The sequence below is a fragment of the Pongo pygmaeus genome, chromosome 8 (genome assembly GCF_028885625.2).
Source record: "Pongo pygmaeus isolate AG05252 chromosome 8, NHGRI_mPonPyg2-v2.0_pri, whole genome shotgun sequence".
NCBI lineage: Eukaryota > Metazoa > Chordata > Mammalia > Primates > Hominidae > Pongo > Pongo pygmaeus.
Window position 1 is genome coordinate 117,693,192 of NC_072381.2, and position 72,089 is coordinate 117,765,280.

The window sequence follows — 72,089 nt, forward strand, 5'->3', positions numbered from 1 at the left end:
TAAAACCTAAAGTATAATAATAATAATAATAATAATAATAAAAGAAAAAAAAAAAAAGAAAGCTGGGCGTGGTAGCTCACGCCTGTAATCCGAGCACTTTGGGAGGCCAAGGTGGGTGGATCATCTGATGTCAGGAGTTCGGGACTAGCCTGGCCAACATGGTGAAACCCCGTCTCTACTAAAAATACAGAAATTATCCAGGTATGGTGGCAGATGCCTGTAACCCCAGCTACTGGGGAGGCTGAACCTGGGAAGCGGAGGTTGCAGTGAGCCGAGAGCACGCCACTGCACTGCAGCCTGCGCAACAAGAGCGAAACTCCATCTCAAAAAAAAAAAAAAAAATTCTTGTTTGAGACTCAGTTAACTTAAACAACGAATGTGTTTTTATATATTGTGGAAAATTTACAATATAAAACAATGTTAATCATCTAAGCCTTTTTGAAACTTACATCACTGAGTAATTCTTTTTTACGTCTCAACTGACAAATGGCATACGAGTGCCTGGCAATGGTAATGCAATAAAATTACTATAAAGCAAAAGAATGTAATATTCCCCAGAGGTCCTGGCTATAGATTTCTTCTGTAACACCAAGAATATACTCTACCTCGGAGAAGGGCAGATTATCACCTATGGGCCAAATCCAGTCCATTACTTGTGTTTGCAAATAAAGTTTTATTGGAACATGGCCATGCCTGTTAATTGACATATTGTCTACTGCTGCTTTTGAGCTACAACAGCAGTTAAGTAGTTGCAACAAAGACTCTATGGCCCCTGAAGCCTGAAATATTTACTGTATGGCCCTGTATAGAAAAGGTTTTCCGGGCCAGGCACAGTGGTTCACGCCAGCTAATCCCAGCACTTTGGGAGGCCGAAGTGGGTGGATCGCTTGAGGTCAGGAGTTCAAGACCAGCCTGACCAACATGGCGAAACCCAGTCTCTACTAAACACACACACACACACACACACACACACACAAATTAGCCGGGTGTGATGGCGCATGCCTATAATCCCAGCTACTCAGAAGGGATACTCCTGAGGCAGGAGAATCGCTTGAACCCAGGAGGCAGAGGTCACAATGAACTAAGATCACACCACTGCACTGCAGCCTGGGTGACACAGTGAGACTCCATCTCAAAAAAAGAAAAAGTTTTCCAACTCCTTCTCATAAGTGATTATATGTGCGTGTGATTGCTTAAAATGGAAAGTCAAAAAAAAAAGGAGGCTATGTGTATTTGCATGGTTCTAAAAGAGCACAGTACAAAACCCTGTCTATAAAGCATGTGATCGGTGTTGCCTGAAGTGGATAATGATCTTATCCTCCAGATGGAAAACAGTAGGCAAAAAGCAATGCATCTTCTAAAAGTATCCCCTGGTTAAATCTAGGGGCCTGGAGGGAGATAACAACATTGTGTTTACAAAGTGTTGTCAGTGATACCCACGTGAACTGCTGCTCTCCATTCTGGATGCCATGTTCACAGTGTCTCCAAACAGACAGTATCTGGACATGGTGATCCCCAGCACACCAGCCACCACAGGACCTAAAGAGTGAAGAACCAAAGGCCATAACTGCTCTGCATTGCCCGAGGCTGGACTCTACGATGCGCATCAAATGAACAAATGTAGTGATGCACTCTCTTGGGGCAAAGTTTGGCAATAGGTTTTAGGGTTTACAGAAAGGAAACCCACAGAACCCACAAACTCCTGCCGGAAAGCGACATCATCATTAAATGACGGTGTCACTCATGAACTAGAGCTGTGAACAATGCCAATAGTGGTACAGACGTGGGAGCAATTCATTCTGACCGAGGATCAGGTTTTATCTTTGTTGAGCCTTGGAAGATAGGTAGCCTAACTGGCTACAGAATTTGCTGGAACAGGTGCAGAGTGAAAACACAGGACACTTTGTACAAAAATGACTAAGAATTTCCAGACAGTGACAGAAGAGTGTGAAACCAAGCATGGACCACTTCTGCGCAGATCACATGCCCATGAGTTGGCAAACACAGAGCACATCAAAGGGCATTTGACGCTGAGGCATGGACGAAAAGTAGCCCTATAGAATCCATCCTGGGTTTTGGTCTCTTCCTTTTTTTTTTGACAGAGTTTCGCTTCATTGCCCAGGCTGGAGTGCAGTGGCACAATGTCAGCTCACTGCAACCTCTGCCTCCCAGGTTCAAGCAATTCTCACGCTTCAGCCTCCTGAGTAGCTGAGATTACAGGTGCCTGCCACCACACCTGGCTGGTTTTCTGTATTTTAGTACAGACAGGGTTTCACCATGTTGCCCAGGTTGGTCTCAAACTCCTGAGCTCAGGCAATCCACCCATCTCGGCCTCCCAAACTGCTAGGCTTACAGGCATGAGCCACTGCACCCAGTCCTTATTTTTGGTTGAATACATTGAAGCCATTGTGTGTCCTTGTTGTTACCAAGCAACCTAGCTAAACAGAAACACACATGCAGAGACAATTCAATCTTTTATTTTCCCTAAAGATGTTACTGTTCAATGTCCAGGTTCCTAAAAGCCTTGGACCTAGGAGTGGAACCCAGAACTACCTGCTGCCATCCCTGGACCATCAGGCCATCAGTTTTGTCTACCTGTGTGGAGGCCAATCCAAAGCTGGAGCTTCTCCTGGTGCATGTGCCCAATTTGGAAGCAGATGGTGGCACTGAGGAAGTGCAGGGACATGGTGGCAATCTCAGCCACATGCTGGCTTCCATTGCGGATAGGGAGTCCACTAGTCACCATGTATGCATCTCCAATGGTCTCAACCTGAAAACAAAGTGACAGAGTGACCTTTGTTTTCCATGAGGGAGGCCAAGGGTGGGGGTGGGGTCAGAGATTAAGGCCCTTCCTTTGTCCCCAACCTTGAGGCCCCATGTTTGGATGCGTCACACTCCCTGACCTCCACCCCATGCAACTTCCAGCATTTCTTCAGTTCCTGCCCTTGTCATGGCTCTTCCACGAAGGCCCCTCACCCTCCTTCCCCGAGCCTCCCTCCCCACAGTCACTCTTTCCTCCTCTGAAATCCGATAGTAGCAGTGACTATATTTCCCCAGCTGAAATTCAGAACCAGTGAGACAGGGAGCAGAGAGAGTCAACCTTGAAGCGTGAGGTGGATCCGTCAAGCAGAGACCATCTCACCCAACCTGAAATGTCCATGCCCCGCACAAGGGCTCTTAGGACATTTATACACGGGTATGCATTACACATTACACAAAATGTATTCATTCGTATATATATATATATATATATATAAAATGTATGTATCTGCCTGTCTGTCCTCTTCCCCCTCCATCCTCCTAATAAAATCAGCTTTCAGATGTGTCATTCACAATAGAGAAATAAATGACAAGTAGAAGCTTAAAGTTACAGCCCTTTCCAGATACATTTGCATTTTAGCAGAATCCAAAGATGATGTGGTAAAGGCTGAATTTCAGGCATTAGCCAGACGGTAAGAACACCTCTGTCCTGGTGACCCTGAAATTACGCAAAGTCAACTAGTTGACAAGCCTCACCTGCTTCAGGGTTTCCTCTCCCTACCGTGATAATGTCCTTTAGAAATACAAACTAAGTTTTAATATGAGCTCAAGCAAAACACAACTGAGAAGGTAATACTAAGAGGAAAATCCCAGAAGATGTCCTCCTAAGCAGGGCAGGTTCTGGTTTTCTTGGGTGTGTGTGATCTGCTCTTAAAGGTTATCTATACCATCCTTTCTTTCACCCTTGAACAGAGACATCATTTGTGGGGAACACTGCGAGATAAACATTGAAGACGTGTCACTGTGTCACTGAGATATGTGATATGACCACACTGTCCCCCAAATCTCGCTGTCCCCAGGTCCACAGGCAGAGACAGGGCCCTGGGATTGTGGTCAGTGCTGGTGCGCTTGTGGCTACCCACCAGGCATGTATGAGCACAGGCAAACGGTACTATCCCTGGAGTCATGATCTGATCTCTTCTAAAGAGTCAGAACACACAGAAAGCAGCCCTCATCAGCACCACCACCCGGCAGTCATGAAGAGCCAAAACATTTCTGTATTCCACATCAAAAATGGTGTTCACTCTAGGTGACCATGTCCTTCTATCTCCCAGAGCAGCAACCAGCAGGGAATTGTTGCTGCCCCCCTTTTAGCCACAAGTCTGATAGTCTAAAATTGGGAGTCTTTCTTCACTCTTAATTGCTAAGGATCAGGACAACAGAGGTGAGACCCACACAAGATCCAAGGACAACCTTTGAAGGACAGTAAACAGGAGCCTCTCTGCCTCTGAAGGGAATGTATTTAGGAAAGACGGGAAGGAATTAGCCAGTGGAAGGTCAATGCCTCTTTTTAAAAAGTGTTTACTGTGAGATAAAATAATGGAAGGAAACAGGAAACTGGTGATTTTTGACAAGCACATACATCTGTGACTAATCAAGACCTCTTCCAAGAAAACAAACAGAAATAAAATATGGAGTTTCTGCCGCCATGAAGTGACATAGACTGAAATGGAGCTTCCTCCTGGCTGATGTCTGGAATCAGTTCCATTCTCCATCATGCCCCGGAGACAGCCCGCAAGGAGCACGTGTGATCGCACAGTCAGGATGAGGCATCTCACCTTATAAACATCATAAGTTGTGATGATGTGATCAGATAAACTGTACAGGTCATTGAGGAGCTTGACGACTTGCAAAGGGGAGCTGAGAGAACACAGCTTTGTGAATCCAACAATGTCAGATAAAAAGATTGTCACAGACTCGAAATGTTCTGGTTCCACGGACCTTCCGGCTAGGAGTTGTTCTCCAATGAAGCTGAAACCAGAGAAACGGATCATTTTTGAATGGGATCTTATTCATCTCATCTCTTACAGACTCCTGCAAAGTTGTCCTCATTGGTCCTTTTGCTTCAATGGCTAAGTTTTTGGTTAACAAAATTCATTTTCTAGAGGAATTCTTTTAACATCCACTTCTCCAGTTGCATTCTCTCTAAAGAGATATTTTAATTGATGTGTATAAATTGTGGGGGAGTAGGAGAGAGGGTCACATAATTTCTTCACAAAAAGGATTTTCTTTATGTATATTGGTTATAGAGTTAGGGTGTAAAGACTCTGCAGTTGTGGAAGGGAATATAATCATTCACCAATCCATAAATCAATTTCATTTCAGTCAACCAATCTCATTAAAAATCCTTGTCCCTGCTTCTTTGGTCTAGACATGCAAGAAGCGCACGGGAATTTTAACAGCAAATACTTCTGCCAAGTGTTGAGAGAGTGAACATATAGAAACAGAACCAAACATGGAGCAATATTTGAATGTGAAGCCACAGGTACATATTAAACTGTGTGGAGGTTTTGGACCTACAATCAAATACAGGGCAGGTAGCAATTAGTCGGACTCGTGAAACGAGGGCGCCATCTAGTGGCTACTCTCCTGTTGCTGCATCCACCACTCTCCCGTTACTGCATCCACCACCCTCCACGTAAAAGACCGACTACAGCCTCTATTTCTACGGATTCAGGAGACTTTGCCTCTATCTCCCTTTACAGGTGTACCAAACCGCACAAAAAAAAAAAAAAAATGCCTGACCCCTTTTAGAAGAACCCGACATTCTCTTAGAAAAACAGTCATGGAAATAATCCCCCCTATGTGGGGCTGCTAGATGGTGATGCCGCAGCTTCCAGGCCCCAGTGCTTCCGAATACCTGGGCGCTATGGTGGACAGAAGCTTCTCCACCTTCCTCTTCTCTGCAGTCAGCTGGCTGGTCCTCTCTTGCACCACTTCCTCCAGGTGATTGGCATAGACTTCCAGCTTGCTCATCATACTGGCCAGTATGCTCACACGGCTTTAAAAGAAACCAGACATTGATGTTTTCTCCCAAGACCCTTAGGGCCTCAGTGGAACAGAGCTTACAACTACACATTCCAGGAAAATATTTCTTGCCTTTCAGGTGTCCTAGTTAAGGGTTGCCAACGGACATCGGGGAAGTGACAATGGCATTGCAGCCGCGTGACAGGACAGAACCTGCCTTTCATCAGCCCTCTAAGCTGCCTCCTTCATTTCTCTGAGCCTCGCTTTACTTATTTGGAAAATGAAGATAATCACGCGTATCTCATGTACGTACAATCACATTGTTGTTCTGAGGATGTAGGGAGATAACATGCATAAAGTGTCTAGGGTCACGTCTAGGGCCACAGGCACTCAACAAATAGTGGCCTTCAATGGCCTGTTCCCCACCTCCCAACAGACATTGAGAATGCAGATTTCGGGATGGGTCGTTCTTTTCAGACGGTCTAATGTAAGGGGCACTTCTAGATTCTATTAGTCCTTTGTTTTTGAAGGGTCTTCAGAGAACTCATTTAAATTCCTCATCTTCAGATGAGGAGCCCTAGACTCACATAGGAAAACAGATTTGTCATAACATTGAGGTCAATATTTTCTAAGTAAAAAATATGGGGATGTATTTAAGCTTACTTAAGATGTACCTTTAGGTTAATTACCTTGATTTAATCATTCCACACAGTATACGTATTCCGAAACATCACATGGTATACCATAAATATAAACGTTTCACTTGTTAATTTTATCTTTTTTTTTTAATTTTATTTTATCTTACATTTTTGAGATGGCGTCTTGCTCTGTCACCCAGGCTGGAGTACAGTGCTGCGATCTCAGCTCACAGCAACCTCCACCTCCCAGGTTCAAGCGATTCTCCTGTCTCAGCCTCCTGAGTAGCTGGGGTTATAAGTGTGTGCCATCACGCCCAGCTAATTTTTGTATTTTTAGTAGAGACAGGGTTTCACCATGTTGGTCAGTCTGGGCTCAATCTCCTGACCTCAGGTGATCCACCCGCCATGGCCTCCCAAAGTGCTGGGATTATAGGCTTGAGCCACCACACCCAGCCTCATTTGTTAGTTTTAAAAATCATTTAAAAATAATTTTTAAAATTTAAAAACTATTACGAGCTTGGAAATGCAGAACACAGGGCTATTGTGTTAAGAATGCATAGCTGAGGCCAGATGCGGTGGCTCATGCCTATAATCCCAGCACTTTGGGAGCCCAAGGCAGGCAGATCACCTGAGGTCAGGAGTCTGAGACCAGACTGGCCAACATAGCAAAACCCTGTCTCTACTCAAAATACAAAAATTAGCCAGGCATGGTGACACACACCTGCAGTCCTAGCTACTCAGGAGGCTGAGGCATGAGAATCACTTGAAGCCAGGAGGCAGAAATTGCAGTGAGCCAAGATCATGCCACTGCACTCCAGCTTGTGCAACAGAGCGAGACCCTGACCCCAAAAAATGTTTTGTTTTTTTTTTTTAAATAATGCATAGCTGAAGGTCCAAATTAAGAGTAGACGCCTGACTCCTAGCCTGGGGCTCTTTCTACCAACTCAAGCTACCTCTAACATGGGCATGTCTTCCTAAATTCATGTACTAAAAGATGATACAATTATCTGGTGTAAAGGAAGCTACTATTGAGAAAGTTGTTGGAGAGGCATGCATAATTTAAGTCATAACCTACTCTACGGGTGGTGAGTAATTTTTATCCCACAGTCCAGTCCAAATTGATTAGCCTAACCCTTGGAATGCTGATTTTAAAAAGACTCTGAAGCCATGTCAAAACTCCCTGGAAACAAGTGCCTTAATTGATTAGTGACATCTGAGATAGACAAAGAAGGCAGTAGAATTATTAATATCTGATCCATTTTTGTGGCATTTATGAAATAAAGGGAAAATTTCTCACTCCACTGTAACCAGCATGTAGTACAGTGTTTTGTGTATGGTAAGCACTGAGTGAGTGTATGAGGAAGGAAGAAAGGAAGAAAGGAAGGAAGGAAGAAAGGAAGAAAGGAAGGAAGGAAGGGAGGAAAGGAGGGAGGGAGGAAGGAAGGGAATGAGTCACATAGAACCAATCACAGCCATATAGATTTTTGTTTTGTTTTGTGTTTTAGAAACAGGGTCTCGTTCTGTCACCCAGGCTGGAGTACAGTGGCACAATCATAGCTCACTGCAGCCTTGACCTCCAGGGCTCAAGCAATTCTCAGCCCCCTAAGAAACTCAAACTTCAGGCTCATACCACCACACCTGGCAATTTTTTATTTTATTTTATTTTTTATAGATACAGAATCTCACCATGTTGCCCAGGCTGGTCTTGAACACCTGGCCTCAAGGGATCCTCCTGCCTTAGCCTCCTAAAGCACTGGGATTACGTGCATGAGCCACCATACCTGGCAGCTCTAAAATCCTCATGGTTAACTGAGTGAGAGCAAATATCTGTTGCACATCTAACTCACCCTCTGGGACTGGCCTCTCGTAAAGTTTTCTTGATGGAAGAGAAACTGGGTCTTTTCTCCAGAGATTCATCCCAACATGCCCTCACCATGGCCACGAACTTTTCATCGCCCTTCTCCTCGGGCAGGGAAGGTTGCAGTGGGACAGCTGCTGCAGGGTCTTTCATTCGGTTGATGATTTCTGAAATTCATGTTGGGTTTAGATAGCCAAACATCAGAACTTTGTGCCACTTACTACACTTAATTTTCAATAGTAATTGTGCTCTTATATTTGTAAACTGAGTTTTTAAACAAATAGAACAGATTAGAATTCCAAAGTAATCTGGATATTTTAATAGGAATATTCTGAGAATCTGCCTGGAAAATGAACAATTCTAATGAAAAACATATAAACAAACACCCTCCTAATTAATTTGCTTTCAAATCAAGATTTTTAAAAATAGAACTCTGCTTGAGGAGCAGCATATCTCTATATGATTTCAGAATGTACAGGCATTTCGTGCTGGAAACCCCCAAAGCGTGCTTCATGCAATTTTGTTAAATTTTCTGTCATATGTTGCAGAAATGCTATTTTAACAGATGATAAATGTTACCATCATGTCCTGCCTCTCTGTCCGATTTTGTAAACCTAATTTTTCCCACCTTCTTCACTGGCTCCTACTGACATTTATGAAACATTCTGCTTAACCAGATGTTGTCGAGAAAATAATATTTTGAGAACAATGTATACACGTTTTGGCATAAAAATAAAAATACTGTGTGTGCAACAACATGGATAAGTCTTACGTGCATTATTACTAAGTTAGAGAAACCAGTCAGAAAAGGCTGTGTACTGTATGATTCTATTTACATGCCCCCCAGAAGCAACAACACGCCAGCAGCAGTGGGGCAGTGGGCATATCTAGCATTTCTTCCTTTCTTTTTTCTTTTCTTTTTTTTTTTTTGAGATAGACTCTGGTCCTATTGCCCAGGCTGGAGTGCAGTGGCATGATCTCCGCTCACTGCAACCTCCGCCTCCTGGGTTCAAGCGATTCTCCTGCCTTAGGCTCCCCAGTAGCTGGGACTACAGGCATGCGCCACCACGCCCAGCTAATTTTTGTACTTTTAGTAGAGATGGGGTTTCACCATGTTGGCCAGGATGGTCTCGATCTCTTGACCTCGTTATCCGCTCACTTTCTAATACCTTTCTCCAACAAAAGAAGTCATGCCTTCTTGGAGAATTGACTGCATCTAGCACTGGGGCAGGAGATACGCAAAATGAGACTTTCTTGTTTTCCCAGAAATTAAGGAAATACACATTCTAGAAAAGACAAAATTTTAGAGACAGAAAACAGATCAGTGTTTTCCAAGAGTTTGGGGAGCAGAGAGCGTTGACTAGGTGAAGTGCAGGGGATAATTTTAGGATGAGGAAACTTTTCTGTAGGATACTATAGTGGTGGATAGATGACACTATGTATTTGCCAAAACCCATAGAGCTTTATAGCACAAAAGTAAGCCATAAGGAAAGCAAACTTTAAAAAATACCAATTGGGAAATTAGGCAACCCCAAGATAAAATGCAAACAGCGATAAAATAATCTAACAGTGTTACAAATATATAGCATAACCTTACAGAATGGGATGAGTGAGAAAGAATGCTGACCTACATCGCTTGTGAAATGACTAGAAACTTTAAGGCTAAAGACAAAAGGAACTATTCATAATCATCGTACTCTAGTTGGTAAAACTGTTTCTCATGGGGATGCAGATTAACAAGTCTAAAATCACTGAACACACACACAGGGATTGAACAAAGTACATGGATGGTGGATGGTGGGAGCCAGTATCTCAATGTTGGAATTTACAGAAAAGTAATTGGGAAGACTGCAGTGAACCATGATGGTGATGAGTTAGATTTGGAGAAGTCAATGGGAACTCATGTTTAGTTTAATGTAGATGCAGATATATGTGTATGGGTGCATGTGTAGTTATAGAGATATGTATACATACAGGTTAGTACACACATGCATTTCCCTACTCTGTCCACTGAGAGGGCCCATAAGCAACAACACTCCGGTAGCAGTGAGCGTATCTACTGTCAGCTCTAACTTTCTAATACCTTTCTCTAACAAAAGCAGCCAGGGCTTGTTGGAGAGAATTGGTTGCTTCTAGCACTGGTGCAGGGATGTGCAAAATGAGACTTTCTTCTCTTACCAGAAAGCAAGGAAATACGCAGAAACAAGACAAGACACCACAGCGATGGCTACATGTCAAAGAGACACAGAAGCCGCCTGAAACTGAATGGCCCAAACTGGAACAATTTAAGCCACAAAATAAATAAAGTGATATTCAGTTATAACTCAAAGTATAAAATAAATATCCATGAGTCCATACTGACATAAGTACTTGGAGAAATAAATGAATGGGCAGAGTAGACAAATCTCCCACAGAGAAGAATTCCAAGTATTCCCTCCTCAAAAAGGTGGAACCTAACTCCCCACTCTTTTTTTTCTTTCTCTCTCTCTTTTTTTTTTTTTTTTTTTTTTTTTTTTAGACAGGGTCTCTGTTGCCCAGGCTGGAGTGCAGTGGCAGGATCTTTACTCCACCTCCCAGGCTCAAGCAATCCTCACACCTCAGCTTCCAGAGTAGCTGGGACGCTACCATGTCCAGGTAATTTTTGTATTTTTGTAAAGACTGGATCTCCCTATGTGCCCAGGTTGGTCTCAAACTCCTGGGCTCAAGCAATCCGCCCTCCTCGGCCTCCCACAATGTGGGGATTACAGGCGTGAGCCACTGCGCCCAGCCCAACTCCTCACTCATAAGTGTGGGTTTCACATAGAGATTTCTCTCCTTAGACTAAGTATGGAAGGGAGAAATCAGAGTAACTTTATGGTGGAGAAATTGACAAACACTTCCCTAGCCAAGTGATCAAGGTCAACATCAACAGCAATAATCAATGAAAAGGACAATTTACTTGTGCAGTCATCCTTCAAAACACATATACGCAAAACCGTGAGAAAAGAAAAACAAATCAGACAAATTCCATATGAAAGAACTTCTACAAAGTATCTGACCAGTACTCCTCTAAAGTGTCAAGGTCATTGAAAATAAAGTCTGAGAAATTTTCCCAGAGAAGCTTAAGGAGACATGACAACCAAATATAATGTGGTACCCTGGATGGGGTTCAGAGACAGGACAAAGGACATTAGGTAAGAACTAGGAAATCTGAATAATATATGGCTGTTAGTTTAATATAATAAAAAAATACAGGTTACAAAACTGTGCATAAAATGTCATCTTGTTTAAGTGTACATGTTTAATGCCTAAAAGTATTCTGAAAGTATGTGCATTAAAAAGCACTCTAGGAGGCACGGTGGCTCATGCCTGTAATCCCAGCACTTTAGGAGCCCAAGGTGGGCGAATCACTTGAGGTCAAGAGTTCAACACCAGCCTGGCCAACATGGCGAAACCCTCTCTCTACTGAAAATACAAAAATTAGCCAGGCATGGTGGTGGATGCCTGTAGTCCTAGCTACTCAGGAGGCCAAGGCAGAAGTGCTTGAAGCCGGGAGGTAGAGGCTGCAGTGAGCCGAGATCACGCCATCACACTCCAGCCTGGGCGACAGAGAGAGATTCCATCTCAAAAAAAAAAAGTACTCTGGAAAATTGTGTTTTACTTCCCAAATGAAGTACAATTTGAGACATGAGACAGCAATGGCTTCAAAAGCAGTGACTGAATTACTATGGCATCTTCTGCTTTCTGTGTTTAGCTCTAAGAAATGCATGAAAGAATCAGAAAAATGATATAGGACTTCGAGAGCAAATTCGGACCCATGGGTCTGCACTTCAGAGAATATGTGTGAATTACCTAGTAACTTCTAACCAGCTGTTTCCATCCTATAATCTTTAACCGTCTACTAGACATGTTAGCACTGTTGCTCATTTGCTTTGGCAATGTGCATCAGAATCGCTGGGGAGCTTGCTGAAACACAGATTTCTGGACCAATTCCTCCACAGTTTCCAATGAAGCAGGTCAGGAGTGGGGCCTGAAAATGTGCATTTCTGACACGTTTCCAGCTGATGCTGATACTGCTGGTCCAAGGACCACAAGGACCAAGGCCAGTGCTTCTCAAGCTGTGGCTTTATCAGCATCACCCGGGAGGGTGATGGAAATGCACATTCTCAGGCCTCACCCCAGACCTACTGAGTCAGAAACCTCAGAGTGGAACCCAACAATGTTGTGTTTTAATTGCCTCCCGGTGATTCTGATGCCTACCAAAGTTTGAGAACCATGGGTCTTGCGTGCCCAGAGAATCAATAGCTACTCAGTTCCCAGTACAAGCTTTGTTTGTAGGAAAGTGTCAGAAGTTAATTGAAGAATTGTTTGCCCATAAATTAGGTATACACTGTACTCTTCCTGGTTGCAGTCCTGTGGATACACAGTCCCATGTAGCCAGCTCTCAGTTAATTTTGTGAGCTCAGCAACGAAGGGGAAATACATTGATTGTCCACAGTATCTTCCCTTACAGACCCCAACTGGCAAAACCTAGGTGGTGATGGGGCTGAGGGACTGTGGGTGGGCTCCTGCCTGGGCTCAGTCTTGGAATATTTGTGTGTGTGCTTGATGCCAAAGTCAGATGCACTTGGATTTTGAGTTACCCTTTTTGGATTAATCTCACCTCTGCTTTATTTAGCCAGAAATTAGAAACTGGAATCTCGTCTAAAAGCAATTGCATATCCTCACAACGGGCTCCTGACTCAAAAAGTCTCCAGGTAATAGATAATGATCTAACACTGAGGCTTGAGACAGACCACTGAGGATAGGCTACAAATGGTAGGCAAAGCAAGAAAAAAAAATCAAGAAAGTGGGCTGAGTTTACTTAGAAACTCACACTTAAGTGTGTACACACTCACACTGGTATCCTCTCTCCAAGCAGCCTGAGCTGCTACATATTACAATCACCCCGGGAGCTTTGAAACCCTGACACTGAGGCAGCACCCCGAACCAATGATATCAGAATCTCGGGCTGAGATCCAGGCATCAGCCATTAAGAGAAAACCCAGCAAAAAAAAAAAAAAAAAAAAAAAAAAGGCCCGACAATATCCTTTGTAAGTGGACAACTGAACAGCATTTATCATGGATTTTGAATATATTTAAAATATATTTATCTCCTCAATTTCATGGCTAGAAATCTAGCCTGAAGAAACATTCACCATGTGTACAAAGATATAGAGCTGCTCATTGCAGCAATTTCCAAAATGTGTATCAAGGTACCATTTATGGCATATTCTCACAGTGAAAAATTTTGTAGCCCTTAAGAAAGAATGGGGCAAATTTGTACATAGGAATATGAGGCGAGAGGTGTCTGGGCAGAGGGAACAGTACACACAAAGGGTCTGGGGTAGAAATGTGTCTAGAGTGGTAGAAACATTTCTACAACTCCAAAGTAAACCCCTTGCTCATTAAGCAGTTTCTCCCTGTTCTCCTGACCCCCAACCCCTGGTAACCACCACCAACCTGCATTCTGTGTCTATGGATTTGTCTATGTTGGAGATGCATGAAGGTGGCCAGTGTGACTGAAAGGAATGAGCCATAAGAGATGACAGTAGGAAGGTGCAGTGGGCTGAACTGTGGTTCCTAAAGGGAAATGTCCAAATCCTAATCCCCAGAATCTACAAATGTTTCCTTATTTGGGAAAGGGGATATAAACCAAATATGCAAATAGAATTAAGTTTAGGATCTCAGGTTGAGGAGGTCATCTTGGATTATAGGGGTAGGCCCCAAATCCAATGACAAATGTCCTCATAAGTGGCACAGCCAGGATAAGTACACAGAGGAGGAGGCAATGTGAAGACGGAGCCAGAGGTTGAGGCCATGTGGCCACAAACCCAGGAATGCTGGGGCAGCCACCAGCAGCTGGAAAAGGCAGAGAATGGAAACTTCCCTAGAGCTTCTGGAGGGAGCAGAGCCTTGACAACGCCTTGACTTTAGACATCTGGCCTCTAGAACTGCCAGGGAATAAACATCGGTGTTTCAAGCCACCAAGCTTGTGGTCACTGTTATGGCCCCCTAGGAAACTAATCCACAAGGCCACAGAGGTTACAGGGCTTCGAGGCCTCCGGTGGTCTTGTAGGCCATGAGGAGGATTTAGTTGTCACTCCTCAGATGGGAAGCCACGGGAGGCTTCTGACAGGCAAGTGACATAACCTGCCTCATTTTCTAATAGGATCCCTCTGGCTGCTGTAACAAAATAAGTTATATAATTTGGGGTCCCTTGATTTTTTTGGTAACCAAAATGCAATTCATTTTCTAATTTAAAAAAAGAATATGAATTTTTATTTTTCTTTAATTTTTTTCTGAGTCTGCTTGCTGGGAAAGAGCATGAATTTTTCAATAAAAAATAATGGAATAAATTGTATATTCATAAAACAATTAATTTTAAAAACCAGCATTTCAAAGCTAGCCCACACGACCAAAACCTCCGAAGCAGGCTGTCCTGCTTTACCATCCGGTGCCTCATGGAGGTCATCAAAGGGTCTGTGGTCCCAATGGTAGATCAACTCTCTCATCAGAATGGCGAAGCTGTAAACATCTCCTTGCGGGGTGCCCGACCAGGGCACCTCCGGGAGCCACAGCAGCTCTGGGGCAGTCCAGTAGAGCTCTGCAAAGCAATGGGATGTCCACATGGAGTGAGGGTGCTGCCAGGCAAAACAGGAAAAGCCACCTCTTCATCCTTGGGGGCACAGGAGAAAGGAAGGCATCCAGACCTGAGCCATCAGCCCCAATGGTGTCTGATTTGAAGAGCAAATAGGGGTCCGTGTGTGTGAATATAGAGAAAATTAGCAGGAAGGATGTGCACTAACATGTTAACGGTAGTTTACTCAAGACTAAAATTACAGCTGGTTTTCATGTTCATTTTCCTTCTCTGTATTGCCTTTATTTTTAAAAACAATTGTGGTATGATTCATAGAACATAAAATTAACCATTTTAGGCCAGGCGCAGTTCACGCCTGTAATCCCAGCACTTTGGGAGGCCGAGGTGGAAGGATAAATTGAGGTCAGGAGTTCCAGACCAGCCTGGCCAACGTGGTGAAACTCCTGTATTAAAAATACAAAAATTGCTGGGCATGGTGGCTCACGTCTATAATCCCAGTACTTTGGGTGGCCAAGGCAGGTGGATCACCTAAGGTCAGGAGTTCAAGCCCAGCCTGACCAGCATGGAGAAACCCTGTCTCTCCTAAAAATACAAAATTAGCCAGGCATGGTGGTGCATGCCTGTAATCCCAGCACCTGGGGAGGTTGAGGCAGGAGAATCGCTTGAACCCAGGAGGCGGAGGTTGTGGTGAGCCAAGATCACGCCATTGCACTCTAGCCTGGGCAACAAGAGTGAAACTCTGTCTCAAATAAATAAATAAATATATAATAAAAATAAAAATACAAAAATTAGCCGGGCATGGTGGAACACATCTGTAATCCCAGCTACTCGGGGGGCTGAGGCAGGAGAATCACTAGAACCCAGCAGGCAGAGGTTGCAGTGAGTTGAGGCTGCACCACTGCCCTCCACCCTAGGCAACAGATCCAGACTCCATCTCAAAAAAAAAGAAAAATAACCATTTTAAATGAACAATTCAGTGGCATTTAGCACATTCACAATGTTGTGCAACCACCACCTCTATCTAGCTCTGAAACATTTCCATCACTCCAAAGTAAACTCCTTACTCATGAAGCAGTTTCTCCCTGTTCTCCCGACCCCCAACCCCTGGTAACCACCACAAACCTGCATTCTGTCTCTATAGATTTATCGGTCTATTCTAGATATTTTACACACCTCCTTTTTTTGCAGCGAAGTCTATAGGCTTATGTCATTATAGGTCATAGTCATTAAAAGAAAAGATATATATTAGAGGATGCAGAAGGGGAACTAGGACAGCTGCTAGCAGGTCTTGGCCGGGCACGGTGGCTCACGCCTGTAATCCCAGCACTTTGAGAGGCCAAGGAGAGCAAATCACTTGAGCCCGGGAATTCAAGACTGGCCTGGCCAACATGTGGAAACCCCATCTCTATTAAAATTACAGAAATTAGTCAGGCGTGGTGGTGCATGCCTGTAATCCCCAGCTACATCGGGAGGCTGAGGCATGAGAATTGTTTGAACCCAGGAGGTGGAGGTTGCAATGAGCCAAGATTACGCCACTGCCCTCCAGCCTGGGCAACAGAATGAGACTCTGTCTCAAAATTAATTAGTTAATTAATTAATAATAAAAACAAAATTTCTCCTCCTGTCCTTTTTTTTTTTTTTTTTTTTTTTTTTTTTTTTTTTTTTTTTTTTTTTTTTTGACAGGGTCTCTAAAGGCTGGAGTGCAGTGGCACAATCACAGCTCACTGCAGCCTTGACCTCCCAGGCTCAAGTGATCCTCCTACCTCAGCCTCACATGTCACCACACCAGCTAATTTTTCTTTTTTAAGTATAGATGGTGGGGGCAGCGAGGGGTGTCTTGCTATGTTGCCCAGGCTGGTCTCAAACTCCTGGACTGAAGCAATCCTCCTACCTTAGCCTCCAAAGTGCTTGGATTTCAGGCATAAGCCACCATTCCCATCCCCCTTGTCTTTCTGTAAGACATCATCCTATCATATGTTATAGAAACCTCCCAAATTGACACAAAAAAGCTGCTGGTGACATACTGCTCCAACAAAAAGGGGATCAGGGCTGAGAACATTGGTCTCAGGAGAGCCCAGGATACACGCAGAGGTAAGAATCCAAGGCATTCAATTAACTGGACAGGTAAGAAGAGTCATCAAACCCCACTTGGCACATATGGAAGGGAAAAGTGGACTTGAGGCAGTGGTTTTGTCTTCAGATGCACAGCAGAATCACTTGTGAGCATTTAAAAAACAATTCAGATGCCAAGACCCCATCTTCAGATATTCTGATTTGGTTGATAGTTGGTTGGGGGTAGAGGGACCAGGCACCTAGAAGAGAGAGAACTATGGAAGTCGATTATCTCTGAAATATCTGGCAGATCTTATGTTCTAAGCTGAGAACACAGGATAAATGTGGCAAGGAACAAACAGAACTAAAGAGAGGGGCAATGGTTGCTCCAGGTGGCCCAACTGAGCTAGGACAAGAATCAGTCTCCAAACCCAGACATCACCCCATGAACTCATGCCACCTGCAGAGACTTTTTTTTTTTTCTCGTTCTCCTCAGTTGAACAGAACAGCCACATATCATCAGCTCCAGAGGAAGGCCCACCTGTGGATACCTGTACAGATGAGCATCAGGAAGCAAAGATGGAGCCAGGAACCTCTGATCATGCTGCCAATAGCTAGTGGGTGCAAGATCAACCAAAGGTTACCTGAGTGGTCCGTCACTGTCTCATCATATGTTCTGTATTTTCAGCCATGCTTGAGTTCCCACAGCCTGAATCGCGACAGCTTCACCTGCAGCCGACCATCCACCAGGCAGTTGGAAGGTTTCAGGTTGCCGTGGGAGCCCAGGGGGCTCCTGTGGAGGAACAGCATGCCCTGCAAGGGTGAAAATGAGCAAATGAGGCAGACCAGATGCTGATAACACTGCTGGAAGGAACAGAGGCAGAGAGATAGATGAACGGAAACACAGACAGAGAGGCCTGGGGCAGGGGATGCGCCCATCTCTGTGTTCATTTGTTCAGGAGCCACCAGCATAGCCCCTTGTCCCTGGAGTCAACTGGGGCTGGGACACCCAAAATGGAGAAAACTATTTCCAGCTCCTTAGTGTGAAGCCAAGAAGGCCAGGCCAGCTTAAAATAAATACATCCTAGCGATCAGGCTAGGATGAGTAAATTTGGAGTGTTAAATCGCTCCCAAGAAGTCAGGACCAGAGCTGGGATATAAACCCACGTGGGATTGGGTTAGAAGTCCAGCTTCTTCTTTTTTTTTTTTTTTTTTTTTTTAACTAGATTTTCCTGTTTCCTGTGCCCTGGGTGATGGGAGATAAAAAGGAGGAGGAGGGAAGAGGGAGGAAGGAGGGTCAAAGCACATACTCCCGCTGCACAATGACACAACCCCAATGTGTAATTACACAATGACACAAACTAACTGAGAAGGGGCAGTGAAGTCATGTGTGGGAGGGACTACGAGGAGGTCCCAGAGAGGAATGGGGTGGGGGAACATCCTGAACAGAGAAGTGAACCCAGGGACAGGGTCTTGGGCCTCTTGGGCACCAGTGATGTAAGAGTTAGAAAGAGGCTGGGCACGATGACTCACGCCTGGAATCTCAGCAGTTTGGGAGGCTGAGGCGGGTGGATCACAAGGTCAGGAGTTCAAGACCAGCCTGACCAATATGGTGAAACCCCATCTCTACTAAAAATACAAAAATTAGCCAGGCATGGTGTCCGTGCCTGTAATCCTAGCTACTCGGGAGGCCAAGGCAGGAGAATCAGTTGAACTCAGGAGGCAGAGTTTGCAGTGAGCCAAGATTGTGCCACTGCACTCCAGCCTGGGCGACAAAGCGAGACTCCGTCTCAAAAAATAAATAAATAAATAAAAATAAATAAATAAAAGTTAATAAAGAAATTAGTTAGACACTTAGTGAGTGTATGGAAGTCCTTGGTAAGGTTTTCCTTTCAATGAAAAGCAGCCCCTGTCAGGCCTCTGAGCCAAAGCTCAGCCATTGTAACCCCTGTGACCTGCACATATATGTCCAGATGGCCTGCAGGAGCCAAGAAGTCTGGAGTAGCTGGAAAACCACAAAGAAGTGAAACAGCCAGTTCCTGCCTTAACTAATTAACCCACCTTACGACATTCTACTATTATGACTTGTTCCTACCCTGCCCCAACTGATCAACCGACCCTGTGACATTCTTCTTCTGGAAAATGGGTCTTATAATCTCCCCACCATACACCCGGTGACCCCCTCCCCTGCTAACAATAGATAACCACCTCTAACTGTAACTTTCTACTGCCTATCCCGGTCCTATAAAGCTGCCCCTCTCCTATCTCCCTTCACTGACTCTATTTTTGGACTCAGCCCACTTGCATCCAAGTGAATAAACAGCCTTGTTGCTCACACAAAGCCTGTTTAGGTAGTCTTCTAAACGGACACGCGTGGTAGCCCCCAAATCATTTTCTAACAAAAAGCAGCCTGTAAAATCAAGCTGCAGACATAGAAAGGCAGGTTAGAAGCTTGCATGGGTGAATGCCTGCAGTTGTGCTAATAGGAAAGGGGCTACCTAGGGACTAGGCATGTTCAGATAGGGGCTTCATCGTCCCTTTTCTTTGTAAACCACGCTTACAGTAAGGAGCAGGCAACATGGCGCCAGGCAGGCAAAGACTCCATTTGCATAATAGAAGATTAAGGTGAGGAAGCCAGCTTCATTGCTGGCTATGTAAACATCACACCTGGTCCAATCAATCTTTGGGCCCTATGTAAATCAGACACCGCTTCCTCAAGCCAGTCTATAAAATCTGGTGCACTTCACTGTGGGCCCCCTCTCTCTCACAGGAGAAGGAGCTATTCTCCTTTCTCTTTCTTTTTCCTATTAAAACTGTGCTCCTAAACCCACTTCTTGGGTGTCGAGTACTCGATTTTCTGGGCATGATACCACAAACCTCGGGTATTTACCCCGGACAACAACCAGCTTCAACAGCACAGGGGTGCACCTCTTCCTCCAGCAGTGCTGACAGGCCAAGTCACTATCCCACCTGAGCCAGAGCCCTGAGGCCAATACTGCATTAGAAATATGGGATAAGGGCCAGGCACAGTGGCTCATGCCTGTAATCCCAGCACTCTGGGAGGCCGAGGTGGGCGGATCAAGAGGTCAGGAGTTCAAGACCAGCCTGACCACCATGGTGAAACCCTGTCTCTACTAAAAATACAAAAATTAGCCTGGCATGGTGGCGCGCATCCGTAATCCCATCTACTCAGGAGGCTGAGGCAGAAGAATCACTTGAACCCAGGAGGTGGAGGTTGCAGTGAGCTGAGATCGTGCCATTGCACTCCAGCCTGGGCTACAAAGTGAGACTCTGTCTCAAAAAAAAAAAAAAAAAAATGGCATGGGGCTGGGTGTGGTGGCTCGTGCCTATAATCCCAGCATTCTGGGAGGCTGAGGCAGGTGGATCACTCAAGGTCAGGAGTTCAAGACCAGCCTGGCCAACATGGTGAAATCCCGTCTCTACTAAAAATATAAAAATTAGCTGGACGTGGTGGTGGGTGCCTGTAATTCCAGCTACTCTGGAGGCTGAGGCATGAGAATCACTTGAACCCGGAAGGCAGAGGTTGCAGTGAGCCTAGATCCCTCCACTGCACTCCAGCCTGGGCAATAAAGTGAGGCTCCGTCTCAAAAAATAAATAACAACAACAAAAAAGAAATATGAGATAACACAGAAAACATCCAGGAGAATGGATACATGCCCCCACCCCTGCCCCAATCACTCTCCACCCCCTACCCCATGTTCCTTTATCAAAGTGCCTTATTTGTTTTTAGATGGTAACGTTGAATCACCTTTTGAAATTGCTTCCCACTCAACTGGACCTGGAGGGGCCTGGCTGGGGCTGCCTCTGGGACTTCCCCAGGGAGGCTCCAATAGGCTAAGGTCCAAGCTTGAAATCGGGTGAGACCTGTGTCTGATCCAGAGTTCTCTGATTCCAGCAGGAGACCTCTCCATTCAACAGGACTGTCCCTGATACACACAAGGCCTTCTTCTGCTTTCCTCCTGCCTTTGCTAGTGCCAGGCCTACCCCAAGTATGAGATATTTTACAGTCAACGATTTCACATTCTAGGATTTTAGTAGAGCTCCTTCCATTAGGGTGAAAATGACATGCTGAGGGGCGCTTGGAATCCTGGGTGTGCATTCCTCTCTAAGAGATGGCATGCATGTCTTTATTTTCTATCTTGATGGAAATGTATGATTTTTATGTATATTACCAGAGAGCAAATAGAGCTATGAAAGGATTTATTATTTACATGCCAGATTTTATGCACTGTTGGCAGCTCTGAGACAGGAATAACACAGGGTGGCTGCAGGAGAACAGAAAATTCCAGGCAGTTACACATGACTAGCAAAAAGGAATTGAAATAGCTGCATAAGCCATTATTTTCAGGGCTGATAAGACCCTGAAAAGAACAGGGTGTGGGCCAAGCCGGGTAAGACCAACTGGATCCAACATGGTGCTGGATTTGACCTAAGTTTCACCTGGGACCTTATTATAAGCTCATTAACATACTAGGTCACACACCCACCAGTGCCACAACAGTTCCAGGAATAGCCATATTTGATGTAAAAATGGGTAGCACCACAGTTCCTAGAAATCTCCACCTTTTTTCAGGAATCCTCATGAATGTTCTACCCCTTGGTTAAAGAAACTCATGAAGGTAGAAGCCCCAAATTCCATTGCGTGACTCTCTCTCGAGTCCACCTGCACTCCCCTTTCCTGAGTGTGTACTTTTCACTTTGCAGTAAATCTCCATACTTTCACTGTTTTCTGATTTATCCTTGAATTCCTTCTCACAATGGTGTTAAGAGCTTGCACACTGGCTGGGGTCGAGGTCCCACCAGCATCAGTTCAATCATCTGTTCGTTAGCTACATTTCTTGCCCTACTGGAAATTCCTGGGTGGCAGACAGCGCTCCTACCTCTGGGCCCCATATCTGTACTCTCTGTACTTAGCAAGGAGGAAGCATCGCATGGAAGAGCAAACACAGCCTTTGGAGACAGAGTGGCTACAAATCCCAATCTGCGTCTGACCAGCTGGGCAGGTGATTTCACCTCACTAAGCCTCACTTTTTCCCTCTTGGAAATGGAGATAATGTTACTCCAATATTACTACTATTGGAGTTAAAAATGAATTAATAATGGAGTTAATTGTTAATTATAGAGATCACTGTCCAATAGAAACATAATACAAGCCACGTGTGTATTTTTACATTTTTAGCAGCCATGTTATAAACCAAACAGGTGAAATGTATTTTATAATGTTTTATTTAACCCAATGTATTGAAAAATCTTATTTCAGCAAGTAATCAACATAAATATATTAGCAAGATATTTTATATTTTTTTTTTTTGCTAAGTCTACAAAATCCAGTATAAACTTTATAGCACATCTCAAATTGAACTAGCTACAATTGCAGTGCTCATTATCCACATGTGGCTGGTGGCTATCATATTTGGACAGTGCAGACTTGCCCCATAGGAGTGTTGGGGAAATTAAAACAAGAACATGTACTTCTTTTAGTACCAGTAATAGAATTATCTATGATCGTGATACTACTACTGCTACTACTAACAATCAACATTTACTGGACGCCTGTTACAGGGAAGGCATGGCACTAAGCATTTTGCATACATTAGTCCTCACACAACCCTATGAGTCAGGTACTGATGTTATCTTTACACATAGGAAAAGTGAGGCCCAGGGTTGTTAAGGTCACCTGGCCAATAAGTGGCAGTCAGGGTTCAAACTTCAATGACAACTTCTATGCTGAACTGTCCTTCATCCTCTTAATCCATCAAGACTTCTCTTACTTAGACATGAAGACCTATTTGTAACTCAAGAAGAGTATTATACTCTCCAAACTCCTTCCCAGGCTTGCCCAACTGGGTTGAACTTTTTGGGGACAGGACAATGAGGCTCATTCGTCTGTGCCTCCTACGCCCAGAAACGGGTCTGATCCAAATTAGGCACTTGATCAATATATGTTTGTTGCCTTGAAATGTCTATGGCATCTCAGAGTCTCTCTGATACCTGATATAGAGGAGGTGCTGATCAAATAGACATAGAGAGACTTGTTTCAAAAGTACAATCGCCCCCATGGAGCTTGGCCCAATGCCCAGACCCATAGCAAGGCTCTAAGAGTACAGTACATTTTCTGTTACTCCCAGTCCCCTTTCAAAGAACATTGGCAGAGTAATTAACCTCAAAGGGCCTACCTGTGCCTTGATCTAGCCTATTGTGTCATCAGTAGTGGCCCTACATGATCCCAGAATGTGCACACTCCATCTCAGGAGGTAATGATCCTTCCAAAGCAAAATGCCAAGCTGTCCTCTGTTTTCCTGGCACAGAGTAGAGGGTAGACTCAGTGAGCTAGAGTAGGTGATGACCACCAGGGAGCTCTCCCCCTTCAAAGTGCCATGCCCACCCGCCATAGCGTTTTTCCAGAGAAACCTTTGAGTTAATGCTTCTTGAAATCTGATGCCTACACTAAAAAGGTCAAATCTGTTAGTCATTCACGGCTTGGTGAGAACTTACTTACTAGCTTAGTCTTCACTTCCAATATAAATGATGTTGGCTGTTTTGATGGGGGCAGGAGGCAGATAATTGGAGTCCAGAATACTTCTCTGTGCTCGGTGGGAAGAGAAGGGAAAAGTGGGTGAAGGGAAGGAGAGAAGATCCCAGGGTAGGAAAAGATGCCACGTCACATCCTTCCAGTTTACAACCACGCCACTTAAAGAATTTTATATGTACATCTCCAGACTATTTTCTTCCCCTAGATTTTAAGCCATTCAAAGCTGGAAACAAGTCCTTTCTTCCTACAAAAGTGACCAGAGTAGGATAGACTCTTAACAGATGCTCAATAAAATTTTAATGAAATAATAACAGTGGTGGTCCAGGGTTGCCCATGAAGACCCAATCACAGAGACGCTTCCGTTTATCGACCTTGCTTTATAACAATCTGCTGGCTTCCTGCTAAAGCCTAGGAAATCAAAGTCTCACAGAGATATAGGACTCAGCTCCCTAGAAACAAAAAGCAATAAAATCCTTGTTGAAGGAAAGCCCTTAGACTTCAATTGGGCCAGCGTCATTCGTTCTACCTATGCGGAGGTCAAGGTCTAGAGTGGGGAAGTGGCCTGGCAAAATCACTTAATAAGTCAGTGGCCCATTAATCCAGGAGGACACAGCTTGTGTTTCATCCTTTTTGCCCTCTCAACACCCAAGTGAGTCTTCCCCACAGGAGTCTGTTGGTTGATTGATGGTTGGACTACTGACTAGCAGTGGACCACTATCCTTCACCGTGCTGCCCATGACTAAGAGGTTTCCTCACTGGACTGACTCCCAGGTCACTGGCTTTGTCCCTTCTGGTGGTAAAAGTATAGGCAGCAAGCTTAAGAAAGAACAGCTGGATTTAGCGCAGGTGGGAGAGAGCAGCCTCAGGATGCTGGTCCATACTGACATGGCTCACCCCATGGTGAATCTCCTCCCTCTCCTGCCCTCTCCATCCCTTATCACCAGCTGCATACCTAGGGCATGGCCCTTCAAGACAGTGTCACCTTGGGCTTTGGATCCAGCTGCCACTTCTCAGCATTTCCACTGCCTTCCTGGCAACAGGCAGGAATTGGTCTCTCTCCAACTCCCTCTGAATTACCCCTCCCCAGCCCCTAATTGGCTTCTAGTTGTGAGACTGATTTCTCCCTGTGGTAAAACACAAAAGCAAGCTCTAGTGCTTCCTACTGAGAGGCAGTATGGTATGGTGGTTAAGGGTATAGGACTTGAAAATGCCTGGGTTTGAATCCTAACTCCACTATTTCATAGCTATGAGACTTCAGGAAGGTCATAGGAACTTTCTGTGCTTTGTGTTTTTTTAATCTGTAAAATAAAAGTAACAATAGATCTACCTTATATTTTTGTGAGAATACAATAAATTAATATATACAAAGTACTGGAAAGTGCCTGGCCCAAAGTAGGCACTCTATATATTTTAGTGTTACTATTATTCCCTTCTTCGCAGCCACCATAGTCCACTGTGCCAAAGCAAAGATTCTACCTCCTCAGATCAGCATCTCTGGCCCAACTCTTAGGTCAGCAGCTTTGTGGTTAATGTGGCACCCCCATTTCCTAGGGAAAGAAATCAGGGGTTGAAGAGCAGGGAAGAATATCAGGAATCACCTCTCCCAGTCCAATTTACAATCTAGTGATGAGATACTCTTTGAGATAGAAAGTTCTACCCTACAATGTAAATACTCTGCTCTTTTCTGATTGGGTAAACTTAGCATCCATTCTAACTTTAGCATAAAATACTTTCCTCTCTATATATTTATCTGCCATCAGGGAAGAAGAAAAGAAAAAATCAGATAGAAGTGATAGATTTTAGAGCTGGAATCACTCTGAAGAGGAGATCTGAAGAGGTCCAACATTTTCAAGAAAAATTACAGTTTAATTCAAGACAGAGCAACTCAAAAACACTATCATATTCATTCTTTGGAAAGTTTGTGTTATACTTACATTGACTATGTCATATGCAAATGAGAGTTTGAATATCCAATCCATTTCATGATCCGAGTTTCTCAAAACATCCTGAAAAACACAGTTATTCAAAAGATTCCTACTGACTCAACCTGAAGCACAGTGAGCTTTAACGACTGAACAGATTTGACTCTAATATAGCTTATATTTTTGGCCAGAACTAACGCAATGTGGGGCAGAAAACATTAAACCTAATAACTGGAAATCTTCCCAGGAGATACCATAACCTGACTCAATATTGAGAATGCATGCAGTCTCAAGTTTTGCAAACACTTCCTTGTTCCTGACAGAAAGCTGTTGTCACATACCATAATAGGATGGGTCCAGGAACACAGTTCAAGAGTAGCCATAACATCCTAAGAGAAGAAACCAAGCTCAGTTTTCCCCCAGAACAAAAGAAGCAGACATTTGGCTAATTTGATTCCCAGAAGGTAGCCTGACAAGATAATTCAGGTCTTGCAATTAGAACAAAGAGGAACTGACCTTGGATGAATAGCAGAGGGAACTGAGAAACTTCTTTATTATCTATCACTAATCAAACCTAAGGAGCATTTTACTATTTTGCTTACCTTAAGACTTCCTTTTTTTGCAATACTGGGTGACAATGCAGATGTTAGGTGGTTCGGTGCAAATACCAAAGAAGGGAACAATGTTCTTGTGCCTTAATTCACCCATCTGGAAATAATCATGGTTACAATAGCTCATGTATAGAGTGTGTCTCTATGTCCAGGACCATGCTATGTGCTTTGCATATTTTCGGTCAATTCTTATAAAGACCTTGTTAGATAAGAACTGTTACAGATCCCATTTTACAAATGAGGGAAATGCCACTGAAAAGTAAGGTAAAGTAACACCTATAAGTGGCAGAGTTGGGAGGTAAACCCAGGAAGTCTGTCTCCAGCAAATAAATCAGAGGAATGATCAAAGTCTAACCTCAGCCATGGGGATTAACTCAACCACATCATAGTAAATGGACTCAGCCCTGCTTCCATGCTTATGGCTGTCAATGCCAGTGTGGGGCCTGCAACAGATCACAGAGAAGGAGCAGGAAGTCAGGCCCATGAAACTGACTCCTTCCAAGTACCAGGTTCAAGGCTGGTGGGTAGGCAAGCAGCCATCACAGACACAAAGGATGAAGGGCCAGAATCAAGGCCAGGAAGAATGATGGGGAAAAAACAGAGGTCGGAGTGATCCCAGGCTTCAGGTGCCTGGGAGAGGGTAGGGGTCTGAGATTCAAAGCCTGGGCTGTGGAGGGGAGGGAGAGATGGGTCTCGTTAAGGGAAGCAGCCTCCCATCCCCGCTCCTTTGGGACCAGGGAGCTGGCAGAGGAGCTCACTGCTTTGTCTCTCCACTGACCCTGGGCAGGGGGCCTCACCAGCTGTATTTCCTGTAGCACAGTCGGCTTCCTAACCCAGGCTTCTGCTTGGTCACCAACGTAGCAGATGGCCACATGGTTTCCCTGGAATCAAAGAAAAAGTGGAATGTTCTTAACTCAGAATGAATCAGAAAAAGCTCCACTTAGGGCTAGGGAGGGGAGCAAGAAGACTGGAAAGAAATGCACCTAGAAGCCAATCATCAAACTCCTCACTGCCCAAATCAACCCCTTCGGTGGCCCTGTGCGTGGCCAGGCACTAAGCTAGCTGCTTAACTGGCATCACGGCCCTGCGAGGTAGGTATGATTGGCCCATTTCCAGATGGATTGTTGAGGTTACGTAACTTGCCCAAGTTGCATATTTGTAGGTAGTACAGCGAGAACTTGAAAGTCTGACTCCAAGACTATACACTTTCTATTATATAATAATATCCCATTATCATTCAGAGGAAATAGTAAGTTACAGTGATGAGTGTAGGTTTGGAGTCAGTTGCCTGATTCTAAGCCCAGTGCTACCACTTACTGCCTTAACAACCTTGAGTTGTTCTTAACTTCTCCAAGCCTTTATTCTCATCTGTAAAATGGGATTAAAAATAACACCAAACCTAAAATAAGTTGTTTTTTTTTTAAAAAAACACCAATCTCATAAGGTTTTCTGAGCATTAAATCAGTTAAAATACCACTGGTAACTCAAGACCTGGCATATATCAAATTTTCAGTAAATGGCATATTTTATTTGTATTGCCTATGGAGTCTGCTTTTAGAGAGTCACTTAATCAGACACCATAAAAACATATCATAATGTGGTAAGAGCTGGATAGAAGAAGGCATAGAATCTGGACCCAAGAGAAGGTAAGCCACAAGAGAAGGTAAATATCAACCCAAGATCTTTCACGTTTCGTATGAGGGCAATGGCAAAGGACTCAGGACTATGATGGGAGGGCCACAGAGGAAGGAATGCCTGTGGGATGAAGAAAAGGATTCTTAGAAGGGGTGATGCTTAAGCTGAACCTTGAAGGATAAGAAGATTCCACATGGGTTGGGTGGAAGGGGAGTGGCACTGTCAGAAGGTGAAACATACGTGGCAAAATAGGCAAGACCAATTGGATAAGCACAGAATTTGAAGCCGGGGGAAAAAAAGATTAGAAAAATAGATAGGGACTAGGGAGTCAAGAGGCTTAAGTCCCTTATTAAAGAGTTTTGGCACTATCACACAGGCAACAGAGGTGGGGAATCCAGTGATGGTGTTTCACAGAGAGGAGAGGAGACATATTTTTGGAAGATCAATCAAACAGCAATATGCTATGTGTTGCTACTTCCTTCTTTATGTGGCTGGGTGACGACCACATAGAGTTTTGTACGGATGGTGGTCCCTAAGGTATTTGGTAATATCCCAGGAGGTTTTTGTAGTTTGAGAACTCAAGTAAGCATATGTTTAAAAAATCAAGTTTCATTGCATAGGGGATAATTTGGCTCTAGTCTTTTCTAACCCCAATTTAGAGCAATGAACAATTCTTCCCTTGCTCAGAGATTTCTGTCCTTACTCTCTGGGACCCCCATTTTAAAGAATAAATACAATTTCGTACATACTCTTACCCCAAGGGGACTTGAATTTTGGAAGGATTGCTAAGTGCAGACAGCGATCATGGTCTGGGTATGGCAGGGAAGGTGAGAAAGGACAAGCGGAAATTATGTTCTAAGCTGCAGCAGCAGTCACTGTCTACACCGCAGAAGCACCAGGCTCCACGACTGATTCATCCATGCCAAAGTAGCAAGGATGAAATAATCCACACTCTAGGACTGCACTGTCCTTTAAGGGAGCCACCAGTCACATACGGCTATTTAAGTTTAAATTAATTAAAATTAAATAAAATTTAAAATTCAGTTGCCCAGGCACACTAATGTTCAGTAGTCACAGGAGGCTAGTGGCCACCACATTGGACAGTGCAGATCTGCGACATTTCCATCATCACAGAAGGTTATTTTGGACAAAGCTAAGTCTAATCTAGAAGCCAGCTTGGGAATCACCTAGAAGATTTTTTTTTTTTTTTTTTTTTTGATATGGAGTCTCGCTCTGTCGCCCAGGCTGGAGTGTAGTGGCGTGATCTCAGCTCACTGCAAGCTCCGCCTCCCGGGTTCACACCATTCTCCTGCCTCAGCCTCCCGAGTAGCTGGGACTACAGGCGCCCACCACCAAGCTTGGCTAATTTTTTGTATTTTTAGTAAAGACAGGGTTTCACCATGTTAGCTAGGATGGTCTCTATCTCCTGACCTCGTGATTCGCCCACCTTGGCCTCCCAAAGTTCTGCGATTACAGGCATGAGCCACCAGGCCCGGCCAGCAGATTCTTTAAAATGCAGAATCTCAGGCGCCACACCAGACCTACTGACCCAGAATCTGCATTTTAATAAGAGTCCTAGGTGATCCGTCTGCACATTAAGGTTTGGGAAGCACTAGTATGGAGTCACAAGACCACCTTGGCTTTTGCTTGGAGAATGTTCTTCTATTCAGAATGCCCTGCCGGGCAGAAACGATGCACAGAACAGAACAGAGATACACTAAGATCTATGGGCAGCCATCTGGCCTCAGAAATACCTGATAAAGCCCTACTGGGGCATAGAAGAGCTCTTCCCCCTGCTGGCTCTTGACAAAAGAGCTGAGGTGCGCAGAAATCATCACGCTAGATGAGTTACTGTTGATGCCTTTTGACACAGGTGTGCCTCTCTGGGATGGCTGTAAAAGAGGAAGTGATTTGGTCACTCTCAGTAGCAAGGCCAAGTACAAAACGGAATGCATTTTATAGATGAGAAAGCTGAGTGCCAAGGTCAGACAGTTAATAATAAAAGAGTCAGGATTTGAACCCTGATCTTTCTGACCTGCTACATGCATCACTTTAGGACAGCACCATCCCATCATCCATGCCCTCTATGGCATCTGTACCACCATGGAGGTGTAGGTTAAGAGGGAGGCTCTGAGGTCAGACTGCCCAGACTCAAATTCTGGCTGTGACACTTAATTAGATGTGTGGCCTGGGGTGAGAGCCATTTTCTTAAAGAACATCTAACCAGGTTGTCTCTGTTTAACACCCTCAGTGCTTCCCAACACCTAGAAAACACCTTCAAAGCATAGGAATCTTGTTTTCAAGGAGAACCTTATCTGAAACCCTAATGTACAAATGAAGTAGATCGAAGCAGAGCTGCTTTGGTGGAAAAGGGAAGAATAAGTCTCTGAATCCCCGGGGACGTTTGGAGATGAGTTACTAATGAATCGCAGTCACCTGCTCTTAGCATGTTGAAGCCTCCCTGACTTGGTACCAGCCAAGCTTCCCAGCCCTGACCATCCCACATCTCGTTATATCCTGTGTGACTTCACTCTTTTTCACCACTTGCAAACTCACTCTTTTCAAATGTCACCTCCTCTCCAAAACCTTCCAGATGCTGAGACCTTCAGTCTCTCCATCTGCAAGGCTTCCATCTCACCGTGGAAACACCTCTCTGACACTTGCCTCCCTCTGGAGGCATCTCATTTGTGGGATATCCCCATACCTTGTATGATGCTTGGCCTGTAGTTAATGGTCAAGTCCTTGTCAAGCAAATGAACATTATTGTATTAGTCATCAATTGATTAAAGGAGTTAATGTGGTTTTGAAAATAACTAAATCCGGCCAGGAGCGATGGCTCATGCCTGTAATCCCAGCACTTTGGGAGGCTGAGGTGGGTGGATCACCTGATGTCAGGAGTTCGAGACCAGCCTGACCAATATGGTGAAACCCCATCTCTACTAAAAAAAAAAACAAAGACTTAGCTGGACATGGTGGCAGGCACCTGTAATACCAGCTACTCAGGAGGCTGAGGCAGAAGAATCGCTTGAACTCGGGAGGCAGAGATTGCAGTGAGCTGAGATCGTGCCACTGCACTCCAGCCTGGGCAACAAGAGTGAAATTCCATCTCAAAAAAATTACAAAACAAAAAATAAAATAACTAAATCCTCCCCAGGAGACAGCTTTAATATCTGAACAGCATCTACAGTTCTCACCCACAGAGTAACAGAGTAAAGGGAACTTTAGAGACTGTCAATCATTTGTAAGTATTTAGAAACTGAGTCTTGGGGAGGTAAAATGACATTCTTAGATTCAGCAAGCAAGTGGGAGGCCTAGAACCAGAACTCAGGCCTGCAGACTCTTCATGAAGTGCTCACTTAATAAATTAGCCTCTTGCTCTTATAAGCTCCTAGATGAGGTCCCTTCCACACATCTCCAGCAGTGACCAGGAAAGGGGACGGTCTGGGTCACATATGGCCTCACCTTGTTCTGGGGAAGAATGGTGATATCATCAAAGTTGATTTGCCACCAGATGTCTTTGTTTTGCCTCTGCATCCTTAAAATCAGACCTATGATGGCAGCTCCCAAGACAGGAATGAGGATCATCATTGTGAGAAGCACAGCAGTCACGCCTAGAGGGTAGAGGCATATTACCCAGGCCTTGCCCAAGAGCAGTAGCAAGTACATCCCTGCCCAGCTGGGCCCAGCCAAGCAGGCTCCTCAAAGGCTGTCCTCCGGAAGGTCTGGGGTAGGACACACAAAGTCTACTCTGACTTGTCTCTTCCAGGAAATCTTCCCTGACTGCCACCCTAGTTCCCACTGGAACTGCATTCACCTCCCCCTTTGTATAGAAAGTTCCACTGCAGAGAAATAATAATGATGACTTCTAACTCCACCAGCAGTGTTTACAAAACATTTACTGTGTGTTCTCCTTAGGGTGGTTCTCCAGGCATGATCCATCTAATTCCAGGGCTGAGCTCCTAACCACTGGGGCACACTCCCCTGCCCAGACTCTTTCAACCTCCCTAGAGGTGAAGTTCCTGAGACTCAAATCTCAGGAGCCAGTTTCCCTTAGAGCAGTGGTTCTCCACAGGGGAAGAAGGTAATGTTGCCTTCTAGGGGATATTTGGCCATGTCTGGAGACATTTCTCGTTGTTCCAACTAGAGGGCTGCTACAGGCATCTGTGGGTAGAGGCCAGGGATGCTGCTAAATATCTTATAATATACAGGGATACGTGACTTGAAATGCCAGCCTCCCCATACACAAAATTTATCTGGCCCAAAATGTCAATAGTGCTGCCTGCCACACAGACACCCTACTACAGAGAGTCTTTCCCTGCTACCTTCTCCAAACAGCCATACTTACTCGTAAAAGCAGGCTCAGTTTCACAGAACTCATTATAAAATCCACAGCCAGGTCTGTCTTCAGGAAGGGAGCCATGGGGCCAGGTCATATTGGAGAAATTCCTTGTGGGTCTTTAAAAAAAAAAATAAAGGTCAGTGTCAGCTCAGTTTATTCTATCTGACTCTACCTCATGTACAGCAGAGACAACGGAAAAATGCATGTTATTCGCAAAACTCAGGCCTTGGTCTCTCAATTCAAACTTCTGTCCAGTTTGCCCAACTCTCCTAGGCTCTTCAAATCCAGCCTTCAGGTAATCTCATTCAAGGAAGGCAGTATCTTTTTGCTGTTGAAATAGCTTCTTCAATCTTTTGACTTAAACCATGTCTCTTTTGGTTTAAAAGATGACATGACAAGTCAATGTTGCTGGGACTTTCACCTGTGTTTGACATAGACAAATCTTGTTATATAGCAGCTTGACATTTCACAGAACAAAACATCTCCTCCTACGTGGAGTGTGCCTGTTCCGACAATACTAAAGACCTAGTTTGCCATGGTTACTTTGTTTTCTGGCCCATTTTGGTCCATTAAAATTCCATAAGAGAAGGGGAGAAAAAAGCTTCAAGTTGGCTGGATGTGGTGGCTCATGCCTGTAATCCCAGCACTTTGGGAGGCTGAGGTGGGTGGATCACCTGAGGTGAGGAGTTCAAGACCAGCCTGGCCAACATGGTGAAACCCCGTCTCTACTAAAAATACAAAAATTAGCTGGGTGCAGTGGCACGCACCTGTAATACCAGCTACTCGGGAGGCTGAGGCAAGAGAATCGCTTGAACTTGGGAGGCAGTGGTTGCAGTGAGCCCAGATTGTGCCACTGTACTCCAGCCTGGGCAACAGAGCAAGACTGTCTAAAAATTTTAAAAGCCTCAAGTTGAATCTGGATTGGAACTAGTGGCAGTGGGGGTGAGTGGAAATTGAATTACATTGTAGGTTTCCTTTTAGTTTTCTCATTGATTTGTAGCTGAAAGAACAAAAACAAAGTTGTCGTTCTTTTTTTTCCCCCAGGGATTCCTGGGTTCTGGGAACCCAGGATGGTGTTCTGGTTGCTGGTGTCCAAATGTGTCTGGGAGTCAGGCTGTCTAGGTGAGCCATTTCAGGGACTGCAAACCCATCCCTTCGGGGACGCTGTGCTCCACCACCCTCTCTGGGCCCAGGGCCTCTCCCCTAGACCATGGCCAATGGGAACACTGGTTGGAACACCAGAGGAGAACAGGGCCCTGGTGGAGGTGCAGTTAGTGGGTACTCTGTTCTACACTGAAATCTGAAACGGTCAAGCTATATCCTCAGTCAAGGGAATAAAATCACCTTAAAGGCCCAAAGTCTATCTTCATGAGTTCTAAGAGCACCAGGCTACTTGGTGGGTTCTACATGGGGGGACTGGATCCAAACTGGCCTTCCCAGGGCCCTCCTCTTCCTATGTCTCTTTCTGTAGCGCAATCTACACTTGCAGAAATGTCCTGCCAGTACCTGATTACTTTCTGATAACTGTCATAATGAAGAAAAGGAAGAAAAAGGGGCCCATTTTCAGACTTCTGTAGGGCATAGAAAGAGTAATCCATGTGCCTTTCTCCCTGGGCATCCACAAACACAGGGCCGGTGATTCCTAGAAAGACAGGAGATTGCACAAGGTCAGGAGAGGGAGAGCAACATGTGGCTCAAAATGCCAGCCTGCCCCAACTCAAATCAACAGAACCCCCTTCCCCAACAGTCATTAAAAACCAGACATAGGGTTTCTGCCATTTCAGTGAATCTGAGACAGGGTCAATGGGGACCAGCAAAGGGAAGAAGATAGTTCAGAGATGGCATCCTGTTAGGGCTAAAGGGCCACACTGGGCAGGCAGATGTATTTTTTCAGGCCCACACTGGGGAAGCTCATCCAGCACTTAAAAAAGAAAAAAGTTTGTTTCCAGTTAATTTCACTTAACACCTCAGATTTATGCTTCCCTTGAACAATCAGATGTGACATGTCAGCAGTTGTCTGGGGCCGAGGGACAGCTGCTTCCTCCAGTTCCTACCATCTTCCTCCCCCGATCCCACCCAACCCACGCCTCCATGCTGCCAGGCCCTGCGGCACAAGTTTGCAATCTCTGTTCTCCTGGCGGCCCCTTCCCTCCTGGTCTGGGTACAGAGGCCTTGCAGGCCCTTTGCAGAGGCTTGGTGCAGAGGCTTTACAGGGCCTGCTGTGCTGTTTGCTATTTCTTAGGATGTGATTAACTCCACTCCTGAAGGAACGCATCTTGGAAGCACAGCTTCACTTGAAGCACAGCTCCTTCACACCCCAAACTAGTAACATAGGCTCTGACAAAGGACTTATTGCTGATTTTGTCCCACAGGGGACAGGACACAAAATTACCACTGATAAAGCACCTAATAAGTGCTGGGCACTGCAGGTGGTGTTGACTTCCCATGTCTAATCCTAATTAACCCTTCAGAAGGGGCACCATCATCTGCTCCCAACAAGCAAAGCTTGGAGGCATGAACCCCTCGGGTCTTCCTGCCAGGGCCAGGAGGAGGCGCAGCTGGTACACAAGCCCAGGCCTATCAGGCCCCAAGTGCCATGTTCTTTCCGGCTTGCCACACTGCCTTTCTGCATACACATCTGTGGGCATCCTGAATGTGGGTATTGAGCCCAAGGTTTGCACGGGAAAGGCCAAAGCTCCTGCGACAACCAGGGCCACTGCTTTCAGTGTGCATTGTGTTCACTGAGCCAAAGCCAGTGGGGTTGGGGGATTCTGCTCCCTAACTCGACCTCCTAGAAGAGGCCTTCCTTCTGGAATGGTGCAAAAGCCCTTTGGCACTGGCCAATGGAGTGGTTGCCACTATGTGGCAAAAATGAACACAGGAAGCAGAGACAAATACTCCAGTTCTGCCAAGGCCAGTCCTGTAGCCCACAAGGGAACAGAAGGCAGTTTGGAAGGGGTGAGGAGGGCCCTTTGGTCATGAGTCCCTGCAAGGGGTCCACGGGCCCCAGAACCAAAGTGGGATGACTCAGGCTCTTAAAGGGCCTCACTGCTCTTCACAACCTCCCCTCATTCCAGCCTGAAGAATTTCTAAAACCACAGGAAAGAGGAATTAATTGATCTGGCAGAGGGGATTACACTGAGGGCAGAAAGAAGGATCCCCCCTTGCGACTTCTCCCTTTTTTAAGCAAATGCTTTACGGTCTGAAAGGAAAGAAGAGAGAGAAGTTGGTGAATATTTCCACTTGCAAAAGGCATTAATAGGGTAAACGTGACCTGCTTCTATGAAAACTCCAAAGAGCAGGCCTTGGCTGCTGTCTTTAAATTTTCAGACAAATTTTAGGTAATAATTTATTGAGTGATAAGCCAAAGCAAGGATAAAAATAGTGACCATTTGGCTAGGCACAGTGGCTCACACCTATGATCCCAGCACTTTGAGACACCGAGGTGGGAGGATCCCTTGAGCCCAGGAGTATAAGACCAACTTGGGTGACAGAGCAAGACTCTGTCTTGAAAGAAAAAAAAAAGAACCTACTATTTAATGAGCACATGCTATATGCCAGGTGCATGTCATATTCTCATTACTCCTATGTTACAGGATAGCAAAAAACATGAGCCCCAGAGAAGGCAGGCTTGATTTTGAATCCTGGCTCCACCATCTAATAACTTTGTAACCTTAGACAAGGTACATAACCTCTGTAACCTCGGTTTACTCACCTGAATAATACAGATAGAAATAGTACCTGCCTCATGGGCTGTGTGAGGATTCAATTAGGTAATACTCAGAAGCTCTTAGCACTTGGCCTAGTGTAAGGTAAGCCCTCCCTAAATGCCAGTTATTATTTCTGCATGTGGTAGCAGGTGTTATCCCTATCTTACAAGTGAGAAATCTAGAACAAGAAAGATCAAAGCAGTTGGTCAGCTGAGTGTGATTTGAAAGCAGTTCACTCCCCAACCTATACTCATCCCCACCAGGAAAGCAAGAATGAGACTACAGCCCATCTTTAGAAGTCTGTGGTGCCAGGGCCCCCATCACAGAGGCTGCAGATGGGAAGTGACCCCGGGAAATGGGTCTCACATTTCTGAATTTTATTCTTGATGGACTCAGTTTCAATGGAACTTCGGGGGAGAATTCCCAGGGGAAAGGGGAAAAGGTGCCCAGCAGCCTCCTCTCCTGGTCTGGGCAGGCTCTGGCCAGAAGGATGAGTGAACTGTGGGAGCTGGGAGGTCTTAACCTCAACTATGCTTACAGAAGGAAGACTGGAATCCCCACAAGAAAGATGAATTCTGGAGTTCAGTGCGAGGCAGGCCCTGAAAGAGGCCTTTAATTACATGCCGAAGATCTCAAAGCCCCCACCGACCGGAGCCGCAGGTCTGAGTTTAGAACACCCTCCAGCAGTAAGCCACCTACCCTGCACTGTGGTCCGACTGGAACCCTTCAGAGCGCTGACCAGCTGCCACCCGTCCTGGAAGTCGCCTCCAGCCTTTACCACCTGCTTCACGGTCTCAGCATAGAGCAGCACGGTGTCGTTAAGGTAGGCAGAGTAAGGGCTCACCTTCAATAAGACAAGCAAAGCAGGGTCTCAAGAGGTTCATGGCCTCTTGGGTCACCGTCCAGCACTAAATTAGGAGGAATCTCTGTTCCATCCACCTGGCAGTGGCACACAGCACTTTCTTCCCCCATCCCAGAGAGCAGAAGGTCCAGCACACGCCTGCGCCTGCGCTATGAAACCCAGACGTCGCAGTCTTCATTTTCCTTCTGAATGCTGCATTTCCCAGTTAGATCTTCTGAGCCTTCAGGGATGCTCTTCAGGCCACAAGTGGGAGGGAGCATGGTTTCAGGGAAAGAGGGCACATGCTGGAATTAGACCAGCTCAGCTCCCTACTGGCTATGAGTCCCAGGGTAAGTTCTACAGCCTCTCTGAATCTCAGCTCACTCGTTTATAAAATGGGGATAGGTCGAGTGCGTTGGCTCACACCTGTAATCCCAGCACTTTGGGAGGCCAAGGCGGGCAGATCACGAGGTCCGGAGTTGGAGATCAGCCTGGCCAACATAGTGAAACCCCATCTTTACTAAAAATACAAAAATTAGCCAGGCGTGGTGGCAGTTGCCTGTAATCCCAGCTACTCAGGAGGCTGAGGTAGGAAAATCACTTGAACCCGGGAGGCGGAGGTTGCTGTGAGCCGAGATTGCGCCACTGCACTCCAGCCTAGGTGACACAGCAAGACTCCATCTCAAAAAAAAAAGGGGGGGGGGATAAAACCGCTGTTGGGTTGAATGTGACAATAGTTAAACGAGGCATAATAGGTAAACTATCCATTGCAGTCCCTGACCCTCAGTAGGTCTTCAGGACGTGATGTCTTCTATTGGGCAGTTAAGGAAAATACAATACAAGTGCCTACTAAGTGCCAGGCACTGTTCTCCCAACAGTACCAGACACAAAGCTGACACTCAGTAGATTGTTACTCAAATATTCTTTAATTGGTTATCTTGTCTTACATGTTGGGATCCACAACTGGCCCCCTCATTTCTAATCAAACTCCTTGTCATCAGTGGCCTGTGGTCACCTTAGGGCTTCAGCTTGGCCCCACACTGGAAGTAGCTCCAGCTCTGGACAAAGGCCTCTCTTCAAAAAATTCTCTGTGAAAGCCAGACACTGTGCCTCCTCATCATACACATACTGGGATTACCACAGGTGGACCCTCTCTCTCCTGATCATCTCCTCCCTTTTCCAGCCCATCTGCTGGCCCTGACCTGTCCTAGCTCCACATCTCTGACCACTCTATCCTGGGTCTAGGTCCTGGCATCCTCCTGGGGAAGGAAATTGTCATGGTCTGGGTACCCATTAATATCTGTTCTGGGCCAGGCACAGTGGCTCACGCCTGTAATTCTAGCACTTTGGGAGGCCAAGTCAGGATTGCTTGAGCCCAGGAGTTCAAGAGCTGCCTCGGCAACATAGGGAAATCACATCTCTACAAAAAAATTTTTTTTTTAAATTATCAAGACATGATGGCATGTGTCTGTATTTCCAGCTACTTAGGAGGCTGAAGTGGAAGGGTTGCTTGAGCCCAGGAAGTCGAGGATGTAGTGAGCATGACTGCACCACTGCACTCTAGCCTGGGTGACACAGCGAGACCTTCCCTCAAAAGAAGAAGATATATACTTTGCTTCTTCCACAGACAATTTTACTAAATACACACCACCACAGCCTGGGAGGTAGATGCCATTATCAGTCCCATTTCACAGGCGAAGAGACCGAGGTGTAGGGAGGTTAAGCAATTCACTACAAGGTCCTACAGTTAGCAAATAGCAGCAGTAGGATGGGGGCATAGGCCTCTGCTCCAAAGGCCTTTCACCCAGTAACCTCTGAGGTATAAATTCACAAGAGAGCATCAAACCGCTGTTTATTTTGGGCGTGGAAGATGGGAAAGTGCATGTGTGTGTGCACCTGCATGTGTGTAAGGGGAGTAGGGAGAGATGAGGAGAAATAAGAGGGAGAAATGCAAAAGCCAGACACAAATATGATCAAAAAAGGGGAGGAGGGAGCCTGAGCTGGAAGACCCGGCATCAGACCTGCTCCTCCCAGGAGATGGTGCTGTGGAAGGGCGGCCTCCTCGGTGTTTGGTAGACTTGTTTCCAAAAGCCTTCGTCTCCACAGCCTTTCCTGTAGGAGCTGAGGGCAATGAGAAGCACTGATCCATACACCTTTGGGAGGTGCATCATTTTCTGATTTGTCAGTACTTCCTTCCAAAAACGGTCCTAAAAAGTAATGAAATAAATGTTGTTATTCGGTAGGAAATGCCTTGACAAGGGCACTGCGTGTAACGCAATGTTTAATCTGAACCACTACATTCTAATTCCTGGAAACACAGTGATTCCAGAAGGCCTGCAATACAAGGTCCACGTTCTCTAGCTGGCATATAAGCAATGGAAGGAAAGCCACAAACAAAAAGAAAAAATGTACCTGGTGCATACAGCTGCTAAGATGCAGAAAGCTTACCTACTAACAATGATTGCAAAAACTTAAAAAGCTTGAGACTATAGATTCTTGCTTTTTTTTAATTTTTATTTTTTCGCTTGTGGCATTGTTTTATCATAATCTATATTACTATTATGAATAGTATACACCCACTGATTATATATATGTGTATGTATATATACATATATATGGCATCACACTCACACATATATATATATGATGATATCATACCATAATGTTCTGCAGCTTGATTTTTTCCACCTAAACCTATACTGGGAATACTTTCATAAAATAGATTTATGCTATTCTTTCATGAAGCAACATGAATTCAATTGCATAGACATTGGCGTATTCTCAGCTCTACCTTCTTTCTGCCATTACACACCAGTTGGAACTGGATCATCAAGGTGTGGGAGAAAGCAACAGGGGAGTTGAAAAGTTTCCCTGCCAAAACTGAATGTGGTCCATCCTCTGCCTGAAAGCAGAGATAAGGGGAAAAGTGAAGAGAAAGGGAGGTGGTCACAATGGAAATCTAAGGTAAGAGAGTGTTCTGGAAAGTCTGGCATGCCTTTAGGATTCCAGTTTACCACCCAAAGAAATCTGAGATGCTTTTGTGGATCTGATAGACTTCATGATAAAGAAGGAAAAATCTGGGACATTACTATATATCTCCCTTTATTTTCTTCTGTCCTATTTCAGCTTCTTGTGATTTTTTTTAAAAGCTTATTTTAGAAAGATAAAACTGCTAGAAAAATAATGCACCGTGTCCATAGGAAAACGCAAGTGGCTTTTGCAGATGCCTGTTGCGTAAGATGCTTACAAGCACAAACACAATAGCCCTGTGAGGCGGATACTACGTGCATTATTTCCATGCATCAGTGCACTTTATGAGAGGTAGAAAAGGAGCCCAGACCACCTGGGTTTGAATGCTAGCTCTCCCTCATACTAGTTGGATGGCCTTGGGCAAGTTTTGGCACCTCTCTGAACCTCAGTTTCCTCTTCTGTAAAATGACGATGATAAAAGTGAGAGGTGACAACATGCTAGCAGCCCTCGCTTGCTCTTGGCGCCTCCTCGGCCTCGCGTCCACTCTGGCGGCGCTTGAGGAGCCCTTCAGCCCCGCCGCTGCACTGTGGGAGCCCCTTTCTGGGCTGCCCGAGGCCGGAGCCAGCTCCCTCTGCTTGCAGGGAGGTGTGGAGAGAGAGTTGCGGGCGGGAGCCGGAGCTGCGCGCCCTGCTCGCTGGACAGCGCGAGTTCCGGGTGGGGGAGGGCTCTGCACTCGGAGCTCCGGCCGGCGCTGCCAGCCCCGGGCGGTGAGGGGCTCAGCACCTGGACCAGCTGCTGCGGAGGGTTCACCAGGTCCCACAGCACTGCCGGCCCATCCGCGCCGCGCTCGAATTCTCACCGCGCCTCAACTGCCTCCCCACGGGGCAGGGCTCGGGACCTGCAGCCGCCATGCCTCCCCTCCCCACCGCTACCAGTGGGCTCCCGCGCGGCCCCAGCGGCCCCAAAGGGTGCCGCCCATCGACCGCCCAAGGGTTGAGGAGGGCGGGTGCGCGGCTTAGCACTGGCAGGCAGCTCCGCAGGTGGGATCCCGTAGGCAAAGACATCACGCTTCCTGAGTTGCATGGGCACTTGGAAAACTTTTATGTCTAGCTAAAGGATTGTAAACGCACCGATCAGCACTCTGTCTAGCTCAAGGTGTGTAAATGCACCAATCAGCACCCTGTGAAAATGGACCAATCAGCTCCCTGTTAAATGGACCAATCAGCAGGCTGTGGGTGGGGTCAGATAAGGGACTAAAAGCAGGCTGCCTGCTCTAACAGTGGCAACCTGTTCGGGTTCTTTTTGGAAGGTGTGTTGTTTTGCTGTTTGTGCTAAATCTTGGTGCTGCTGGCTGTGGCTGTGTCTCATGTCACGTTTATGAGCTGTAACATGGTGCGAAGGTCTGCAGCTTCACGCCTGAAGTTGCCAAGACTGTGAACCCACTGGGAGTGATGAACAATTCTGGATGAACCACCTGTGAGAGCTGTAACAGTCACTGTGAAGGTATAGTAACTTTGCTCCTGAGGCCAGAGAGACCACAAACCCACCTGAAGGAACAAACAATTCTAGACATGCTGCGTTTAAGAGCTGTGACACTCACTGTGAAGGTATGCAGCTTCACTCCTGAAGTTAGCGAGACAACAAACCCACCAAAAGGAAGAAACTCCAGACACATCTGAACATGTGAAGGAACAAACTCCGGACACACCATCTTTAAGAGGTGTGACACACCGCCAGGGTTCGCGGCTTCATGCTTGAAGTCAGCGAGACCAAGAACCCACCAATTCTGGACCCAAAATACCCCATGGGGTGGTTGTGAGCTACAATAAGTGTTAATGTATTAAGCACTCACAGGGAGGCCCAGTACTCCATAAGCCCTCCAGAAGGCAGAGTTGTGTGGGGTGAGCTCAGTCTGAAAGGCCCAGTCTGGAAGACGAGGTATGCCACTTGGGAGCGCTGAGATCTTAGGTAAGGTAACTTAATTAAGCCTTGGTTTTTCTACCTGTACATTGGAATGCCAATAATATCTACTTCCAAGGCTGTTTGAAATACCAAGTACAAAATGTACAGGCACATAAGTAATGCATTTAGTAACTGCCTTGCAAAGCCATTGAGAATATTAAGTGCAATCGTGTGTAAAATGTGTACCTCAGTCCTCATAGTAAGCAATTGTATTTTTAGCCATTCTCATTACCAAAAGAATCAGACAGCCTAAGAATCGCTTCGTTGCATCAGTATGTTGGTCTTTCCAGCCCTTTGTTAAAGCTTCAACAGGGACACAGAGAGGTAGCTGTGGAAGAAAAAGAAGTGAGAGCCGCTTGTGACTGAGGGTCCCTTGGGAAGGTCTCAGCTGCCCGGTAGAAATGACAGTAGTTCCTCAACTGTTGTTGTCTGATACAGAGTACAGCGGGCTAGGCCCTTAAGCCAGCTGACCTAGTTCACTGCCTGGTTCAGCCTTTCACTAGCTGTGGAGAAGAGCTCTGGGTAAGTTCTTCAAGCTCTGTCTTAGTGTCCTAATTTTAAGAGGAGGACGTGAGACTGCCTGCCTCACGGGGTTGTAGTGAGTGCTCAGTGAGCTAATACATCTGGGTCACAATGAGTGCTCCATACTTGCTGCCTCTTACTACCAGAGCCATTGAGTAATCAACAGTACCCACCTCCAACTGCTGCAAAATGATGAAAACAAATTCTCCAGTGTTGAGTCCCAGGTTTTCTGCAGCCAGCAGAATAATTTGTGCATCCTCTGAGCTGCAGGTTGAGATGATAACCATAAGAATGAAAATCAGTCAGCCAGTTGCACTTGCTTGTGTATGTGTGCTTTCTCACGCATGCGTTCACTCTAAGTCTAGCCTAAAGCCACTGTAAATGAGACATGAACTTGTTCTTTTCTTGGGCATGCCTTAGGAAACAGTAATGCCTAAACTAGTCCCTGAGTTTTTACATTCTTTAACCAAACCTGCAGTGTACAAACTAGTAGCTATAGCACTGAAGTCTTTGCTGCAGCCTCCCCACAATGTACAAGTGAAAAAAGATTGGGATCACCTCTGTGCTCTAGGTTTTTTTTTCTTTTTGGCTCAAAAATCAGAACAGCAGACCTGGCTTGTGACTTGTCAGCCACATTTCAGTTAAGAGGAGTTCACAGACGACCTAGAATCAAGGGCATTTGGACTTTCTGAGTTGGGCTGGCCGGAGGGAGGAGTAGGCCATGGTACTTTTCTGCCGTTTAATCACATCACCATTTTCAGAATATACAAATGAAGTAGTGGGGTTAATTTTTTATTTATTTATTTTTGAGACAGAGTCTCGCTGTATTGACCAGGCTGCATGGAGTACAGTGGTAAAATCTCGGCTCACTGCAACCTCTACCTCCTGGGTTCAAGCAATTCTCATGTCTCAGCCTCCAGGATAGCTGGGATTACAGGCATGTACCACCACACCTGGCTAATTTTTGTGTTTTTAGTAGGGACTGCATTTCACCATGTTGACCAGGCTGGTCTCCAACTCCTGGCATTGAGTGATCTGCCCACCTCAGCCTCCCAAAGTGCTGGGATTACAGGCGTGAGCCACCACACCCAGCTAGTTTATTTTTTAAATGAAGTAATTTATAGTCTATTTATCTGAGCTCCAATTATGTGTCAGACACTGTGCTGCACACAGACATAGCAGTGAATGAGCCAGCAGACAGTATACAAGTGAACAGATTAAAGAGATCCTTGAAGATTCTAATTAGTGAGGTTGGAAACGGATGCTGTGATGCTAATGGGTGGGGAGGGGAAACAGCTTCACATTAAGTCGTTAGAGAAGGCCTCCCCGAGGAGGTGGGCTCTGGACCCAGTCAGCAAGGATGCAAGGATGAGAGGAAGCTACCCTCAAGAAGGTGCTGGGTAGGGTGGAATGTGACTGAGACCACATAAGAATTACCTCATTGGATCAGTATGTTGGTCTTTCAAGCCCTTTATTAGAGATTCAACAGGGACACAGGGAGGTAGCTATGGAAGAAAAACAAGTGAGAGCCATTTGTGCCTTAGAGTCCCACATTAGCATCACTGGGTGGAGTGGGTGCAGGTGACACCCTAGGCCAAGGGAGTAGAAAACCCTGAAGTCTCAAGGCTGGAGAAAGTTTAGTTTAGTTGAGGAACAGAAAGGAGTCAGTTACTAATTCATCCTAGAAAGTTGAGCCTTATAGGCATCACCACAAAAATAATTGCTGTCATATGTTGACCAACTACTTGTCCACACATGGTGCTAAGCACTTTACAGGCATAACCTTATTTAATCCTCCCCTGTCTGTGATATAGGTAGGATGGTTGTCTCCATTTTATAGAAAAGATACTTGAGACACAGAGAAGTTAAGGTACTTACCCAAGGAGGACACAGCTAAAATGTCAGAGACTGGATTCCAACCTAGGTCTGTCAGTCTGCAGAGCCCATGCAGTAAACAAAGAGTGAAGTCCAGGACCCAGCCCACCTGGAAGATGCTTCTAGAACTTGCTCTGTGTATCATAACACTGTAGCATGTGGGGTTTTACTTTAGACCAAAAAAAAAAAACCCACAATTTTTTGTTAGTGATGTCAAGCAATAAAGGAAATTGCTTTTGTATATTATTAATTTTGTACCTTGTTTCCATCTGCGTTTACACTCATAGAAAAGTGAAGAGTTTTTTGGGGTTTTTTTTTTCAAATCTGCTTGTCCCATTTTTCTCTCCAAATAAAAGCAACAGAAGACTTTTCTCTTTACCCCTGGCAATTGATGATATCCTCCAAAGATGCTCTTGAAGAAGGACTAGACTATTGTTGGTGTATCTCATGCTAGCAGTGATGATAAAATGGGATTTGAGTTCATTCTCTACAACCCTCCACAATTCATCCACTCCATCCCAGGAGGAAGCCCCAGAGTAGCCTCCAAACATCCCAGTGTGTTTCCAGCCCAGGTACTGGAGACTTTTCTGGAGCGCATCACCAATGTCCTGCTTGGGTGGCACAAGTTTCACACAGGTGTCACACAGTTTTGTGGTTTGTCCAACAAAGTCAAACATGGGGATGTTCCACTCAGAGGCCAGCAAACCGATAACCTTGAAAATAACCCAAAGGATGTCTTTGTATAATTGAGTTTATGTACACGCAAACCCCAGTGTAAGACATCTGCATAAATCTCAGATTCTGTGAGTCTATGGGTCATACTGGGCCTTCGCTTTTGTAATGTTGATGACAACGTCGGCCTCAGAGAACAAAGATAACGAAAGCGAGCATTAATTGAGCGCTTACTATGTGCCGAGCACTCTAAGAGCTTACATATGTCATTTCAACTTTCACAACATTTCTAGGTATTATTACCCCCTTTTTAAGATAAAACAGGAAGACAGAGATGTAAGTTACATAGCTAGCAAATAGTGGAGCAGGGTTGGAAATCAGGTAATATGGTTCCAGGGCCCACACTCATAGCTACTCATTCTCTCTTTCTTAATTTCTCCCTTATTCATTTTTCATTCATTTTAATTAGGGGCCTATCACATACAAAAAACTTTGGAGACCTTGCTCTTGAAGGAGCTCATGGTTTATTACAAGAACCAAGGTATATAAAAAATAGCTTTAAAGTTAAATATATTCTTTAAGATGTATACATAATAGATTTATAGGCATTTAGAGAAGTAAACGATTACTTTTGATTGGGGAATTAGGGATATGGAGGGCGGAGGTGAAGGGATAAAGAAAGGCTCCATGACATTTGATATTAACTCTTAGACAGATAGCCCTTGAACAGATAGAAATGTGTCAGATGGGGAATTCCAGGAGAGAATGGGTCAAATTTAAATGTAAACTTAATTCTGCAGCTCCAGCTAATGATAGTTCTGCAATTGTTGAGAGTAAGACCTGTGCTGCTCCTTCCTGTTCACCTTTTGCATCAACACTTTTCAGGTGACATGATACCCAAGGACACCAACAAAGTTCATCCCAACAACCAAACAAATACAAGTCATTCATTTCCCTCATTTTCTTGCTGTAGGTAAGGTAGGCTGCCATACTTGATTCTTTCTCATTTACTTGCATTATCACTGATTAATTTATTGTACACACCAAAGAAAAGCCTACTCAAACAATTGATAGTTTTCTATTTAAAACCAAGCATTTATTTCTTCTTCTTCTTTTTTTTTTTTTTGAGACGGAGTCTTGCTCTGTTGCCCAGGCTGGAGTGCAGTGGCGCAATCTCGGCTCACTGTAAGCTTTCCTTCCGGGTTCATGCCATTCTCCTGCCTTAGCCTCCCGAGTAGCTGGGACTACAGGCATGTGCCACCACGCCTGGCTAATTTTCTGTATTTTTTTTTAGTAGAGATGGGGTTTCACCGTGTTAGCCAGGATGGTCTCAATCTCCTGACCTTGTGATCCGCCTGCCTCGGCCTCCCAAAGTGCTGGGATTACAGGCATGAGCCACTGTGCCTGGATGCATTTGTTTCTTCTTAATTTTCCTAAGCTTTGTAGCTTAGGAACATGAGAGTGAACTATAAGAGTCTATACACAATAGCATCAAGTTCAGACAATCAACAGGAGGAGGAAGAGGGTAGGTGAATAAACAATTATTGATTTGAAAGGCTTTCTGGCCAGATGTGGTGGCTCACGCCTGTAATCCCAGCACTTTAGGAGGCCGAGACCGGTGGATCACCTGAGGTCAGGAGTTCGAGAGCAGCCTGGACAACATGATGAAACCCTGTCTCTATTAAAAATACAAAAATCAGCCAAGCATGGTGGGGCACTCCTGTAATCCCAGCTACTCGGGAGGCTGAGGTGGGAGAATCGCTTAAACTTGGGAGGCAGAGGCTGCAGTGAGCCAAGATCATGCCACTGCACTCCAGCCTGGACAATAGAGCAATACTCCATCTCAAAAAAAAAGAAAGAAAGAAAGGCTTTCTTTAAAGAGAATGTTAACTCTTCTAATTACGTAGACTAATTGCATCTCAAAAATGATATTCAAGATCTACACGGTTATTGTTATAATAATGTGATCCTTGTCAGGAGATTACTCAAATCTGTACCATCATCTTGAAGGCCACCCCTTCCAATGGAAACTTAGTTTCCAGAGGCTATATATACCCTACCTCAGCTGCTTCTGGGCATGCTGGTCCAAACAGGGCAGAAATCTGTTCTGTCTGGACCTGGTTGTTGAAAATAGTAAGAGACTCCTTGGTGCTGCAGGCTGAGTTGGTGTAAGTGAACTCCCAGCTGAAATTTCCAAGGTCCACTAGCTCTGAGTTGACCTTGTCCATGGCAATCTGGAGGTCTGCACCCAGCCTTTGCATGCTGAATGGATGGGAGATGTTCCAGGGGGTCTGGAAGCCTACAGTGAGTTTAGCAGCCTCAAGGCAAGTCACCAGCACACTGGCAAAGAGCATCAGAACTAGTGTTGGGTGGTCAGCATGGCATTCAATCCCTGAACAGACCCCAGACTCGATTGGGGCCTCAAGACATGGTTTGAGAGCCATGGATGGCATGTAACACCTGTGTCACTGCAGAACTGTGAGAGGCTCAGCCTCCTGATTACTCATGCCAGGAACTTATATGACAGTGTAGAGTTCCCTGAGGATCACAGCTTGCTTTCTATTCAGTGCCATTAATTAACCGAAACTCTCCCTTTTCAGAGTCTGTCTTAATACCATCTAGAAGCAGCAGGCTTGCAGAAGGAGGCCAAGGCGGCTAGTCAGCAGGGCCCTGGTGATTGATACAGTGACATCCGTGACAAACTTCACATTCCTGGGCAAGTCACATGACCCCTCTGTCCCTCTCCGCTGGTAAAATAAGAACCACAGAAATGACTCAAATGGAGTCAGATGGCCCGGGCTGGAATTCTGACTCCATCACACGTTAGTTGAGTGACCTAGAACATATTACTTCCCCTTTCTATGCCTTAATCTCCTGCTCTGTAAAACAGGGATGAAACTGTAATGAAGTCTTCCGCAAAGTGATATGGTAAAGATTAAAAGAGATCATACAAGACTAGCCCTTGGCAAAATACCTGGGCAAAGAGAGCCAGTCCATCAGTGTTAGATTTGACAATGGTGTTGATGATGATGATGATCCCAGTAACAGTGATAATAATTATCACTTGCTGATTCCATCTTCTAGGAAATTTTTATGAAATAAGTAAGTTTATGGCTATAAGGTTTACTGAAAGGTTGACACAGTCTGTATCCCTCACCCAGGCCTTTAGGGCACTTGAGATTGGTTATTGATGCATGAAATACTAACCCTCCCTCTACACAGGTCAGGGCAAGGAGCTGGGGGCAGCTCTCAATTGTCTGAAATATCACGGGGATGACAGGACCCTTGGGAAGCCATTGCTACTCCCAAGTAAGATGGCCCAGCTATTAGCCAGGAAAATCCACATGAATATAAAGGGTTGAATTCCCACCTACTATGGGCTTGCTTTCTGATTACTCTGGCAGGGAACGGGCTGGAATCTCACGTTCATCTCAGTATTATGTGAGCACAGTCGACTTGCTATGAGTCTCAAGGCTTGATCTAAGGGCCACCTACATCAGTCTCTCCTGATGGTTAGAAATGAAGATTCCAGGGCTTCACTCCAGACCCTCTGAACTAGAATGTTTTGAGGTTGCTCTGGGAATCCATGTTTAACAGGTCCTCATATCCCTAAGTACACTAAAGTATGAGAACCCCTGGAAGTCTGAAGTGAAAAGAGGGAAAGAATAGCCAATAGCTATTCTCTACTTATCTTCCTTGAGTAGCAAGCCCCCAGGATGGAATTAAGGAGCCTTAGCTTTGGCCTATCTCAGAGGGCCATTTCTAAACCCATGGATTAGGGGAGTTGCTTTTCTCCAAACCAAATTCATCATAACTGCTTCTTCACTGACCTGCAGTTTCTCTCTCTCCTCTGTTAGGACAGCTTGGAGTCAATTTGCAAAATCATCTGAGTCCAAAAACTCACTGGAACCATAAACAAAATCCCATGAATCTTTTTTGGCTCAGATGCTTACATGACGTTGGACAAGTCAGTTAAATCTGTGCCTCAGTTTCCTGAATGTCAAAATGAGCGGAGTAACACCCCTCCTGGAAGGATGTTATAAAGATACAGTGAGATTGCATAATTCCTTAGAATGGCGCCTCACATTTATTAGGAATCAGTAAAGGAATTCTGTTAATAGATGTGTCATTGCACATGTCATGATCTCAAAACTAGGACGCTGGAAACAATATGTTATCTATGCACTTTTTGTTCCCTCCCCCACCTTCCATATGTGTACTTTCTTTGATTTGTATTCCCACACCGGGTAATTTCTGATTCTTTGTGTTTACAGATTGCCTTTGTCCTGAGAATCTTTGAGCCAGGTAACTGTGTGTGCCTTTTTTGGATGCTAACATCCAGCACAGTATTAGGCCTCTAGACATGCAAATTAATATTAATCATAACAAGTATAAGTATTTTGTATTCTTAAATGCTTACAAGTGAGCATTTCTGGTCAAAACCAGAAGAAAATACCGATGATGTTCAGTGTTGTTGTGAGTTTAAGAAACAGACATACACTGGCTAGTAGGAATGTTCATTAACAGCAGTTCTTCAATATGCACCAAACTTTAAGAATGTGTGCGTATTGGACTCAAAATTCTAATTTGGGGGATTTATTACAAATAAATAAAATCATATGATCAGATTTAAACAGAGTGTTATTTCTAACATTCAAAATTTAGACACAATCTTCATTGTCCAACAGAGGGACCAGGATAAATAACATGTAGTGAATTCATATGACTGAGTGGCATGCAATCACTAAAAATAATATTTTATATATATAGAAATATATATATTTATATTTTTATATTGTATATATTTCTATATATATTGATATATAGATATATATCTATATATCTATATATAGATATATATCTATATATCTATATATAGATATATGTCTCTCTATATATCTATATATAATATATATCTATATTATATATCATATATAATATAGATATCATATATAATATATATATTTCTATATATATTATATAGATTATAGATTATATATATTATATATAGATATATATTTTATATATATGAAATATATATCTATATATATTTTATATATATGAAATATATATCTGTATATATTTTATATATATAGAATATATATATTTTATATATAGCTCTATATATTCTATATAGAGCTATATATATTTTATATATATTCTATATATAGAGCTATATATTTTGTATATATAGCTATATATATTTTATATAGATAGATATATTTTTTATATATAGATATATATTTTTTATATATAGATATATATATTTTATATATAGATATAGATATTTTATATATGTAGCTATTTTATATATGTAGCTATTTTATATATGTAGCTATTTTATATATAGATATATTTTATATATATATTTTATATATAGATATATATATTTTATATATAGATATATATTTTTTATATATAGATATATATTTTTTATATATAGATATATATATTTTTTATATATAGATATATATATCATATATAGATATATATTATATATAGATATATCTATATTTTATATATAGATACATATATTTTATATATATAGATACATATATTTTATATATAGATACATATATTTTATATATAGATATATATTATATATAGATATATATTTTATATATAGATATATACATTTTATATATAGAGATATATCTCTATACATTTTATATATAGAGATATATCTCTATACATTTTATATATAGAGATATATCTCTATATATTTTATATAGAGAGATATATATATTTTATATATAGAGATATATATATATTTTATATATAGAGACATATATATATTTTATATATAGAGACATATATATATATATATTTTATATAGAGAGAGATATACGTATATTCCTGGGGGCCCTGCTGGGTGATGACAGCAAATTTCTCTTCAGTTGAGGCTTACAGGTTCCTAATGGAAACATTCCTGAAGGTAGAGCACACTGTGTACTCACTATTCCAGAAATAAGAGCAAGTAAACGTGGCTGTGACCTGTCAGGGTATGAACTGCAAACATATATAAATATGTATCTATTTATATATATAAATATGTATCTATTTATATATATAAATATGTATCTATTTATATATAAAAATATGTATCTATTTATATATATAAATATGTATCTTTATATATATAAATATGTATCTATTTATATATATAAATATGTATCTATTTATATATATAAATATGTATCTATTTATATATATAAATATGTATCTATATATCTATAGATATATATCTCTATATAAATAGATATCTATCTATATATCTATATATAAATATATATGTATTCTCTTAGAAAGATAGCCACAGTGTATTGCTAACTGATGAAGCACATCATACAACAATATATATTAGTATTCCATTTTGTTTTTTTTTCAAAAGGAAAGATTACATACAACAAACCACTAAAAGTGGCTCACTCTGGGTGATAGGAATTATGGGTGGTTTGTCCTTGCTTTGTTTATATTAATTTTCATTTTTTGTCTTAATGTCTTTGCAATAAGAAAAGTGAATATTTTAATTAAAAATAAACCCTACAGAATTGTACTTCCGAAGGATCAACACAGAAGGTTAAATTCATACTGCCTTAATCCCTCAGTTCAGGAGCACCTCACACTTACAGACACCTGGCTTACCTCTGTAGGCCCTAATTATTCTCTGCTGAGCTCAGCCCCTTCCATTTCCCCATTGCCCTCAGAGACAGAGTTGCAGCAGTCCAGGTAGTGGCCATTATGAGCTGGAAAATCATTGCCATAGTTACTAGCCCAATTTGTGTGATGCCTTTGATTGGCTGGAATGGAAAGCCTGAGGTTAAAACCAGGTTGGGGGGCGGTGGGTGTTGTAAGGACTGTGGCTGCTGGAGGGGGCACACTATCCTCTATTTTGCTCCCCAGCCCTCCTTCCTTCTAGGGGATTCTTAGGCCTAGAAGTTACCCGTATGATTGGGAGAGGCCATGCTATTTCATCGGATGGTGCTTTGGAACAGAAGTTGTCTGTGCTTGGCCAGCAGAGGTTCAAAGTGCAGCCCCCTCTGCCTGGGGTAACTCTTTAATTCCTTGCTACTTTGTCCCATCTCTGCTTCCTGAAGAGACTATTACCGAGGGATGGTTCTTTCTGCCTGATTTGTGGCTTCCTCAATAGTGACCAGCCTAGTCTATAAACCAGATGCAAGGCCAGCTGTTCGGCGTCCTAGGTCAGATAAGATGAGCTGTATCCAGGATAGTGGGTTTTAGTAAAACCTCTAGCAACTTTCTAGCTGCCCTTCCTCCAGCTCCCCCTTTCTCCCTGCCTCCCTTCAATTTCTAATCAGTGGCCTGATCAAGTTTAGGTGAAAAGTAAAGGTTTGGCATATTTGGGCTCTACTTCTCCCCCAGGGAAAAGGTGAGAGGCAGAAAAAGGTGCTTGGCCTAAGTGGAATGCAATGCAGTGAGCCTGTGATCACCCTGGGGGAGAGGCAAAGGGAGCACCTACTGGTGCGTTCCTGGAAAAGGCTTCAGCAAGTCCATAAGACGACCTGAGCCTCAGTTTCCTTATCTGTGAAATAGGAAAAAGGCAGAGGGCAGAGAGCTCTGACCTTACCACCCTCCTGCCCTAAGATACTAGGCCTCTGGTGGATTCCTAACAAATGGAAGACAGTATTCCTGGGGGCCCTGCTGGGTGATGACAGCAAGTTTCTCTTCAGTTCGGGCTTACAGGTTCCTAACGGGGACATTCCTAAAGGTAGAGCCACCGTGTACTCACTGTTCTAGAAATAAGAGCAAGTAAACGTGGCTGTGCAGGGTTTGAACTGCAAACTTCCCCTTGTGTTCTCAGCTCTTACAAACAGCTGTGGTGCCGGTTCTGAAGATGCAGCTTCTACTAAGCAAAAGTTTGAGGAGCCAGAGGAAAGCAGAGTTAAGATCAAACTGGGAGATCGTGGCTCTTAGGGCTGCAACAAAACAAAATCCCCAGGATGCAAATCCTGTCAGTAATCATGCACACAGGCACCCACGACTCCTACAAAGCTGAGGATGAGGTGCGGCCTTGGCTGACTGACAAGAACGCTCTGGTCTTGTTTCTGAAAACGTTTGTGCCAAGAGAAGAAGACTCCTCCCTCCTGGAAGCCCTGCCCGTCTCCTCTGTGCTTCAGTCGTCTGCTATTTATCCTGTGTGGCTGAAACAGACTTTCTCATACCTGTGTCCTAAAGGAATGAGTCTTTGACACCTGAACAAATTTGAGGCTTTAAGCAATACTTTAAACAACCAAGTGTTCTCCCAGATACCACTATAATCTCGGGGGTAGCAGGCTAGTCTGGCTTAAATGCCAGATTTCTGAATATTTATTTCACAGTCTCTGTTCCTACTGTTTCGTAGTCTCTGCTCCTCCTCCTGCCCCCATTATGCCTTGGCATGAAGAGCAAAAACTTTCAGAGGTTGTGAGGAGGAGAAGCAACCACCTGCTCCAGGTACTCAGTATTCAAAGATATGGAATGACTAACAGTGATGTCATTAATTCCAAAGCCACTTTCCATAAAATTTTAGGTTTGCCAAGACACCTTTGCTGTCATGGTGTCCCAAACACTGAGCAAATAAAGAATGTGTTTTGGCCGGGAGGGGTGGCTCACGCCTGTAATCCCAGTACTTTGGGAAGCTGAGGTGGGCAGATCACCTGAGGTCAGGAGTTTGAGTCCAGCTTGGTCAACATGGTGAAACCACATCTCTACTAAAAACACAAAAATTAGCCAGGCATAGTGGCAGATGCCTGTAATCCCAGCTACTCAGGAGGCTGAGGCAGGAGAATCACTTGAAATCGGAAGCAGACGTTGCAGTGAGCAGAGATCATGCCACTGTATTCCAGCCTGGGCAACAGAGCAAGACTCCTACTCAAAAAAAAAAAAGAAAAAAAGAATATGTACTAATCCATCTTTCTCTGGTGATGACACACTCTTGACCCATAGAATGTTTCTCCATCTGTGCAAGTTGGCGACCTGTGTGGCACTGGGCTTGGCATCTGGCAGCTTCTTTCTGGTGGATAGCCATCCATCTAAAGTGAGGCAGGATGTCCCTGACTCCTCCGCCCTCTCCAGTTTCTTGTCTGGAGAAACCAGGAGCCCTCCCACTTCCTGGCATTTCCTCTCTGCTCCTGGTAAAGGCTCTTGAGCCAAGTACGTGGTGTGTCTGTCCCCAGGCTGTGAGCCCAGGGAAGGAAAGCTTGCAAAGCAGAGGATAATATCCTTAAAGGCTTGAAAAGGAGGGAGGTGCTGACATTCCCCCAGAGTACTGGTATTCCTATCTATGGCACAGGAACCCCGGCTTCTCCCACCACCTTCCTGTAGAAGGCAGTGTCGCAGAATGGCTGTGAGCACAGGTTTTGGAATGAAAAAAGCTGGCATGGGCGAGTTTTGTATTATCTGAACTCAATTTCCTCATTCGTAATTACTCTGACAACCTTATGCAAGGATTAAATGAAGTAGTAAATGTAAAATACACAGCGTAGTGCCTGGCATGTAACAATAGCCAGTAAGTGGTAGCAGTTTTATAATAAAGGTTTATTGCTCCAGGCAAAAAATCATAAAGTCTGTTGGATGGATTCCATGTTGACCCTAAGGAACAAATTGCTGCTGCTGCAGAAACCAGAGGAACAGGTAAAAGATGTTGCTGGGACAGGTTTCTGAAGATGCCTGGATTTATAATTGCTAATATACACATGCACATACATAGTTTTCAAGCATTACATGGGATGATGAAGCTCTGGCTGGTTTTTAGGGGGAAAAAAGTTCTCCCAGAACAATTACAACATGTTTATTGCTGCCACTGGGCAACACTACCTTTTGCTTATATTCTGTAGGCATTAAGTCAAAGGGCCTTTAGTTTCTTTTTCTTTTTTTTTTTTTAGACTGAGTCTCGCTCTGTCACCCAGGCTGGCGTGCAGTGGCATGATCTTGGCTCACTGCAACCTCCGCCTTCCAGGTTCAAGCTATTCTCATGCCTCAGGCCAGGCTGGTCTCAAACTCCCGACCTCAAGTGACCCGCCCACCTTGGCATCCCAAAATGCTGTGATTACTGGCGTGAGTCACCACACCTGGCCAGGGCCTTTAGTTTCTAAATCAGCACCGTCCAAAAAAATAACACGAGCAACATATATTATTTAAAATTTTCTAGCAGACACATTTAAAAAAGAGTAAAAAGAGCAGTTAAGATTACTTATCAAGAGTATCCTAAATATTGTAATTTCAACACATAATCAGTATTTTAAACATTGAGATTTTATGTTATTTTCTTTATACCACATCTGGAAAATTTGGTGTGTGTTTTATACTTAAACACCTCTCAATTTAGACTTGCCTCATTTCAACTGCTCAGTAGCCACGTGTAGTTAGTGGTTACAGTATTGAACAGTAAATTTTCACTCTGAGCCACCCTTTTAATCCCCTGGAAGATAGCGATGTTTCCTATGGGGTGTTGAAGGTTCTGGGAATTTCAGCTTGACACCTCTCTCAGTGGCCTCAGTTCTGTCCATCTGATTCTTTAATGCTCTTTGGAAGCTCTTGCTGATAAAGGAACAAGCTGCCTACATCATGACACTGAGAATAATATTTATTCAGCATACTTAAAGCCTGAGATGGGGCCAGGCACAGTGTCTCATGCCCCTAATCCCAGCACTTTGGGAGGCCGAGGCGGGCAGATCACCTGGTCAGGAGTTTGAGACTGGCCTGGCCAACATGGCGAAACCCGTTCCCTATTAAAAATACAAAAATTAGCCTGGTGTGGTGGCAGGTACCTGTAATCCCAGCTACTTGGGAGGCTTAGGTGGGAGAATCGCTTGGACCTGGAAGGCGGAGGCTGCAGTGAGCCGAGATCATACCACTGCACTCCTGCCTGGGCAACAGGGCAAGACTCCACCTCAGGGGGATAAAAAAAAAAAAAAAGGCTGAGATGGGGCTGTTCATGAGCACATCCTGAGGGTTGAGGGGGATCAGTGTCTACTGGCCCTTCCATGTGTCATGTGTCATGCCCCACCCATTGGAAAGCTCAAATCTAAGGCTGAAAGGCAATTTGCTTTGTGTGTATGGTTCAAGAAAGGGGAGGGGTGCCTGGGTTTGGGGGAGCTTTTTATTGTAATCTGGGCAAACACCATTCTTGTCAGCCAAGTGCTCACAGTTGGGTAACACTTTCTTCCCACGAAGAGTAAGCACGTGTTCTCAAGAGCATGCATGCCCAAGCAATTGCTATCAGCAGCTACAGTTAAGAGAAAGAGTTGCTGCCATCGCTGAGCTGTGGGGTCAGCTTCCTTATGCCCTGTGAAGTTGCCATGGTGCAGGGTTCACTACAGGGCCCAGAATGGAGCTGTGAGCCCTTGCCGCATAGCAGACAGCTAAGAAGAAAGAGCTAGGGGGTCGCACAGCTGGGACCCGTGGAGCATTGGCCCCTCCAGTGGAGTGAAGCAAGGCTCTGAGTTGGTAATGGGCTCTGCAGCAGGCAGGATGTCCAGGCTGCTAGGGACCCCTTCTCGAGGGGGAAGGTTGCTGTTCCTCCACCCTTGGCATCCGGTCCACATGTCTGGTATTGGGTCTGGCTTCCTGTAGGGCAGTGGGTCTTAGTTTTCTTTGAGAGACCAGTAAAAATTCCGAAAAGAAACACATATATAAACACACCAGTTTGCTAGGGGGTCTTGGAACAGATGGTACGCAGTCACAGATATGTGCTTGGGCCCTAGACTCAAGACCACCTAAGCTCAAAATCTGACTCTGAGACTCATCCAACTGTTAGCTGTGTACCCTGGAGGTTTAATTAGGCTACCCTCTAGCTCTTTCTTCTTAGCCGTCTGCTATGCAGCAAGGGCTCACAGCTCCATTCCGGGCCCTGTAGTGAACCCTACACCATGGGAACTTCACGGGGCATGAGGAAGAAGCTGACCCCACAGCTCAGCGATGGCAGCAACTCTTTCTCTTAACTGTGTTAATTGGCCTCTCTTACATTTTCCTCTCCTTCTAAATAGCAGTAAAAACTTCCATAGGGCTGCTGTGTGATTAAATGAGATAGTACTTAAATGTAGTGTTGCCACCACGCGGTAGGAGCTCAGTGATGTTCGCCATCATGAAGGCCTTCAGAGAGGATCTGGCATGAAAAACTTGGATCACTGCCATGTAAGTTGTACTTTGAGTGTCATTAGCCTTTTGAAATATCAGATAACCAGGGAAAGGGCGAACATGAATTTCCATGGCTGATTATGACACCCTGGTTATGAGTTAAGGGACTTCGCTCCTTCCTTTTCATATCTCAGTACACAGATAAACTTCAGAGTCAACTCTGCCATGAGGGAAGCTAAAGGTCAGTGCAACACAGCTCTGATTTTGCCCACTGCATGCCATCACAACCTCTGCCCTGCAATTCAGCTAACTCTAGGAAGGGACATCTCCCCTCTTTCTTTGTGATCCATCATTGTGAAGTTAACAAGAATAGATCCAGCCCATAGGTCTAGGTCTTTGCTTCTCTTGCCTGTTGAGTCATGTTGTTTGACTTGAAAAGACTTGACGTAGAGGTCAAAACAGCCTAAGATCCTTCCTAAATAAGCGTTTCGCGTGCTTCACATGTCCCAGCTACTGCAGACACCATGAGCTTTCCCTTTTCTCTCTGCTCCTCACATTTCTTCTTTGCCCTCACCAAAAATGCTTATGGTAAGCATTATTTTGTGACTGTTCCATCATCATCTTAATCCAATGAAATATTCTAAAACAAAAGATCTAGAGGTTTAAGATGAATCTTCTAGATTCTGAAGTCAGAGGTTATATTAAAAGGAGAAATCTGGGGCCGGGCATGGTGGCTCACATCTGTAATCCCAGCACTTTGGGAGGCCGAGGCGTGTGGATCACTTGAGGTCAGGAGTTCAAGACCAGCCTGGCCAACGTGGTGAAACCCTGTCTCTACTAAAAATACAACAACAAAACAAAATTATCTGGGTGTGATGGCAGGTGCCTGTAATCCCAGCTACTCGAGAGGCTGAGGCAGGAGAATTGCTTGAACCCAGGAAGCAGAGGTTGCAGTGAGCCAAGATTGTGCCACTGTACTCCAGCCTGGGCAACAGAGTGAGACTCTGTCTCAAAAAAAAGGACTTCATTAGGTTCAGTGGTCTCTGGAATCTGGACACATTCACTAAGACCTTTAAATAACATGTGTTTGCCCTGCCTGACTCCTCTCAACCTGCTGTGAAATCTGCTTTGCAACCAGCTGTGCTTCCTAAAGAAAGGCAGATTTTCAGAGACAAGCTGCAAATCACTTGGCTTTGCAAAATCGCCTGAAATTATTAAAAAATAACACTTGGCCCCACCACCATCATCACTCTGTTACCAAGCTATAGGATCTCGGGAAGGGATGTCATTTCTCTGAGCTTCTATTTTTCTTGTCTGTACAAATCATAACTACCTTCCAAGTGTATTGTGAGGGTCAAATGAAGTGTTTGTCACAAGACCTGGCTCCCAGCAGCCACTGGAAGTTTGGATGTTGAAAGTATTGTTCCCACTCAGACCTCACAGGTTTGCTAAGAGGCAAGTTAGAAGCATTTTATAAACTGGGAGGAGGTATGTGAATGCATGATGGCACTATGTAAAGTTAGTCTGCTTATATTGTCTGTCTTTCTCTGCTTTCTAAAACATGGGGGGCTGGGTACGGTGGCTCACGCCTGTAATCCCAACACTTTGGGAAGCCAAGTCAGGCAGATCACTTGAGGTCAGGAGTTCGAGACCAGCCTGGCCAACATGGTGAAACTCTGTCTCTACTAAAAATACAAAAAAAAAAAAACAATTTAGCCAGGCATGGTGGCAGGTGCTTGTAATCCCAGCTACTCGAAAGGCTGAGTTAGGAGAATGGCTTAAACCCAGGAGGCAGAGGTTGCAGTGAGCCAAGATTGTGCCACTGCACTCTAGCCTGCTCAACAGAGTGAGACTTCATCTCAAAAATAAAATAAAATAAAACACAGGGAAAGCCTGGTTTCTGTTTCTGAAGAGTTGCCAGCCTCTGCCATTAAAGATAAAATGGCTATTTCCAGGCTGTGTTACAAAACTCTAGAATGTTAGACTCTAGTATTCTAGAACAACATTGTGTAGTACATGTGTGGTTTCTTTGGCCCTAGGAACAGGGTGGGAGTGTACACAAACAGTTCACAGCAGTGTGGTTGTGAGTATGTCAGCGTTGTAGCGGGATTGTATACAAACAGATCCCAGCAGCATGGTTGTGAATATGTCAGTGTTGTAGCTGTGGGGCAGACTCCTCACTCCTCCAGACCTCACCTATGAATGACCTTAAAAGTGAAATTTTGTACCTTTTAGGGGCTGCAGGATGCCCAAGCCTAAAGGTTATTTATTTTTGTATTGGATTCTAAATGAATATGGCTGTAGGAGGGGAGGGAGTGACAGAGCATGTTGCAAAGAAGCTTATCTAACACATTTTTGAAGAGAGAGGCTGTAGGAAGCAGTGGTTTATCGAGATGGTGTAGCCTGCTCGGGCACTGGAGACCTGGGTCCTGGGCTTATCTCTCTCATTAGTTAATACAACACCTGAGCCAGCTGCCTCACTTTTTGGCATTTTAGGTACCCTCACAAGTAAAATGACTGTTGTTGGATCAGCTGATGTCCCCCACACACCCACTCTCATACCTACCTGGGCTGTCTAGTGGTGATGCTGTGAAACTTTGTTTTATATTTCCCTAAAGAAGTGTGAGCGTGACTGCTGATACCTCCTGCTGTGGCCAAAGCACTTCTCTGAGACTTGGCCTGCAGGCTGCTTTTGAAGACCACCTCTCTCCTGGAGCATCTGAGGAGTTCCATTCTGTGTCAAGTTTTCTCCCTACCTGCAGGCTCACCATAGCCAAGACTAACCCAAATGCAATCCCTTGTGACATTTCAGTAGCCGGGCCCTTTGAAGACAGGATAGCTGCTTGAAGCAGAGATGCTCCTAAATGTGGTCCAAGGGTGGTCCCCAGAGCAGCAGCATCCATATCACCTGGAATTGTTAGAAATGCAGATTCTTGGGCCCCAGATCAGACCTACAGAGTTAGAAATTCTAGCCAGAAATCTACATTGTAACTAACAAGCCCTCCATGGGAATTGTCATGCTGAAGTTTGGGAACCACTAGCTTGGAGTATCTTGCTCTCTGGTAAGTGTGGTATCAAAGGAGTTCAGTGGGTTGCTACTTAACACAACTGGACTCTAGTCCAGTCAAGTAGTTTTCACACCCCTAGTCCCCATTGAACTGTGTCTTCTTTAGCCACTTCTTAGAAGCCCTTTTCTTTCACATACTAAGGAAGGACTAAGACTCTAGCAAAAACGTGACCTTCAAGAGTTAATGAACAGACTGGGTGCAGTGGCTCATGCCTATAATCCCAGCACCTTGGGAGGCCGAGGTGGGCAGATCACCTGAGGTCAGGAGTTTGAGACCAGCCTTGTGAACATATAGTGAAACTCCGTCTCTACTTAAAAAATGCAAAACTTAGTCAAGCATGGTGGTGCACACCTGTAGTCCCAGCTACTTGGGAGGCTGAGGCAGGAGAACCACTTGAACCCACAGAGTGGAGGTTGCAGTGAGCCGAGATCGCACCACTGCACTCCAGCCTGCATGACAGAGCAAAACTCCATCTCTCAAAAAAAAAAAAAAAAAAAAAAAAAAGAGTAAACCAGGTTGGGTGCAGAGGCTCACGCCTATAATCCTAGCATTTTGGGAGGCCGCAGTGGGTGGATGACTTCAGCCCAAGAGTAAGAGGCCAGCCTGAGCAATATGGCAAAACCCATCTCTAGTAAAAATTTTAAAATTAGGTATGGCAGTGCATGCCTGTAGTCCCAGCTACTCTGGAGGCTGAGGTGGGAGGATAACCTGAGCCCAGAAGGTGGAAGTTGCAGTGAGCCGAGATTGCACCACTGCACTTAGCCTGGGTGACAGAGGAAGACCCTGTGTCAAAAAAAGAAAAATCCTGTGTTTTGAAGAATCCAGGCCTCTGTGGCTCAGCAAAGGTGGGTGGCTGGAGAGAGGACCATTACCTAAATGGTGTGGTGGCACTGACCTGTAGTCCCAGCTGCTCAGGAGGCTAAGGTGGGAGGATTGCCTGAACCCAAGAAGTCAAGGCTGCAGTGAGCCATGATGTTGCCACTGCCTGAGTGACAGGAGTGAGACCCTGTCTAAAAAAAAAAAAAAAAAAAAGGACCAGGCACAGTGGCTCACACCTGTAATCCCAGCACTTTGGAAGGCCAAGGCAGGCAGATCACTTGAGGTAAGGAGTTCAAGACCAGCCTGGCCAACATGGTGAAACCCCATCTCTACTAAAATACAAAAATCAACCAGGTGTGGTGGCACACATCTGTAGTCCTGGCTACTCCAGAGATTGAGGCAAGAGAATGGCTTGAACCCCAGGAGGCAGAGGTTGCAGTGAGCCAAGATAGAGCCGCTGCACTCCCACCTGGGCAACAGAGTGAGTCTCCCTCTCAAAAAAAAAAATAATAATAAGTTAATGCACATGAGAATCTGACCTGAGAAGACTTCTATGTTAATATGCTAGTCTCTCCTCCACACAAGAGTCAACAGGAAGTGGTATTCGCTTCTGATTTTGATATTGGCCACCTGACCAAATACAGTAAGTGAGAGGTGACAACGTGCTGGCAGCCCTCGCAGCCCTCGCTCGCTCTTGGCGCCTCCTCTGCCTGGGCTCCCACTTTGGCGGCACTTGAGGAGCCCTTCAGCCCGTGCTGCACTGTGGGAGCCCCTGCCTGGACTGGCCAAGGCCGAAGCCGGCTCCTTCAGCTTGCGGGGAGGTGTGGAGGGAGAGGCGCAGGCAAGAACCGGGGCTGTGTGCGGCGCTTGTGGGCCAGCGCGAGTTTCGGGTGGGTGTGGGCTTCGCAGGCCCTGCACTTTGTCCCGGCGGCCTGGGCAGTGAGAGGCTTAGCACCTGGGCCAGCAGCTGCTGTGCTCGACTTCTCGCCGGGCCTTAGCTGCCTCCCTGCGGGGCAGGGCTCAGGATCTGCAGCCCGCCATGCCTGAGCCTCTGCCCCTGCCACCAGCCATGGGCTCCTGAGTGGCCGGAGCCTCCCCGACGAGCGCCGCCCCCTGCTCCACATTGCCCCTTCCCATCGACCATCCAAGTGAGAGGTGACAGCGTGCTGGCAGCCTTCACAGCCCTCTCTCGCTCTGGGAGCCTCCTCTTCCTGGACTCCCACTTTGGCGGCACTTGAGGAGCCCTTCAGCCCGCTGCTGCACTGTGGGAACCCCTTCCTGGGCTGGCCGAGGCCGGAACCGGCTCCCTCAGCTTGTGGGGAGGTGTGGAGGGAGAGGCGCGGGCAGGAACCGGGGCTGCGCACAGTGCTTGCAGGCCAGCACTCAGAGTTCCAGGTGGGTGTGGGCTCGGCGGGCCCTGCACTCAGAGCGGCTGGCCGGCCCTGCCGGTCCTGGGCAATGAGGGGCTTAGCACCCGGGCCAGCAGCTGCAGAGGGTGTGCTGGGTCCCCCAGCAGTGCCAGCCCACCGGTGCTGTGCTGGATTTCTCGCCAGGCCTTAGCTGCCTCCTGGCGGGGCAGGGCTCAGGACTTGCAGCCCTCCATGCCTGAGCCTCCCCCACACTCCGTGGGCTCCTGTGCAGCTGGAGCCACCCCAACGAGCGCTGCCCCCTGCTCTACTGCGCCCAGTCCCATCAACCACCCCAAGGGCTGAGGAGTGTGGGCGCACGGTGCAGGACTGGCAGGCAGCTCCACCTGTGGCCCCAGTGCTGGATCCATTGGGTGAAGCCAGCTGGGCTCCTGACTGGTGGGGACTTGGAGAACCTTTATGTCTAGCTAAGGGATTGTAAATACACCAATCAGCACTCTGTATCTAGCTCAAGGTTTGTAAACACACCAGTCAGCACCCTGTGTCTAGCTCAGGGTTTGTGAATGCACCAATGGACACTCTGTATCTAGCTACTCTGGTGGGGACTTGGAGAACTTTTGTGTGGACACTCCGTATCTAGCTAATCTAGTGGGGACGTGGAGAACCTTTGTGTCTAGCTCAGGGATTGTAAACACACCAATCAGCACCCTGTCAAAACAGACCACTTGGCTCTCTGTAAAATGGGCCAATCAGCAGGATGTGGGTGGGGCCAGATAAGAGAATAAAAGCAGGCTGCCTGAGCCAGCAGTGGCAACCCGCTGGGGTCCCCTTCCGTGCTGTAGAAGCTTTGTTCTTTCGCCCTTTGCAATAAATCTTGCTGCTGCTCACTCTTTGAGTCCACACTGCCTTTATGAGCTGTAACACTCACCGCAAAGGTCTGCTTCTTCACTTCTGAAGCCAACGAGACCACGAACCCACTGGGAGGAACGAACAACTCCAGACGCCCCGCCTTAAGAGCTGTAACACTCACTGCCAGGGTCCGCGGCTTCATTCTTGAAGTCAGTGAGGCCAAGAACCCACCAATTCCAGACACACAAGGGCTGAGGAGCGTGGGTGCATGGCACGAGACTGGCAGCCAGCTCCACCTGTGGCCCCGGTGCAGGATCCACTGGGTGAAGCCAGCTGGCCTCCTGAGTCTGGTGGGGACTTGGAGAACCTTTATGTCTAGCTAAGGGATTATAAATACACCAGTCGGCACTCTGTATCTAGCTCAAGGTTTGTAAACACACCAATCAGCACCCTGTGTCTAGCTCAGGGTTTGTGAATGCACCAATGGACACTCTGTATCTAGCTACTCTGGTGGGGACTTGGAGAACCTTTATGTCTAGCTAAGGGATTGTAAATACACCAATGGGCACTCTGTATCTAGCTCAAGGTTTGTAAACACACCAGTCAGCCCCCTGTGTCTAGCTCAGGGTTTGTGAATGCACTAATCGACACTCTGTATCTAGCTACTCTGGTAGGGACTTGGAGAACCTTTATGTCTAGCTAAGGGATTGTAAATACACCAATCAGCACTCTGTATCTAGCTCAAGGTTTGTAAACACACCAGTCAGCACCCTGTGTCTAGCTCAGGGTTTGTGAATGCACCAATCGACACTCTGGATCTAGCTAATCTAGTGGGAACATGGAGAACTTTTGTGTGGACACTCTGTATCTAGCTAATCTAGTGGGGACGTGGAGAACTTTTGTGTCTAGCTCAGGGATTGTAAATGCTCCAATCAGCACCCTGTCAAAACGGACCAATCAGCTCTCTGTAAAACAGACCAATTGGCTCTCTGTAAAATGGACCAATCAGCAGGATGTGGGTGGGGCCAGATAAGAGAATAAAAGCAGGCTGTCCGAGGCAGCAGTGGCAACCTGCTGGGGTCCTTTCCACACTGTGGAAGCTTTGTTCTTTAGCTCTTTGCAATAAATCTTGCTACTGCTCACTCTTTGGGTCCATGTAACGCTCACTGCAAAGGTCTGCAGCTTTACTCCTGAGCCAGCAAGACCACGAACCCACCAGAAGGAAGGAACTCTGAACACATCGGAACATCGGAAAGAACAAACTCTAGATATAGCACCTTTAAGAACTGTAACACTGCGAGAGTCTGCGGCTTCATTCTAGTAGCTAAACATACACAGATCAATGCGGAAGCATAGGGGCCAGGCACTGCAGGGGTTCTCATGACTCTGAGTCAGGTGCTGTCTTGACCGACTGGTTGTGTGATTCCAGAAGCCTTCTTTCACCTGAAAAGGCCTCACCTATACAGTAGAGATTGCACATCATCTCCATGGTTTCTTTCATTTCTACCCACTGTTTTTGTTTAGTAATGATGCCTTGCAGTCGTAATGATCTTGGAATCAAGAATGGTGACTAGAGAACTTCAAAGTGGAAAGAGAGGCTGGGCATGGTAGCTCATGCCTATAATCCCAGCACTTCGGGAGGCCGAGGCGGGCAGATCACTTGAAGTCAGGAGTTCGAGACCAGCCTGGCCAACATGGTGAAACCCTGTCTCTGCTAAAAATACAAAAAAAAAAAAAAAAAAAAAAAAAAATTAGCCAGGTGTCGTGGTGCATGCCTGTAATCCCAGCCACTCTGGAGGCTGAGGCAGAAGAATTGCTTGAACCCAGGAAGCGGAGGTTGCAGTGAGCTGAGATTGCACCACTACACTCCAGCCGGGGTGACAGACTCTGTCTAAAAAAAAAAAAAAAAGAAGGAGAGAGTAGGATGGCTGAGCCATGATGCAGTAGCAATGCTTCTTTTTTATTTTTTTGAGACAGAGTCTTGCTCTGTCCTCCAGGCTAGAGTGCAGTGGTGTGATCTTGGCTCACTGCAAACTCTGCCTCCCGGGTTCACACCATTCTCCTGCCTCAGCCTCCCGAGTAGCTGGGACTACAGGGGCCCACCACCATGCCCGGCTAATTTTTTGTATATTCAGTAGAGATGGGGTTTCACCGTGTTAGCCAGGAAGCAATGCTTCTTATTCGAGCACCTTGCTAAACTATGTGTGCTGCGGACTGTGTTCGTGATTCCGAATCCTAAATACAACCCTCCTAGACTTGTCTCTCAGCCTAGACTCCAGACTGATTTGGCTCATTTGGTTGTCTTGGAGATGTTCTAATTCTGAAGGGGGCAGTGGTCCCTTCTAGAAGATAGCTGGTCTCCAAATGCACACCTCTGCTTAGTCTGAATCCTGAAGTTATAGCTTGAGCCAATTAAAGTGGCTTCTCATTTTTCTCTCACTCTGATCTCAAGGAGCCCTTTTTCCTCTAGTAATCTAGACCTTCCTCTTCCTATCACAATCTCAAGGATTGTGCCCCCAAAGCAGATGCAAAGCCCTGTCTACCCCTTCTCCTTCCCCTGAGGTAGAGCTTTATCGAAGGTTTCTCTTGGTAAACGTTAGCTTTCTGAACTGAGGGCTGTCTTTTTTTTTCCTCTTAAGCCCATTGCATAACAATCTCTTGTTTTAATCTTTTGCCCAACACTGCTTTTCTTACTGTCAGAGGTTACTGCAAGTGTTTGAACAGGTAACGTCTACCTTTGAACTTCTATTGTGACAGATTCAAAGGTTCCAGGGGAGTGTGTTGGCCACTCTCAGGACAGTACACAGTAGCTTCGGGTGTGTCCCAGTCAGTCCGAGGAGCTGTGGAAAGAGTAGAAGTGCCTGAATGTGGTGCTGAATCAATACAGCCAGCTGTGAGGGGAGCACTTCCTGGACCCAGGAAGGGAGAGTCTCCTTCCAAGGTAAGCTGCAATGATACTACCTGCTCTATATTGAATATATCTGTGAGATAGTAGGGAGGGGGTTGGTGTGGGGAAAGAAAGTAGGATTTGTTATGCTCAGCCTAAGGCTGTTTTATAACATGAAATTACATTTAGTTGAATAGTAATCTCAGCTGACTTGTGTGGGAGGCAAAGAAAAAAATCAGTTGGAAAAGGGGTGGAGATATATGAGCTGTCCAAATGCTAGCAGGGGATGGAATTGGAAGGGAACACTGATTTTGCTAAGTGTACTAAAGCACACCAAGCCAGAATGTGGGTCTCCTTCATCTTCCATTAAGAAATTTCTGTCTCAGTGTAGTTAGAAGGATCATGTGTCAGCTGCTGAGGGCAGAGAGCCCCATTGGGCAGAGAGAGAGGAAGGGAATCAGCAGATATTCAATTAGGTGCTGGGGACTGTTCTGGGTAGATTATGTATGTTAATTCATTGGTGTATCTCATCCTATAAAGCAGGTGGTATCCTTCCCATTTCACAGATGCATAGTGCGTCTCCAGGCTGTTAAACAGCATGGCCTAAGCTACATAGCTCGAAGGTGGTGTGGCTAGAATTTGAGACTTGATTGGTCAGTTTCCACAGCCTGCCCAACAATGCAGAATTATTGTGGGTTGCCAAAGCTTTCAGTTACCCCCTGAAATCCTGAGGGTGTCACTCATGTGCACAGAGGATTCATAGGAATACAACTCTGATGGGCCTTTAGAATGACTCAACCTTCCTGAACTTGAGCATTTTTATTGGAGGAGGTCAATAAAAAAAAAAAAATAAAGCCTCATCTTCCCCTGGCCCTGAGCCCTTTGGTGAAGGAAGACAGCACTTGGTGACGGGCTCAGAAGTATTAGCGTGGCTGAGATTCGACACCCACTCTGCCATCCTCTGCTCTCCTCTAGAGGAAGTTGCCTCTTGGGGAGCTGAGTTCCTGAAACTCAGCAAAAGACAAGTGCTCCTCCAGCCGTGAGATGAGCTGGAGGATGGAATGCCACAGGCCCCCCTTCGTCTCCCAGCCCTTCATCTTTCTTCCATGTCCAAAGGCGGCTCCCCAGAGGCCAAGGGCTCAGCTCTTGTGTTCTCTGAGACTGTGGCACAGCTCAGCCTGGCTTCCTTAGTAGGAAGCTTTTAAGAACTGCTCTGTAGAAAGAACGAACCCTAATCTAGCTCCAGCAAAGAGCCAGGATGATGCTGAACTTCCTGTGAGCCTCCGTGGGGGATCGAGGCTGGAGAAAGTGCTGCTTCATTCTGAGGTATCTGTGAGGTGGGGAAGGGGTAGAAAAATTTGTTATTTCTGCTTCCTAATCTGAGAATGGTAGCTCCAGGGCCCCTCTGTAGCCACAGCCTTAGGCGGATCAAAAATGAGACTAATACAGGTCCTGGTAATACAGGGGATGACCAAGGCAGCAGAATAGATTTTTAAGTTAAGTTTTGAGATGTGAATGTGTCAGAGGGAAAGAAACCATACCAATTGAACGACTCACAGCCCTGTCATTTCTGACTTGCTTGTTTATTTTCTTGGCTTTGCCAGAACTTCTTCAGGGACCAAGGCAGGCAGCTCTGGCGACTGGAGAGAAGGGGTGGAAGGTGTTTGTGTGGGTCTGAGGGCTGAGGTACCCTCTAGCCAGACTTTCCGGTCCTCCGAATCCAGCAGGGAACAGCATCAACTCTGCCTCTGTGAGGCTTCTGATCTGAGGGGGCACCTCAAGTCATTTTAGTTTGTTTGTTTTCATCTTAGTTGAAAGGTGATAGGCCACAGGAGGACAGGGCAAATTGTGTTGAGGCAAGCTGGCTTTTGTGTTGGCCCTTGGGGGCTGAGGTGAAAGGCTTTGACACCGAGCCAGGGTAGCTTTGGCAGCTTCTCCCCTCCTGGTCAGAACACTTCCACTTTCAGTTGTGAAAAAAAAAAATTAAAACCAGGAAGTGAAGTCCCCGAGCACGTTAGAAAGCCTGACATGGCCTGACTCGGGACAGGTCAGAGCAGGGCAGAACTGGGGACGCTCTGGGCCGGCCTTCTGCCTGCATGGACGCTCTGAAGCCACCCTGTCTCTGGAGGAACCGCGAGCGAGGGAAGAAGGACAGGGACTCGTGTGGCAGGAAGAACTCAGAGCCAGGAAGCGCCCGTTCACTAGAAGCACTGAGAGATGCGGCCCCCTCGCAGGGTAAGGGGACCATCGAGGGGGTGTTATTCAGCAAGGAGGTCTTGTGAGGGTGTGACAGAGGCCAAGGGGGCATCCTGACCCCCAACTTTCTTGAAGCGACTTAAAATCAAGGGCCGGCTGAGTTCCACGGGCATGCCTTCAGACCCTGTGTCAGGGGGAACAACGGGAAGGAAGGATGTGGGGCATGCATGGGGCTCACTTTCCTTCTCCCAACTCTCTTGAAGGAGGTGAACCAAAACAGAGACCTCTTTTTGTGGGTCTGAGCATCCAGCATAGCTCCCCTGAGGTGGGCTGGGGGTTTGCCCTCAATTTTATGTTGGTTAAGACTGATGAATGAGACCGATGGGGTGGGAGAGACAGATGAATGGAGTTGAGTGTATTTTAGGAAGTAGGGCCACAGGTTAAGTCTCAGGTGCTGCTTAATTCCTAAGTACTTCCTTCCCAATGCCCACTCCCTGAGGGTCCTAAGGTGAACCTCAAAGACCCTCAGGGAGTAAGCACTGGAAAGGGACTCTACCGCCGGGGCTTGGTACCTTCTGAGATATCAGCCTTTTTTTGGTGGTCTGAAAGGTAGGATTGAATCTATAGCTCCAATGTGTAGGTGATTAGTATTCTATATCAGAGGCAGAGTCTTAAAAAGTAAAGTTAAGGCCGGGCGCAGTGACTCACACCTGTAATCCCAGAACTCTGGGAGTCAGAGGTGGGTGGATCACCTGAAGTCAGGAGTTAGAGACCAGCCTGGCCAACATGGCGAAACCCCATCTCTACTGAAAATACAAAAATTAGCTTGGCGTGGTGGCATATGCCTGTAATCCCAGCAACTCAGGAGGCAGGACAATTGCTTGAACCTAGGAGGCGGAGGTTGCAGTGAGCTGAGATGGCACCACTGCACTCCAGTTTAGACGACAGAGCGAGACTCTGGCTGAAAAACAACAAACAAACAAACAAATAAAAAACCATTGAAAACTGACTTAGTTTTTTTTTTAAAAAAGGAGTAATTGGTTTTGTTTATTTCTCCCTCCATATTCTGATATGGAGTCACTCTGTGGTAGTCCCCCCCGATTGATCAGTATTCAAGGTTAAACACAGAACATGTCTTGAAAGAGGCATGGTGTAAAATTTTATAGCCATCTTTTGTGTATTTGGCATAATAAAAGGAACAAAAACCTAAATAAAACAGGAAGTATAAGTGCAAATGCTTATAGGACAGGCAGATAATATAGAGAAGTAAAGTAGATGGTGTGTAATAAGATGCTAATGGTGGGAACTTTAGCAAAATTCGGAGCAGGCATACCCCAGATAAATGCATTCAAATTTAATTATTAAAAGAGAGAAAACACTTTTTAATCCAGACCAAACAGAATGTTTCGGCCTAGCCTGACCTAAAATAGTCTCTCCCAGGCTATATTGTAATTTCTTGAGGGCAAGACACCAACAACAATATCAGCGTGTCGTTGCATACCTAACCATCCACCTACAGTGAGACCACAGATACTACAAGGAGGCTGGAGATGGAGGAAGGAGAGAGAAATGAATGGAGAGAGGGAAGATGAAGCCAGGGAAGTACCAGTACACAGTAGGTACTCTTATATTTAATCAAGACAATCTTCTTCTTCTTCTTTTTTTTTTTTTTTTTTTAGAGGAGGCTCACTCTGTCACCTAGACTCCCAGGCTTGAGTGCAGTGGCAATATCTTGGCTCACTGCAACCTCTGCCTCCCCGGTTCAAGTGATTCTCCTGCCTCAGCCTCCCGAGTAGCTGGGATTACAGGCATGCACCACCAAGCCCAACTAATTTTTGTACTTTTAGCAGAGACGGGGTTTCACCATGTTGGCCAGGCTGTCTCAAACTCCTGACCTCAAGTGATCTGCCTGCCTCGGCCTCCCAAAGTGCTGGAATTACAGGTGTGAGCCACTGTGCCTGGCATACAGGATTTGCCAGCTTCTTAGAAACCAGGAATACAGTGTCTGCTCCTGTCTATCTCTCATATGCCTCCTCAGCAGATGAGCAGACCCTCAGCTGGAGTGCAGCCAGAGGTGACTCTTGTGCCTGGCAGCACCCAGCAAGGGTGACGCAACCCCAGCAGCCATGAGTCCAGCCATCACTGCTTATCACATTCTGCTGGAAATGCATCTGGGTCTGTTTCTCCCCTGTATGTCTGCACATCCTGAGGTCGGAAAGGGACTCTCTCACCAACTTGTCCTCCCTGGCGCAGGGCCTGACACTTCCTAGTTTCTCAACTCATTGTTTGAATGAATACATGAGATCTGGAGTTTGGAAGGTCAGACAGCCCATGCACTGCTGTGGTCAGGCCACACTATCAGCCTTCTTTGGGGGAGCTGGTGGATCTCCCAGTCTTCATGGCCCATTCTATTCTAAGAGTTGTGAGGTTGCGAGTGGCTCAAGTTGAGGATTTCGGGTCTGGGGGAAAGCTAGGTCAGAGACAGGCCATGGTTCCCTACAACTAGAAGTGCTCTGTTTAAATAGATGCAAAGGCTTGTTGGCCAGGTGCAGTGGCTCACACCAGTAATCCCAACACTTTGGGAGGCCGAGGCAGGCAGATCACTTGAGATCAGGAGTTTGAGACCAGCCTGGCCAACATGGTGAAACCCCATCTCTGCTAAAAATACAAAAGCTAGCTGGGCGTGGTGGCAGCCGCCTGTAATCCCAGCTACTCGGGAGGCTAAGGCAGGAGAATCGCTTGAACCCAGGAGGCAGAGGTTGCAGTGAGCTGAGATCTCACCACTGCACTCCAGCCTGGGTGACAAGAGTGAAACTGTATCTCAAGAAAAAGAAAAAAAAAAAAGAAATGAAATGAGGGCTTGTTAAGACCTTTGCACAGAAGTGGAGCGGCAGTAATTGTTCAAGGCCGTGATCATCTCTTTTCTTTTGGGACATCTCATAATAGAACATCTGATATTGGCAAGGATATGAAAACTGAGGAAAAGGGGAGGAAAAGGGAGCTAGACTTGATTGAGGACTTCCCATGTGCCTGACAGCATACCAGCTGTTCTACACACAGCATCTCCTTCAAGTAGCGATTTTCACCTGCTCCTTCTGTGTACAGTGGCGGGGAACTGATGCTCAGTGACTCTAAGTAACTGTCCCCAGGGCTACACATGTAGTAAGTGAGGAGCTGTTGCTCTGGTACCTGAAAGGGCACGACCTTGAAAGTTTGCCCCTGGCAATGACACCATTGACAGGAAAGCTTGTTGCCCGCACTTTGAAACTGTTGACCCTTGACCACTGGTTGGGACAGGCAGTGCAAGGGCTGATTCTGCAGAAAACCAAGGCAAGAAGTCCGCTTTCCCAACCTCTTGCCTCACCCTGGCACAGGTGACAGGGTCCTAGCACTTTGTCCGGCCTATCTTTTTACAGACCCCCTTATCAGATCCAGTGGACTTCTGACACTGCTTCCTCTTACCCCAGTTCTCTCATAATATACTTGGTCAGCAGCAGGCCTAGGATGCCCTTTGGGGGTGTTACTGACACAAGTTTTCCAGGGCTTGGGATTTGGACTGTGACTCACTTGAAGCCTAGTAGTGGATCAAGGTTGACTCTATCGACCTGAGCTCCTGTGGGATTTGTCACTTCTGGAGTCACATCCTGTGGGTGACTCAACTATCCTATGCTCTTAATGGACTGACTTAAGAGGCTCTTGGTATTTGATTTAACATGAGATCTCCTGATAAATGCTACTCAGCTCAACTGGCCAATGTCTGGCCCCACCCAGGCTCTCTGGAGTATGTGAAGGCAATGGCTCCAGTGGTGCAGTGTCTACACTGGGCCCCACGCACCATCTCATTCATCCTTGGAGACTTTTTCTTCCCCCTGCCACCCCCCTCCCCTCCCCCACTTTTAACTAAAGATGGACCCTCCACCTCCAGCAGAAATACCTCTTCACCATTTCCCTCCCCTAAATGTCCCACTTGTCCCACTTTAGTGCCTCTAGCACATCTGGCCATTCCCCTTCTCCACTTCCACTTGGCTCCATCCAACCTAATGAGATGATTGGTCTCTCCATGAAGAAAGTAGATAGAGAGACACAGACAACAGTTGAGAAAGATGGTTTGATGGCGGGCCCACTGGTTGGAATCATAGTTGAGATCTTACTAGACATCAGCTTGATTGGTAGAATTGTCATCCTTTTTTGTTTTGTTTTGTTTCTTAAGACAGGGTCTCACTCTTGTCACTCTGCACATCCAGGCTCCCAGGCTGG

At 45.4% G+C, this 72,089-nt stretch overlaps 2 protein-coding genes across 3 annotated transcripts in view; one reads left to right on the plus strand and one right to left on the minus strand.

The window, feature by feature from the left end:
* Positions 1-1,426: 1,426 nt before the first annotated feature.
* On the minus strand, positions 1,427-47,012 carry LOC129045081 (guanylate cyclase 2G-like). The gene is given in 20 exon segments (XM_054503334.1): positions 1,427-1,539; positions 2,596-2,770; positions 4,599-4,791; positions 5,681-5,821; positions 8,273-8,450; positions 14,753-14,908; positions 17,599-17,767; positions 25,443-25,514; positions 26,033-26,050; positions 26,052-26,138; positions 26,839-26,922; positions 29,431-29,568; positions 31,139-31,287; positions 32,022-32,131; positions 33,522-33,657; positions 36,425-36,569; positions 38,588-38,773; positions 42,195-42,306; positions 44,278-44,609; positions 46,629-47,012. Coding segments are annotated over 20 exon segments (3,078 nt in total).
* Positions 47,013-65,578: 18,566 nt separating this feature from the next.
* The window catches only part of ACSL5 (acyl-CoA synthetase long chain family member 5), a 53,799-nt gene continuing 47,288 nt past the window's right edge, over positions 65,579-72,089 (plus strand). The window contains exon 1 of one of the 2 annotated variants that reach the window (XM_054503156.2): positions 65,579-65,690. Coding sequence is in view for 1 of the 2 variants with exons in the window: in XM_054503154.2 (XP_054359129.1) it covers positions 67,733-67,871 (139 nt within the window). In the remaining variant the exon portion in view is untranslated. Of the gene's footprint in view, positions 65,691-67,589; positions 67,872-72,089 lie in introns of those variants that run through there. The other variant, XM_054503154.2, reaches the window with a different exon arrangement.